This window comes from Hevea brasiliensis, chromosome 11 (assembly GCF_030052815.1).
Source record: "Hevea brasiliensis isolate MT/VB/25A 57/8 chromosome 11, ASM3005281v1, whole genome shotgun sequence".
In the NCBI taxonomy this organism is placed as follows: domain Eukaryota; kingdom Viridiplantae; phylum Streptophyta; class Magnoliopsida; order Malpighiales; family Euphorbiaceae; genus Hevea; species Hevea brasiliensis.
The window spans coordinates 69,040,362-69,112,450 of NC_079503.1; the positions used below are offsets into that span (position 1 = coordinate 69,040,362).

At 32.0% G+C, this 72,089-nt stretch overlaps 3 protein-coding genes across 3 annotated transcripts; all 3 read right to left on the reverse strand.

The window, feature by feature from the left end:
• Positions 1-17,018: 17,018 nt before the first annotated feature.
• Positions 17,019-25,905, reverse strand: LOC110655136 (uncharacterized). The gene is made up of 6 exons (XM_021811331.2): positions 25,596-25,905; positions 25,395-25,528; positions 24,924-25,034; positions 24,706-24,856; positions 19,303-19,574; positions 17,019-17,550 (listed from the first exon to the last, which is right to left on the reverse strand). Exons 1-6 carry the CDS (start codon positions 25,860-25,862, stop codon positions 17,313-17,315), a joined length of 1,173 nt encoding a protein of 390 aa, XP_021667023.1. The 5' UTR covers positions 25,863-25,905; the 3' UTR covers positions 17,019-17,312.
• Positions 25,906-30,058: 4,153 nt separating this feature from the next.
• LOC110655135 (transcription factor JUNGBRUNNEN 1) lies at positions 30,059-31,365 on the reverse strand. Its single transcript, XM_021811330.2, has 3 exons — positions 31,133-31,365; positions 30,725-31,035; positions 30,059-30,545 (listed from the first exon to the last, which is right to left on the reverse strand). The coding sequence occupies exons 1-3, from the start codon at positions 31,335-31,337 to the stop codon at positions 30,159-30,161; spliced, it is 903 nt and encodes a 300-aa protein (XP_021667022.2). The 5' UTR covers positions 31,338-31,365; the 3' UTR covers positions 30,059-30,158.
• Positions 31,366-43,571: 12,206 nt separating this feature from the next.
• On the reverse strand, positions 43,572-44,718 carry LOC110655134 (metallothionein-like protein type 2). Its single transcript, XM_021811329.2, has 3 exons — positions 44,556-44,718; positions 44,378-44,452; positions 43,572-43,994 (listed from the first exon to the last, which is right to left on the reverse strand). Exons 1-3 carry the CDS (start codon positions 44,618-44,620, stop codon positions 43,898-43,900), a joined length of 237 nt encoding a protein of 78 aa, XP_021667021.1. The 5' UTR covers positions 44,621-44,718; the 3' UTR covers positions 43,572-43,897.
• Between the last annotated feature and the right edge of the window lie 27,371 nt (positions 44,719-72,089).

A 72,089-nucleotide genomic window follows, 5' to 3' on the forward strand; every position in this document is an offset into this window, starting at 1 on the left:
TTTGTTTTCTCATATGTATTTGGAATTATGTAATGTAATTTGAGCTTCATGTAAATAATGAAGATTTATGGTTATGTATGGAAGTAATTTGAGTATTTATTTGTTGCTTATACATATGAATACCCTGAGAAATGATGATTGAGAACTGAAATTGAGAATATTGGAGTTTGAGATGATGAGACATGAATATTGGAAGTGTTTTTTACAGGTTCCGAAGAACTGTTTTCTCCATTTTTAGCCGGTACTCCGCTGGATTTTCTTTAAAATTTTCGGAACCTTAAATGAATAATACTTTTGATAAATGGCTAAAATAAATTATATTTCATAAATTATATTCAAAAGCATGATATAAATTAATTAAGGTATATTAGAGTGTGCTGGTACACCGTGTGGCATTACTTACTCGGGTATACTGTATACGGGTAAGGGGTGTCACAATGAGGGAAGCTCTCCGAAAGGCAGGTTAGTTATTAAAGTATACAAGTTATCGTAACTTAAATTGAACATAATAAAATGGTTTGAGTTATGTTATTGTTATAGCCCACCAAATTTAAAAAAAAAAAATTATAAGGCCATGAACACGATTAAGAATGAGCATACAGAAATGTTTGAATGGCCCAAAATGATACCTATGGAAAAATGGACGCGTTCATGATGGAGGGAACAGGTATAGATCTATGACAACTAATACCATGGAATGCTCAAGGGGATCATGCATTACCAATAACTATAATGGTAGAGAAAATATTTTTCCAGTGTGTAGAATACTTTGACACACATCGTGAACAACTGAAACTGGGCTTCAAATTTACACCAGCAAGTCGTCAAATTTTATTTGAAAATTTAAATGTAGCAAATTCACTTAATGCCCAGTTGTTTAACCATGATTGTGGTGAATTTGAAGTTTTGAAGGGTAGGTCTAGAAAGAAGCAGGTTGTCAAACTTGATGAAAGGACAAGCACGTGTGTGAAGGTTCAAGAGATAAACATTCCATGTTCCCATTTGATAGCAGCATGCTAATTAATGTCAATTAATTATGAGCAATATGTTTCAAATTATTATATGTTGAAGGTCACGCTTAAGTGTTATGAGTGGCAGTTTCATACACTTAGAAATCATGATGAATGGCCAATGGACAATGATCCAACTCTTATACCTAACCCTACTCGAAAAAGGTCTATAGGAAAACCAAATTTATCATAGAAGAAGAATGAAATGGATTAGAGGGTGAATGGAAAAGTTTATCAATGCATTATATTGAATAAATCATGTAATTAGTTTTGATTATCACAAATTTTGGTGCATTGTTTTGATTTTATTTATGTAAATGTAACAGGGCTTAATGCATAGAAAGAAGTTAAGTTTATCATCACATAAGAGTCAACCCAGCACATCAAATAAAAATGCATATGAAAATATAGTAGACAAATACACAGACCCTAATAGATGTACATGGTATGGTTATAAAAGAGCTTTTGTCAATTTGAAATATCATGCATGACTCCAATAAGGATTTGCAAGCCATGTATTTAGAGGTAAGCATTCAAAGAATCTCTTTGATTTTGACAAAGTTACAATCGTTGCACAGCAAGAATGGGATAAATTATGGGAGACACGATGTAAACTAGAAGCATATTATAGATTTCATGATTTACCCATCCCAAAAGATTGATCAACTAAGTTGGAAAGGAATTCAGTTGAAGGTATCTAGAAAGTTAAAGCACAATTGTGTACTGAGAATGAGAAAATGAATAATCGTCTTGAACTATTTCACAGTCAACGAATTCCATTCATAAATATGGATGAAATTAATCGTGTTCCTTCTGCTAACTTAAACGTGGAAGATGATGACATTTCTGACTTTGGTGATGGTGACGATAGTGATTTTGTACATTATCTTTTACATTGCTTACCTCCATGTTGATAGGTTAAGAACATTTCAATGTTAAATTTCTAATAATATCTTGTGATTGTAACATATATCTAATGCATTATTAAAATGTAACTTTCTAATTGTCGACTTCTTGGAAGGAAATGATTTACACCCTGAGAGATATGAATTGTTGCCTTTTGATGTGTTTCTTATTTAACATAATGCTTGCATTTTATATACTTAAATTTGCCTTTATAATTCTTCGATAATTTCTTGTCTTTTTTTTAATTATTTATTTGCACTCCCTTTTTTTATGTGTTAGATAAAATCATGGCTCGTATAATGATCACTCCAAAAAGGATTGTCAGTCAACAACATCGGGTAAGGGTAAATGGTCTAATTAAGAATTTGATAAATCTACCTATGGAAGTAATAACCTCAAGTTCAGGGGATTACCTAGTATGCTTTGTTAGGCATATGATAAGGGTCAACAGGCTCATTCAAGAAATTACATGGGAAGGAGAGCTCTTAACTGGTAAACCTAGATATTTGGCTCTAAGGTAAGCTTTTAGTTGTGTTCATGATAAGGGTATACTCAATATTGTATGAAGTAAATTAGAGGCTAGCCATACCCTATTCTATTTATGACCACTTAAAGGCTTTGTGAAAGAGTATGATGTTAGTAGTATGCCCTAGAGCATATCATTTAGTATGTATCTTGTATATTTTTTTATTAATAAAAGGCATTTCCACTTTTCCGTTTACATAAGATATTTATGTGTAATAGAAAAGGTCCATTGATATTTTGTTAGAAATTCTATTTTTAAGTTGTTAAGAATATGAGTGACAGTATTTCTAGTACAATGTATCATAAATAGGTTCACAATCGAGAATACTTCATAATAAAGACATGACTTATCCAGAAAGATTATATTCATGTTTGTTCTCAAGTTATTTATGTAACGATCGGGCTCCAACCACTAGAGGAATTGTCCGCTTTTGGCCATAAGCCTCACGGTTTTGTCCCATAGGTGGAATGGAGAACTTCCCAGGAGGTCACCCATCCTGGGATTTCTCTCAAGCGAGCACGCTTAACCCTGGAGTTCTTCCAACTCTCCAGGCCATTCCACCAAAAGGCGCCTCTAGTGATTAGTTCCCCCATTTTATATATTATTACTTTTTTAATCCAAGACCATCTCCGTGCTTTGCCGATGTGGGATTTGCCTAATGGACCTTTCTCCCCCCCTTTCGGGACTCAGCGTTCTCGCTGAGGTTTGCCCCACCATCGCCCAAGAGGACACGCGAGCGGCTCTGATACCAATTTTAACGATCGGGCTCCAACCACTAGAGGAATTGTCCGCTTTTGGCCATAAGCCTCACGGTTTTGTCCAATAGGTGGAATGGAGAACTTCCCAAGAGGTCACCCATCCTAGGATTTCTCTCAAGCGAGCACGCTTAACCCTGGAGTTCTTCCAACTCTCCAGGCCATTCCACCAAAAGGCGCCTCTAGTGATTAGTTCCCCCATTTTATATATTATTACTTTTTGAACCCAAGACCATCTCCGTGCTTTGCCGATGTGGGATTTGCCAAGAAAAGACACAAATTCACAATTTAAAACATACTTCAAAAATTTGCTCTGATACCACTAAAACATGTCACACCTTACCCCTCTGTAAGGCATAACATGATCCCGTAGAATACCTAATGAACTACCGAACTTCACCTACCGATAACTCATTAAGTACCCTACAAGGGATTTTAAATCAATTTTCTTATTTTTGATAAGTGGTGAGTATTTCTAATAAGTATTTAAAACATGTAATTAAGTGGAAAGCTAGTTGAAAATTTTGGCCCATTTTATTTTTCCGCAAATTTTATAAAAATTTTGACAGAGTTCTGTCTGTATTTTGAGAAACCATTTCTTCAAATACCTGTAAAAAGCACTTCTAAAAATTTTTCTCAACAACTGCTTCAATTTCATACTCAATCTCAATCAATTTCTCAACACATTATCAACTTTCAAATTTCAAATCCACTATCCAATGATCATCCAAATACTAGCAATCCATTTCATTCAAATTAAATAAAATAGTTCCATTCATATTTCATTAGAAACAAAACAATTTAGATACATCATTACAAAATTTACATTAAGAGAATTTCAAAATACAATATATAGTACAACTTTATACAAATTTTATACAAACTGCTCAAGACCCATTTTTACATGTCCATACATTTATGTGCAATATATACATCAAAAGAAATATTTACAGTTAGGGTATAAATTATACACAAGACTTTAAGTGATAGCTCCTCACACCTCAAGACTACTCACTTGCTCCTCTAGTCTCAGATCTGACAAAGAATAGAAGCTATCGCTGAGTACTAGGACTCAATGGTGCACAACATACTAAAATAATCTTTATGCAGGACTTAAATCACATTTATTCGAAAATTTAACTGAACATGAGAATTAAATACAAATCATGCATTATGAGATTTTAATCCCAAACAATTTCATTTTGAAGTATCAAATCACATTTCATAAAACCCACAGTTAGATCATGCCATTCGAAACAAATAGAATCTCAATAGCCAGCGGCTAAAGAGAAATCACATCACAAGGCTAGCTAGCTCAAATATATGGATATCCATTCACATCCTCTTCTACTGGCACACCTCAACACTTCTCCAGAGAAGGAATCAAAATTCAAAACTAATTACCCCCACTAGTCGTGCTAGTGAGGTGTTCAAATATATGGTCATAACACTGTAGTTTCAAAACTTATTTTAACATTTTGCTAAACATTGTCATTTCAATATGCATAATAACTTTCAACAATTTAAGTCAAATATCATAAGAATGCCATCATCCAATATTTCATATTATTCAAAACAGTATGCAAAAGATGATTATAAAAAGTATAAGTTGTGCACAAACCTCAAGCGAGTCGCCTGTTGGCCTTGACTCGACTCCTCGGGTTCTGTCCCAGTATTCCTTTCCACTGAAACACACAATTTCACAGTGTTTCAGTACCATAACTTAGCATAAATCCAAAAATAAATTTAACTTTACTTTTACCTAACTCTAACGTGCTAAATTCGACGTTTTTGAAATTTTGTATTTCGGGTTACTATTCATTGCACTATTCAAGTCAAATTATTGACTTTCTAAGGCTTAATAGGTATGGAAATTCCAACTTTACCCACATACCACATTTTGGTCACCAAACTTGTTGGTTTTGGTCATTTTCTCAAAACTTAGGTCTTTTAGGTAAAATTGCCAAATTTTTAGTTTTGGTGTCCTTAATTATACTGTTTCATTGGTCAGTTTACTGTTGGAATTTGGTAAAACTTTCTTCATAGAAAATGTTCCTTATTGTCTTAAGTTTATTCTCATTTTTGAATCACCCCAATTGGAGTTTTGTAGCTCAAGTTATAAGCAAATTACTATTACTGTTCATGCTGCAGAATTTGGTTCTGCAGATTTGTTGATCCAACTTCATTCAATAATTTGATCAAGTTAAGTCCATAATTTGGTCTAATTTTCTCCATATGAAATGTTCTACTATGTCTCAGGTTTCCATCGGTTCAAGAATCGCCTAAATCGGAGTTTTCTAGAGAGAGTTATAGCCATTGAAACTTTACTGTTCAAATGGCAATTCTGCAGTTTTGCAGGTTCAATAACTCAACTTTGCTCAATACTTTGATTAGGTTAATGGCATAATTTGGGTTGGTGTTCTTCATGAAAGTTTTATATCTATATCTTATCTAATTACTGGTAAAATTTCAGATCATTTTGACCTACCTAGCTCGAGTTATGACCAAATGAACAATTACTGTTCATTTGGTCAGTTTGTGCAGTGGCAGCCTGCACTTATCCAACTTTGGTCAATTTGTTCACTAAGTTTTGGTCACTTTTTGGGCATGGTTCCTAAATGAAAATTGTGTCATTTTATGTCTATTTTCATCCCCAATTAGTACCATATCAATTGGACTTGTAAAATTTCAGTTTTAGTCCTTCAAAGTTGACTTGGTCATGCTGCCAACAGCATGACCATACAACCTCCGAATTTGGCTTCACTTCCAATAATTCAAACACAATTTATTTGGTCACAATTGACCATTTTTCAGTTCACAATTGGTCAAAGATATCATTTACTCATTTCTCATATTTTTGGTTCAAACCCTAAGTTTCAAACCCTAATCTCACTACTTAATTACCATTAGCAAATTTCAAAGTTCTCAATCATAATCATCCAACTAAGGGAGGTCCATAAATTCATTCAAACCCATTAAATTCATGCAAATCATACTCCTCTTAAAGCTGGCCAAAAATTCAGTAATGGTCCTTCCCTCATTTTTTTTATTTCACTTTATTAGTTTTTAAGTTCATTTCAACAACAATTGATGCATTTAAAATGGAAAGTAATAAGTTAACATACTAACCTCTCTTAAAACCTCAAAACCCTATCTTTAACTCTTCTTTCTTCTTGTAATCCTCTTCTCAAGTTGCAACGATAAGCTCTAGTGAAGTTTTTATGAGAGTTATTAAGGTTGAGTAAGGAAAAATTAAGCTTAAAGGTAAGCTTAAATGAAAAGCTTTCATAGAGGATTTATGGAAGAAGGGAGGCGGCAAAGAGAGATGGAAGAGGACTTTTTGTTTCTTTTTTTTTTCTTTTCTTTTAGCTAATTTAACTTATGGAAGACCACAAAAATCTAAATTAATAATTAACTTAATTAATTTATTTTATGACATCATGCATGAGGTCATGCATCATGTCATCACCTTTTTACTTTTTTATTTTCCTCTTTTTTTTTCTATTTTTCTATTAGTTCTTTAATTTAATTTTCGATTCCGAAATTTTCTTTTCTCCGATTTTATTTAACAGTTAGGTCAGGAGTCAGCTCTCGGGGTCAATTAACCAAATTGCCCATCGCCGGTTCATCCCGGTTTGCAAATAATTCCATATTTCTTCCGGCTCCCTGACCTAATTATTTGACTGGCTTAACAATTCTTTTTCGTGATTTTCTCTTTTCCACTATGTTCATAAGGGTCCTAAAGACCTCAGCGTCACTTTTTACGGTTTGAAATTTGAGTTTAAAATAACTTCGTAGTCCTTCCCGACAAAGTCACCCATCGCTGTGACTCTCGGCTCGTTTAACTTCTTATGTTTTGTTTTTCTTATTTATACTCAACTAATTGAACATTACTAATTATTTGTGTTTATGGCTTCTCTAGTTGTCTTAAGTGTGGTTCTAATCTCCTTAATTGTCCGGACCGACACCGGTCACCGGAACAGTGAAATCTACCAGGCTATGCAAACGGAGGTGTTACAATTTATATGAGATATAAATAAGATGGAATAGTGAGTCTCATGCCATATGACAAACATAATAGGCACTTATAAATGATAAGTAGGCCGAACCAGTGACACTTATGACAAGCACATGGAGTTTACTCTTGTCAATATTTTGTCATAAATCATATCAATGCATATAATCTTTAGACCTGAGATAGCACAGTTATCTTATATATAGGTAGTTTGAGTTTGATACTGCTTTCACACTTGTACTGTGTATGGGTATATGGGCATGTGTTGGCTCCTATTAGTTATATATGGAGGTAGGTGTTGACCAAGATGGAATCTGTTCCTCTAAGTAAATAGAGATAAAATCCTATGTTCATTTAATTATTCTTGATGTTTCAAGTTCCTGGCCAGGACAGATAGATTTAATCAGAAAAGAGTTTCTGATAAGAAAATCTTTTTAATCAAGAACTGGAATTAAAAGAGAACATAATATTCATAGCAAATGGAGTTTGACATAAACCATGACTCCAGCTTGAGTTGGGATTTTGTAACAGAAAGATTCTAGTGCATGGTAACATATGATTATAGGTCATTTAAGGTAAACCTTATTACTAATTGGGTGGCCATGGCATGCTATGCTAGGTGTTAACCATGGTCTATGAGGTGCATAAAATGATTTAGAGAAATCATTTATGGTAAGAAAGAGTTCTGATGATATTAAGAGCTGATATCATATCTCATTGCCAATTAGTGATGAGCTTAGTAAGTCACAGACATACACAAGTTATCACCTAATTAAATATGATTTAATTAATTAATTAAAGAGTTTAATTGATTAATTAAATAGGTTTGGTTTGCAATTAGATTGCAAAGTCCCTAGCATGACTTGAAACCAAATTTAGATTATTGGATGTAAAGTATAAGTTAAATTTATATTTAAAGTGTTTAAATATGAATTTAATTAATGAGAAATTAATTAATAGAGATTAATTAATTAATTTATATTTGATATAAATTGATTAGAAAAAGAGAAATAATTATTTTGGGTTAAGAACTCAAAATTAAGACACAGGGGCATTTTGGTCATTTTATAGGGTGACATGTGGCACCATGAGATGGTGACACATGGCATTACACATAAGCTTGCCAAATGTCTTTTAATCATGTAAGATGATTATAATTAAGATTAAATATAGGTTTGACACTTGGCACAATGTGATTGGGTCAATTAAACCTAGAACCAATCAAAGGGTGACATGTGGCAAGGGTTTTAAGTGGTGACCTAGCTATATAAGTGTTGTTATGAAAAATTAAAACACACAAGCTGCTGCTCCCAAAGGTGCCGCCACCCCTTAGCTGCCTCTCCCTTCTTTTCTTCTTCATCTCTCATTCATTCCAAGAGATTAGCAAACAATCTCTTGAATTAAAAATACTAGAAATTGTTTCTAGTATCCAGTTTACATCTTTAATCTCTTAAAAGGCAGAACTTGATTTTCTAAATAATAGAAAAAGCTTTAGAAGCTATTCAAGGGCTGCAATAGGTGTTCTTGGTGTGGACAAGCTAGAGGGACAACATCTGGTGTCCTGAAGACGCATCTCAAAGGCACAAATACACTGCAGTGCATCAAGAGGTTAGTGTGTTTGTTTTTGATTTAATCTAGGGATCTAAAATTAATCTGATTAATTTTAAAATCTTAAATGGCAAATACAGATCCAAAAACATATTAAAAGAGTTTTAATATGTTGTTTATCATTGAAATCAAATAGATAAAAATAAATCTTGCATGATGCATGTGACCCTAGGTGAAAATTATGAATTCAATGGTATAAACTTGTGTTTTTCACGCTTCCGTTCCTTCATATGCTAGTTGGGTTGCCCAAAGGACAATGTGTCAATCGAATGGTATAAATATGCGTTAGAGTAATAGACATACTCTGTTCAAGCACATGTTACCTAAACTCGACTATAAATTGGAGAAAGACTTATATGACAAGCTAATTAGATCATGTCCTGTGAATCAATTAGTCATTCATACCTAGTTACCTATAATGTTTTGAAAAATATTTCTATTATGTTTTGATGTATTAAACAATTTTTTGTTCGTATCTTTGAATTGAGTATTTATTCCATACTTATGTGATTGCATCGTTTGTTAATACAATGTACAATGGACATATATGCGTTATTAATTAATGTGATTTCATTGTGTTTTCATCGTTTGTTAATTAATGTACAATGGACATATAGGTGTTATTATAGCTATGAAAATACAATTTAAAAAATGTTTATTTGCTACAATGAATAGGTATGGCTAAACAATAGTAAAGAAGAGATTACATTATGCCAGGGCTAATTGATCCAGAGCTTCTTTGACTCTAGGCACAACATTGTTTTGAATGGATTTGGAATGGTACAATTGAGAATGAAGTCCTTACATGTAAGAGGCAAGGGAACATCTTGCATTCTCATATTGACGACCGAATCATTCCTCATCTCTGAGATTTTGGATTTATTGGCATTGCCCGGTTATGATTTTTTTTCACTAGATTGGCACATAATAAGTGCTTTGTAAAACGATGGCGATCAGAGGCCCATACATTTATTATGCCAATTGGTGAGTGTACAATCACTCTACAAGATGTTAGCATTATTTTCAATTTGTCTGTTGACGATTCTCCTGTTACTGGGATGTCCCAAGCTGATTGGCTAGCTATTTGTGAGATGTTGAGAGCTAAACCACTTTAAATCATGGTAAAAGGACAGACATTGAAATTGCCATGGCTAGCTAATGAGTTTGGAGCCATTCCAAATAATGCAAATGAACTGACTATTTTATGGCATGCACGAGCATATATATTACGACTAATCGAATATATATTTTCGAACAAGACAAACTCGCATATTAACCTCATGTTCCTACCACTTTTAAAGGACATGAGGGAAGCAGCGACATACAGCTGGGGAGGAGCACGCTTAGCCTTTCTTTATCGAGAGCTATATAGTGTTATTGTTACTAAAACGATGGAGATTTTAGCGCCTCTTTTCATTTTACAAATATGGGCCTAGGAAAGATTTCAAATAATCTCTCCATCTTTAAGAGATCCACCAGCACTTGATGATGCGCCACTAGGTGTAGCACCCCCTTACCCAATCTACAGTGAAACCGAGAGGAGATGTTACATTCGGTGCACCGAGCACCTATCTCTATGACATTATTTATTTTTCTTATTTTCTTATCAATTTATTTACTACGTAATTTATCTGCTTTTGTTAAATGGAGAAACTGCAAGAGTTTCCCCTAAATTTTAATAATTCACCTGCTAAAATAATGTTCATAACCTGTTAAATCCTCAGTTTCTATATCATTTCCATCACATAAAAATCATCAATTTCATCAATATCCATTTTTCACCCAAGTTGCATATACACAAGCAATGTCTTTAATTTACAATTTTATTAACCATCTCACAGGGCTAAATTAAACTTACATCCTTATGGTTACAATCTCTAAAATAAAGTTACGCAATATTTGTTACAACATAAGGTACACATACATATGAGTAAAACTATACAATGAGGATGATGATGATGCATCTACCCAAAAGTCCGAGATATGATGACTATGGACTTTTCTGCAGATCCGATCTACCTCCTGTCAGCCCCTATCTACACTTTATTTACTATACCTGTGCGAGAAAACAAATCTTCGCGCTAAGCTAAATAGTTTAGTGGTGCACTCTTAATTTAAAACAAAATATTTTTTTTCTTATGCTCATTAACACATAATATGCTCATAATATTCATACAAGAGTATTTAAAAGTTTTAAAACAAGTATATAACATCATGACATAAATATAGGTCAATAAATCCATACTGGTTAATTATACCATTTAAAGAGGTTAAATGCACTTTATCATATCATATCTTATTTGAAATTATTGTCTTTATGATCATAATTGGAAGCTTTACTTTAGTACCCATAGTAACCTATGACAGATGGTATATAGACTGGATAAGGGAACTCATGACACTGACCACTCGATGGTTCTGGTCAGTTTAGCACAGGCTTACATTCTCGGTACTGAACACTTGATGGCTTTGACCGGTATAACACTGACTTTTGTTCTTGGTACTGACCACTCGGTGGCTCTGATCAGTAGCATGTCTTCCTATCCAATCCTATACTCATTGTCTAGGTTTACTTCGCTCAACTTTCAAAATTAGCATTAATTCAACATTCTTTGTTCACATAATTGTCAAGATATGTGTGCCAACTTCCTCATGCCATTTCCATATTTGTATAGTCTTTGCATTCAAGCATACTAAATACATATGCAATTTGCATTAATAAATGACATGGCAAAATCTTGCAAATTCCTAAATGTATATACAGTTTTCCATCAGAAATTGGACCAAGTAAATGCAAGAATTAGCTTATGCTTTCTTCATAAGATTTTTAGATTTATGTCTTAACTTTCATTTGGTCTTTGAATTGCTTAATTCTATTTTATAGATCACAAGTTATGACCAAATGAGCAGGATCTGTTCATATCTGTCTTTTTCTTCCAGAATATAAGGCAGTTTCTGGACAGATTTTAGAACTCAATTTCAGTCAAGTTTCAGTCATAATTTGTCAAATTGGTCTTCATAAAAGTTTTTCCTCTATGTCTTAGCTTTCCAAAAGACAAGATTTACCTTATTTGGAATTTTATACAGTGAGTTATGTCCAAATAAATAGGATATGTTCATTTGCACTAATTTACTGATCACAGGACAAGTTCTGGACAGTTTTTAGAGTCCAGATTTGAACAAGTAGCAATCAAAATTTGTCATTTTATTCTCCACAAAAGTTGTTTCTTTATGTCTTAGCTTTTCAAAAAATCAAGAATCACCTCATTTGGAGTTTCATAGTGTAACTTATACCCAATTCACTCTGGACTGTTCAGAGTACACTGCTCCCAAGTTCCAGATTTTGTAACTCAACTTCTAGTAATTATTCAAGGTATTTACACACAGAATTAGAGCAACTTGCCTTCATGAAAGTTTTAGCATTATATCTTAACTTTAATTTGCCATAAGTTTTAGGTCATTTGGAACTCAAGATTTGGTTCTAAAAGTCCAATCTAGTCAAATTCGGCCAGATTGTTTAACATGTATATTCACAATGCATTCTTCAACACAAACCAAGCAACATGACTTCAAATAGGCACTACATCATTTACACACATTAAACTTCATTTTTTTATCTATAAATTAAACATTTATATTCAATTTTGCTGAAACTCCTAAATGGCATGAAAACCCTAAGCAACAAATTTTAAGAAGAAATTAAGAGTACACATACCAAAATTTAGCTTCTAATCTTTGCTTAGTTCTTCAATTTCACCTCTAATCAACTTTATTGTTCTTCCCTTATTCCTTGTTAGCTTGGACCAAATTTCCTCCTTGAAGAAATTTGAGAAATTCTCATCACAAATCACATTTATGCCATGATTATGACATGACAACATGAATTCATGCTTGCTAAACTCAATTTTTCCCTTACCTTGAACTTTTTCCTAATTTGATTACTTGGTAACCTTCTTGAATCCTTGAAATTTCTTGCTTAAAAGAGGTGCTCTCACTAAATTGAAGCTTAATTATGCTATCTTAAGTGATGGAGGTTGAGAAATTGGTGAGAGTTTAAGCTTGGAAGAAAGAAAAATGGCGGAAAGGAAGGAGATAAGGGTTCGGCCAAGAGAGAAGAGGAGGAAGAAGATGATGATCATTTGTCTCTACTAATAAATATTTATATTATTTTAATTCCCTAATGGCAAACTTGTAAATATTGAGAATGGCAAACTTTTAATGTTTAGAAATTCCTAATCATTAACTTGACTTTTATTTATACTTAATTTTTCCTAATCATGATTAATTTAACTAATACATCTCCATTGACTTAATTAATCACACTTAATGATAATTAAACTCAATTATGTGCTAAATTAGAAAGTTTTTAAATTTTGCCCCTAAACTTTAATAACTTTACAACTAAGTCCATAGGTATCTTTTACCTCTTTTTACTTTAACCCCTCACTTAAGTAAATTTACATACCATATTCAATAGTTGATATGCATGCTAAAATATAATGAATATGATCTGTAAATTTGAGGCATTACACTAGATGTTAGGTATGTGCATTACTTATTTATTTCTTTCCATTAACCAATCAACAAAAAGATTTGTATTTGATTAAGAAAAATATTTTTCAAATTACAGGTGGAGTAAAAGTAGATAGATTACTGAACTAACAACCCATTTGCTACCACAAATCCAATACAACTTTGATCGGATGCGATTTCAAGATGTAAACCACACTTGCGTATTCTTAATTAAAATAAGTATATTTTATATTTTTCGTTACATTTTTCCTCAATACACTGTTAAATTAATATTTTGTTAATATTGCACTTTGCAATTTAAATGGGAACCATATAGTGAAGAACTGTTGGATGAGCTGCCAGACGTGTGTTCATGGCCATGTTATATGAAAGGCAAAGGTGCCATTAATATGCTTTCATATTGTTAAATGGCACCAACCTGATAAGGCACTCAGGCAATTTATAATGATTCAGCTTATTTCACACCCACCAATGTAGACAAATGAACTTCATGAGATTACTTTTTAGCTAAGTGAGAGTAATTGAGAGTACCACCATGCAACTTTTATTAATTATTGGAAAAGGCGACAACAATTCATTGTTCAAGGGCAATAAATGGTTGAGCCACTCCACCATCATTCTGAATATATAGAGTGATACCTTCGAGTTGCAAGACAGTATATCTCAGTTTTTGGAGCTACTATTGGTTCTATGGTAATGATTTACAATACCTATTTTTTCTTAATTAAATACATACTATTAATGATTTTAAATTTTTTTAACACAAAATATTAATTAATAATTTTTTAACACATTGTTATTTATAGGAAGACGGAATCAATGATTGTTTGCTCAAATTAGACTATCCATCAATAAAAAATGTGGCAGAAGTTAAGCGTACACTAAGGAAAATGTTGAATGCTCTAGAGTAAGAAAGTCGACTTTGTCAGATGCCACCTCCTGAGGATGAACCACAACTAGCAGAATTTATAAATGAATTGGAAGATAACTAACCTTTCGATCAGCCAAAGCGCTCCCATAGACGATGTCGATCACGTCTTGCTCGACATAGACAACCGCCAATTCATCCACCCTCTCCAGCCAATGATGTTTTGCCCCTACCTGTCGCATTCCACCCATACTGCACATCATCTGTGCCTAATCCTTCTGATTCTGTTCCATCGGTGCCTACACCACCTGATCTTAGTCTGTCCATAATTTTCCAACCACATTCAGAAACTATCCCAACATAGTACACGGGTTGGGTGCTAAGCCCATCAATGCCTAGCCCACCTGCAACATGGATGCCATTTCAATCTCAAATGCAAAGCATAACAATGTTCGACTTCATTAAAAATCAGCAACTGCAAGCACCATTTGGCGGCTTATTCGCTCTTTTTAGCAAACCATCTAGCATTGGGCCATCACACTATGCTTCTACTCAATATGGTGGATATGTTTCAGGTCAATACTTTGCACCATATCAATCTGGTGCCTTAGGCCATATTCCTTCTGGTGTGGGACTATTTGGACACCATAAACAAAGTGGTATGCATTATACTGCAGGGGAGGGATTCATTAGGACGACAACATAGACAACCTGAAGTTCAATTAACGATGACTCCTAACCAACCTCAAGATATACAAGGTGATCCAGAAGATCAGAAAGGCGGTGACAACAATGAGTTCTTCAAGCAAGGCGACATGTAAGGAGACCTGATTGTGAAACTTGACTTAATTGAATAGTTGTCTTAATTTATATATTTATTGTGGTGCTACTTTTATTTTATTTTCTTATATAATAACATTGTGTTCTATTTGACTTTTAAAGACAATGCAATTTGCTAAAATATTTACAAACACAAACCATCCTACAGATATAATTTTTTCAATATAACAAAAAAAATAAAAATAATATTGAGCTCATAATAACACATTATCATTTATAAAAACGGTTCAATAATTACAATAACCGACATACAACATAAGATAGTTAAAAAATTTTTCACCGCCCATTTTGTATTCCCTTCATTATCTTCTTTTTTGCCATCTACATCTACAGTAATTAGTAATTTACAACAACGAATTAAATTAATTATTTCTAGACAATTTCTATAATAATAACTAAAAAAATTATTTATATATTATAGACCGTTTAAACTACCAAATCAATCTTCACTTGTTCCTCGTACGATAGGCTGGTGTAAATTTTTAAATTAACATATTTTACAAAATATAAAAAATAAATTTACATAAGAAATTGTATAATTTACAAAATATAAATTAATTTAGAAATTGCAAGCACATGGCGTCCATTATTCATATTAATAATAATAAATAAATTTATGTAAGATTACAATTTAAATTATAAAAATTCCTTTCCAAGCGTGACAATGGCCAAACGCCATTTTTAATGGCATGCAAATGGTCCACCATTTATATTTGCGTTCATCTCGGGACGCCATTTATATTGGCGTTCACTATGCTAAGGAGAGCAATCATTCGGCAGGTATAAGACGCCATTATAATAGTGTACAAGGCAAAATGCTATTATAATTGGCATTCAACTCTTCAAATTCATAAAAATATTCAAATGTGCACAAAACGTCAGTTATAGTAGCATTTTCTTTACAATGCATTCCACCTCATCACAAAACACCCCTATTTGTAATTTCCTTCTAACTAACCTCTTTCTGGTAAATTAATTTCCACAATACATCTGCACGGGAAATTTCCCAAAAACAGGGTTGTAAGAAGAAGAATGCTGTAATATTGAACCAAGGAGAACGAAACAAAGTCAAAAGACGACGTCATTTTGGGTCTTGGCCATGGCAAAGAAAATAAAGTAAACAGGGTCAAAAATCATAACGCACTGTTGTAGAAAAAAAAAAGAACCCAACAGGAAGTCAAAAGAAAAAACTGAAAAACTCAGGTCCTTCATACACCGAAAAACATGGAACGAAGGGTAAACTTGTAATTCAATTTTTTCAATTCCTACACAATCAATTGCGATATACTGTTACTAATAGAACTCAATTTTAATATATAATATATATATTACTGACAAATAATTTATTTATACAATTACGGTTTATAAGGTGATTGATTGCATTTATAATTAAAATTGTTTAAAAAAGGTAGAAAAAATAACATATATAAATTGCAATTCTCATTCATTATCTCATATCTCAAATGTAAATATGAATATTTTTAATTATTTATTTTTTTAATAAATTGATTTATTTCTTCCGTTCTAATGTTTTTTTTTTTTTATTTGCAATCAATTGTATTTTAACTCATTAAAATTAATGTAACAAAATTTAGATCTTAAAATACCAATAACTCAGCAAAACAATCTGAAATAATTAACTTGTTCTTCCAAATGTTAAACTTAATTCTTAAGTTTTAAAGTTATGAAATTGTTAAAAAAAAATGGTAAAAAGTTCAAAAAAAAATTCATTGTTGTTATTAATATCAATTTTCCTCGAGACTAATTACAGTTTGCAAGTACATTTTCTGCATAAATGCCCAATAGAAGAACAAACAATGTGTTTTCTGGATATGCCATCTCAAATGTTCCCTGGATTTAAAATGCTACATACAACAAGAACATGTCTTGTCTCTCCGCAGCATAATTTATGCAGGAACCGTTCATCAACAGACAGCTCAGTGAAATAATATCATCATTTAGGTCCACAAACAATCTGCTGACCATACATTTCAATTAATCTGATAATATCAGAAGTTGATAAATCTCATACAATCCTATGCTAACATGGAAAGCTTCAAGGTCATGTCTCTTCCAATACATGAAAAAAAGTCTCCTATGCATCAACAAAATAATTACAATTTCAATTATGACCTTAAACATCTATATTTTCATATTCATTTTTGACTTGCAATATTTGGTTCCTCATGATGCATAACAGCTTCTTCATGCACCACATTCAAGGCAAATCTCATTTCATGACCAATCAACTCTAGCTATCCAAGATTTGATTTGAGATTGAAGGAACGAACTGAGTCCAGGCATTGTCCTGACTGGATTGTGAGATGGTGGCACCGCCTGATTCAAAGCAAACAGAGGGCCCATCGTAGAGGACAACCATACTGTTGCTGACATCTGTTGATGTTGAATGCTTCACCAACCAAGAAAAAGAAAGCCGGAGATACCTATTGTAGAGTGCCAATGAGACTGCCAGGCCTTTCGGACTTGTGCTGAAAACAACCCATGCACAAAATAAAAGGCAACTCAGCAATACGGCATGTGTTTTAGCTCCCTAAACTATGGACTGATAAGAGGAAAAAACACTGCAAATCACAAAATAGAATGTTGCAGTTAGAAGCCTGTATGACCATATGTTGTTTCCACTTAATTTTTTCCCATGGTTCTTCCACTGTATGTTTATAATAATTGACAGTTGAATAACCCAAACGACCCAAAAAAAAAAAATCCAAATCTCTACTAAATTTACAATTTTGACCAATTCTTTTAATTTTGTTTATTTCAGTCTGATTTGATAAATTATTTGTAATTTTAGTCAATTAGTCAAACTTGAAACAATTAGTACTATTATTGAAACAATATGATCTACAACTTGGTCACTGAGCATTGGAGAAAAAATATAGACAGCTAAGAGAAGCAAATCCCAGAAAATTCAGAGGGCTAAAGTTGAAGAAACTCAAAGACAGTTCTTTCAATGATTTGGTAGCGGATTGTACAAAGCAATAAAACTTGGAATCCAGAAAAACCTGTCTGTGCCAGCGTGAGATGAAACATTTTATACCAAAACTGAAACATGACAATTCAGAGCAAAATCGACAGAGTACTGGACCAAAGAAGAGAAGGGATAGGGCTGCAAGTGGTCCAACCACCATGAGCATCTATAACATGGAATCTAAAGATAGTTTAATGATAGTTTAAAAAAGAAAGAATAGGAACCAATGAGTCGATACCAATGATAGAGTTGAACTTCCAGAGGTGTCTCTATCTACTGGACACTGCTTATTCTCATTGCCAAATTTATGGGCATCAATGAGACTATGCAGTGGAGGATTTCATCAGGAAGCTCAATAAAGATCTACATGGTTGGGATTTTTGGTGGGGATGGCTACAGCAAGGAGAAAAAGACACGGAGATGAGGAAGAGAGAAAGGGGACGAGTGGAGAGAGAGAGAGAGAGAGAGAGAGAGAGAGAGAGAGAGAGAAGGGGGAGGATGGTAAAAGTGAAAACAAATATTTTTTTTTTTTATTCCAACCGAACAATAAAATATTGTTAACTTTAATTTTGATCAAAAGGCTAAAACTAAAACTAATTTCTTGAATCAATCTAAAATTGAAAAAATTAAAAGAATTTGTCAAAATCACAACTTCATGCTAAGGTTTTTATTGTTTTTAGTCATTAAGCTGTTGCAATATCATCTCTGCCTAAACCAAAGAATCTTATAAGACCATGCTGCTTTAACAATCAGAAGTGACATCAATGCCCAGAGAATTTTATAATCTTTGAAATGTAATCTACTCTCCATACTGAAAATATATGCATGTACCCTCAAAAGTTAGAATTTGTAAAATTACAATAGATATAAACAAGATATGTTTGTAGGAAGTGTCCTGCAAAATTAAATTTATTTTTCCTTCTCAAGCTCTCCAATTTTTAGACATCAACTAATTACAAAGCCATAATAAAATTCTTAATGGTGGATCAAGACATCGATCCACAAACCTAGGTTCAAATTTTTATATTCTACCAGTGCTACCTAGATTCCTTTATTATAATCCTACATCATTAATTGTTTGAAGAAAGATTCCCTAGTCTCTGACTAATTAATGGAGCACATCCTACCAACAGAACTGAGAGTGAGAATTATCATTAATAGAGAAAGTATCTGGCAACTTGGCAGCTACAAACAGCAAACAATGAAAACACTAAATCAGCAATAGAGAAACGTGACATGCAAAATGCAAAACCTTTCCCGCAAATTCAGAACTTTGCTCCACCATATGACAGCTTCCATAAAATCCTTTTCTAATTTATTCGCATCAATCAATAGAACTCTTAAACCTGGCATACAGGCATCCTTCACATAAGGTCTTTCAAATACCCAAGGCTTTGAAGCTGATCTCTGAATAGCATCCAACACGTCAAAATTCACGTAAGTGCTTAACTTTTTAGTGCAGTCTTCGGCAGCTGCAACAGCATAATTGGTCAAGTCAACTCCAATTAGCTCTTCAACTTTTCCCTGCAGCATTAGTGAAGTAACTCAAGGATGCTGCTTTGTCAAGAGATTTTCTCATCTCACATTATGTTGTCTAGTAGCCTACAACAGAAGAACTAGGGTAAGTGCCCCCCCATTGTCACAAGTTCAATAGCATACAATTTCCCCAAGAAAGTATGGATTATTGTCATTTGCATAACTGTGTTACTACTTTCATATTAAGTCTAACTAATCCAAACCCTCAACTCCCCCCTCCCCAGAGAGAGAGTGACAAAGAGAAATGCTTTATTCAGGTTCATATTTTGTTAGGCAGTAGCCCTGATAGTAGATATTCCAGAGAAGAAAATAGAAGAAATAAAAGAATAGAAGAAATAAAAGAATAGAAGAGAGAGAGAGAGAGAAGGGAATTTTAGAGAGAAGATAGAATATATTATTAATCAGAATTCAGAATCTCTAATACAGATATTTCAACTCATTTTTATAACAGATTCTCCTCCAATTCCCTAATAACTGCTCTTTAACAACTAACAACTGTCACTGCTCATAGTTTCCCTCCAAAACAATTAATAACTACTCAATAGACCTAACAAACTTTCCCTCCACAATTCTAATTTGCTCTACTAGCCCAATTACATATTCCTTTCCTTATTTCTATATTTTCTCCTTCTCTACGTAACAATACCCTCTCCATTAGAGCATTCTTGACCCTGAGAATGCTGGAAGCAAGGAAATTGAGCTTGGATAAATGTGGTATCTTCCCAAGTAGCATCCTTAGCTGGCACTTTGAACCAGAATTTCTTTCTTTCTTTCTTTCTTTTTTTCTTTTTGTCTTCCGTTCTTTTTCTTTTTCCTCTTCTAATATGATCAAATTGGAGAATTGCAGCAGATGTCAACTGCCCCTGGTTGCCAATGAATGAAATCATAGGCAGTGAGAAAAAGACTAGGTCTGAACTTCCATTTGTGAAAAGACACATGAAAGTATGAACTATCAATTGACATTTAATTTTTGTTCCTTTAAGATAGCAAAGAAAGAGGCAAAAAATGCGGTTAGTCAAGCAAGAGCGCAGGCCTTTGAAAAGTTATATGAGAAACTTGAAACTAAAGAAGGGAAGAAAGATATTTATAAATTAGCAAGGAAGAGAGAAGAAATGTCAAGATCTCAATCAAGTTAGGTGCATTAAGGAGAAAGAAGGAAAAGTGTTGGAGAAAGATAAGAACATTAAAGAAAGATGGAGAAATTATTTTGATGATCTCTTTAATAATAGTCAAAGTGGTAATAGCGTGAATATAGATTACAGAGCAATAGAAAAGAATGTGAATTACACTAGAATGATTAGATCTTCAAAAGTAAATGAAGCATTTAAGAGAATAAAAATGGGTAAAGCCTGTGGACTCATTGGAATACCAATTAAAGTGTGGAAGTGTTTGGGAGATGTGGAAGTGACATAGTTAACTAAATTATTTAATAAAATTCTAAACTCAAAGAAAATGTCTCATGAATGGTGGAGTATTTTAGTACCTATTTTTAAAAATAAAGGAGACATACAGAGTTGCTCAAACTATAGGGGAATTAAACTCATGAGCCACACTATAAAGCTGTGGGAGAGAGTTGTGGAATATTGACTATGTGCACTTCTATCTCTCCCAATCAATTTGGCTTTATGCCCAGTCGTTCAACTATGGAAGCGATCTTTCTCATTAAAAGCTTGATGGAGAAATATAGAGATGTGAAGAAAGATCTACATATAGTTTTTATTGATTGGAGAAGGCTTATGATAGTGTTCCAAGAGATATCTTATGAAGAGTATTAGAACAAAAGAAGGTATTTATTAGGTACATACAAATGTTGAAAGATATGTATGAAGGAGCAACTATTATTGTGCACACAGTAGGAGGGGACACAAGAGATTTTCTTATCTCAGTTGGATTATACCAAGGTTCAGCTGTGAGCCTTTACCTTTTTATATTAGTTCTAGATGAATTGACTTAACATATACAAGAGAGTATCCCTTGACGCATGATGTTTACGAATAATATAGTTCTAATAGATGAGACGCAAGAATGAGTCAATAGAAAGCTAGAGCTTTGGAGAAGTACTCTAGAGTCAAAGAGCTTTAAGTTAAGTAGAACGAAAACAGAATACATGCATTGCAAGTTCAGTGAAGGCCAAACTGGTGATAAGGAATGAGTTAGTTTCGCTAGAGTGATATTACCCCAAAGTAATCATTTTAAATATCTCGACTCAATCCTTCAAGTAGATGGGGAATGTGAGGAGAATGTTAGTCATAGGATTAAAGCTGGATGGTTGAAGTGGAGACGCGTCACAGGAGTTTTATGTGATTGCAAGATTTCCAAAAAGTTGAAAGGAAAATTTTACCGTACAGCCATACGACCGACCATGTTATATGGTAGTGAGTATTGGACAATAAAGGAGTCATATGTGTCTAAGATGAAAGTTGCGGAGATGAGAATGTTAAGGTAGATGAGTGGCCATACTAGACTAAATAAAGTCTGTAATAAGAATATTAGAGAAAATGTAGGAGTAGTACCAATTGAAGATAAGCTAAGAGAAGGGAGATTGAGGTGGTTTGATCGTGTGAAATGCAGACATACGGAGGTTTCAGTTAGACAAGTAGAGCACATTAGGTTAGAGAATAGAAAGAAAAGAAGGGGTAGACATACACTGACTTGGAGGATAGTAGTACAACATAACCTAGAAGTATTACACATTTCTGAATATTTAACCCAAAATCGTTTAGAGTGGAGAAAGAAAATTCATATAGTAGACCCAATAAATTTGTGGGATAAAGGCTTAGTTGAATTACAAGATCACCATACCACTTGATGTCCAGCCATAAATGGAAGCCATCTCATACTTTTCCTTAACATTTTCAGCAAAAGGAAAAATGCTCTATGCAGAATTCTTTTTATCAATTCTCATAACAGTTTTGCAGTTTACTTTGTCATTGCTGCACAAATTTCCAATGCAATCATCCCTTGACAAGGAATTTATTTTCTTCCTCTGTCTTCTCCAGATCTCAAACTCATTCTCCTTGAGTATCATATGATTACATGATCTCAACTTAAATATACTACCGCCAAGATTCCAATACTTCTCTTCTTCATAAACTTCCATGTCTTTTCCTTTAATAAAAACATTCTCAGCAAGAGGAACAACCTTTTTATTTCCAGAAATTTTGACAAGTCTAGGGCCAAGAAGCAAACCTTTTAAGATTTCACTATTTTTAACAGCACTATTGATACCTATGTCATCTTGAATCCCAAACGATTCCTCTTCAAGGCACCCATCTCTTATGGAAGAATTCAGGTCGAGGGTAGGATCTTGATCATTATTACCATCTGATTGACTATTGAAATGCTTAAGAGATCTTGAAATTTTCTCTTTAAACTTTTGTTCATCTTCATCCTTAATCCAAGAATCAGTATTAATTGCTTCTCGAGCAGGACTAAACACTTCAACTGTAATGCTTTAAATGCCTGATTCCATTATAGAACTAGAACTTCCCTGAAGATTTAGAGTTCCTTTAGCATTGGTAAAGAATTCTTACCTATCACTCCATTGGAATCAAAATTGATGATTTCTTTCCCCTTTTCCCAAAAAACCCCAACATCAAGATTTCCAATCTTCCCCCCTCATTTGAACTGCTGCTCTCCTTATTCATTTCCACCACATGAGTGATCATCATTTGTCGCATGTCCTTCAGAATGGCATTATTTGTTAGAGAAGTCTTGTTTAATTCCTCCTTCATCTCCTTCTTGAAATCATTCAGTTCCTCAGCATTCCTTTGAGTTGCTTCCTTTAAATTTCTCATTTGTTCCTCCAATTCTGCAATCCGCACCATCTCTGGGCCTACCACAACAGATCTAGTCATAGCTGCAATCCCTAAGGAAAAATTACCCATTGATTTGTTGGATTCAAAGCTCTGATACCAATGTTAGGTAGTAGCCCTAACAGTAGATATTCCAGAGAAGAAAATAGAAGAAACAATAGAATAGGAGAGAGAGAGAGAGAGAGAGAGAGAAGGGAATTTTAGAGAGAAGATAGAAAATATTATTGATCAGAATTCAGAATCTCTAATACAGGAATTTCAACTCCCTTTTATAACAAATTCTCCTCCAATTCCCTAATAACTGCTCTTTAACAACTAACAGCAGTCGCTGCTCATAGTTTCCCTCCAAAACAATTAACAACTACTCAATAGACCTAACAAACTTTTCCTCCACAATTCTAATTTGCCCTACTAGCCCAATTACATATTCCTTTCCTTATTTCTATATTTTCTCCTTCTCTACGTAACATATTTTAGTTACTTAAAACAATATCTGGAAGACCAACACAACGTAAAGAAGATAAGACAACAAATGGATCTCATGAACCAAATTATTCATATTAGCTGAAAAATAAATTGAAACCTCACAAGGCTAGCAAAAAATTTGAGATGTTAAGAAAATAGAAACAGCTGGTTGAAGGGAAATATTTGTTATTATTTGTTCATTTCCTATTATTTATCCAGCCATCAATCCATTATCAGCTACAGCACTTTGATTTGATCTATGCCAATGAAGAATTGTCATGGAACAAGACCCATATTCATCTATACTCCTAACTGTCAATCTTTAAGTATCAACTAATGCTTAAGAATGTGTTCCATGCCCACTTCAGCAGTTGATTTCCCTGCAAAGTAACACTCTAACATTGAACTATTAAAAATCGTTTGCTGTTCCATTGAGTCAATTGATTGAAAGAATTTGTTGCTTGAAGCTCACAAGATGGCATCAAGTGCAGTAAAATTGACATTTTACTGAACATTTATGAAGTATGTATATTGTAGTAGGCTTACAAGGGAGCTTTTATTAATAGGCTACAATACAAAAGAACAAGGTCTCAAATTCTGAGAACTAATGAGGATGGAAAAGTCCAGAGTTCTTTTGATTTCTGGATATGCCTTGGGGAAAAATCCTGATATTTTACAACTTATGCATGACATATGAGTCATATTTTATGTGGTTTCTTTTTGATATCTTCTTTGTTTAATTAAATTCTCTGTTTCATGCTAAAGTCAATCAACAAGAAAATAATATTCAATAAATATAGAGAAAGGCTACTACAAATGCATCATAAAAGTGAACCAACCTTCATGATTACATTTGCTGAGACATATATGAATTTGCTCAAAAACTGGTGGACAATTGGTATGACGAATGGCACTATTTCCTCAAAACTGGTCTCAGTATATTGGATCCCTTGAAAAGCACTCGTAATTATTTCTTTAACTTCATCCTGCCTAAAATTTTGCAACACCATTAACACGCTTACCAAATAAATTTTGCAATGAAGAAAAAGAGGCTTACCCATGAATTTCAAGATTTGAATGTGGAAATAAGACCTTCAATTTATAAAATGATACTCTGTCTTCGTTTCCTCCAGGGACAAAGAAATGAAAGTAAACCAAATCAGGATATCTGAAACATCAACAAGAGAACACAATAAATTAACAAAATCATCTTAAAAAATACCAAGAATTATGGGGGGAAGCAATTGTAACAAATTTTTGCACTAGGTCCCAAAAACCACAAACTACTAAGTAATTGAATCAGTCATTAAAATGTCAATAAAAGGAAAATATCAAACATCAAATACAACTATTGATACATACAATATACATGCAGAAGTGTCGATCATAATCCAGGACATACATTGCGTTCCACGGACAAGGTCACTATTGACCCTTCAAACAAATTGCCAATTTTGTATTCTTATGTACAGAAACGCAAATAGAATTCCAAGATTACTGAAAAAAAAAATAAAATAAAATAAAGAACCTGGAGCTTGACAAAGTTGAGTTGGCAAGAACTGCAAGAAGTCGAAGGTCTAGACAATCCATCCAAGACACAACATGCACCATCCCATCATCACCTCCACTATCACCATTCCTTGAAGTCCCCAACTCAGTCAGCTGCATAAATACATTTATTCAGCATCACCAACAACAAGATTTTAAATAGGAGAAATGAGAACCTTACCGGAGATGAAGAAGTTTTCAGTGGGATCCAGTTTCTGAGAGGATCGGAGGGGTTCCGAAAATGGGTGACTGGCAAGAGAAACTGAAGTGAGCCCAAGAACAGGATGAGTCCAAATGACAGGAACTGAAACAGAGGTCGAACATTAGGAGCCGGAGCTAAGCCTGGACCCTGCATTCGAGGTCCTGGAGCGATGGGGTGGTCATCTGTTGCTTGAGCTGTTGTTCTTCTGTGATTCGCAGAAGATCTCGAAGGTAAATACGAGGACATTGACTCTTGCTTCCTCAGTTCCTCCGCTTTCCCCTGCGGATGCTGGTTATGTTACGTGCTGATGGGGTAATTTTTATAATTCATCCTTGGACTTTGCTTTTGTTTCACTTTCATCCCTTAACTTTGATTTAATACTAAAATATCCTAAAATTTGATTTTATTACAAAAAATTCCTAACAAATTTTTAAGTTAAAAAAAATTATAAAATTATCTTTTTATTTCTTTCCTATCACATTAAAAAAAAGTCATTTTCACTATTATTTGAATCTATCACAAAAATAATAACATCATCACAATGATCTACTTTTTAAAGAAGAGAAAAATTTATTATTTATTGGAAATGTTGAAACTAAATTTGTAGATGTCACACTGTAACTTAAATGATTTTTTTAATTTAAAAAGATTAGAGAGATTTTTTATGAAATAAAATTAAAGTTTAAAAATTTTTTTAATAACAAATTAAAGTGAAGGGATAAAAGTGAAATATGAAACAAATTTCAGAGACGGAATATAAAAATTATCATGCGCTAATTAAACCTTTGCAATTTTTTTAAATTATTATTTAATCATCTATTTTAATGAAATAAATTAATTAATTTTTTTATTTTAAAAAAAATATTAATTAATTATTATATTTTTATTTTATTTATTTTTTTAGTCTTTTAATTATTTTAGGCATTCATTTAAATTTCATTTGCTTTTTAATATTTTAAACGTTCATTTGAATTTCATTGAGTTTCTTTAGTTTGAATTTCATTGAGTTTCTTTAGTTTTAAAAAAAATTATATAATCAATTTATTTTTAAATCTTGAATTATTTAGTCTCACAGCGATAATTTTTTTTTCATTTAGTCTCCTAACGATAATTTCTTTCTCCTTCGAATTATTGACTAAAAAAAAAACTTACGTAAACTTAATGAGTTGACTAAAGAGTAGATAGAATAAAAATATATAGACTAATTAATATATTTTATAATATAAAAGAATTAAATAATTAGTTTAATTAAGATAGTGAAACTAATAATATTTTTTCTTCTTATTATAAATGTAAGAAAAAAATTATAATAGCTAAAAAAATTTTGGTTTAGTTGTTTAACAAGCAATATTGTTCGTGCAATGCTGAGAATATATATCTTTTTTCCAAAAATTTTTTATTAATAATTAATAGATGTGATAATTACTAAAAATTATTTGATCAATATTTATGAAACCATGTCTTAATATTTATTTTATTTTATTTTTCTTGATATGGTGATATTAGTTTTATAATTATGGTATTTTGTATAGTTTGCATCATTAAATTTAAAGATAATTTTTTTTTAATTTAGATATATATTGTAATTTTGAAATTCTTATTATTTAAGTGTCTATTTCAAAAAAGAAAATTGATAAAGTGCATTTTATATTAAAATTAAGTATTTCTTTATATATCATTAAAACTTGTTTATTAAAATATTTAAATGAGAGTTTTTTATGTAAATATTAAATAAATACAATAATGAAAGTTGATAACTAAAATTTAAAAAAAAATTAAAACAAAGTCAAAAACAATAAAATGAAATGCAAATTGGTATGATAATATATCGAATAAAATAATCCAATAATTTGATATGTGTGTAAAGTTTTTGAAATTTGATTTTTATATAAAGTGTTTATGCACTTTAACTCATTAAAAAAAATTAAGATATTATTTATCCATTGATAAATTTTATTATGACGTAATTTTTTAAATTGGATCAATTGATGGATAGGCTAACACTTTTATATAAAAAATAATTTAAAAAATTAAAAAAATTGAAGAATGTAAATCCTAACATTGAAATGTTTTGAAGTTTTTATGCGTTTTTAAGTCATTAAAAACAATTAAAAATATGATATTATAACATTTATTGATTGAAAAATCTTATTATAGCTTATTTTATTAAATAGGATTAGTTGATGTATGGTCGATATTCTTATTAAAAAAGTAAATAATTTTTAATAAAATTAAAAACAATAAAATAGTGTTAATTCTAAAATTAAAGTGTTTAAAATTTATATTTTATTCAAAATATCAAAATGCTTTTCTCTCGTTAAAAAAAACAAAAGTTAAGATATTATTTATCAATGGTTGACAATCGATAGAAATTATTTCATAGAAGTTTATGAAATTGTCTTAACATTACTTGTTTTTCTTGATATGGTGAAAATATATTATAATTATAATGTCATTATATAGGTTGCACTTGCATAATTAAATTTAAAGAAAATATTATTAATTTTTTATTTTTATTTGAATTAAGATATATATTGTAAATTTTATAAATAATTTAAAAAAATTCTAAAAAGGATATTTAAGAGTGTAAATAAATTGACACTCTTGTAAAAAAAATTAATAATCTCTGAAGAATTATAAAAAATGTAAGAAAAAAGCATGGTTTTAGACATATATTTCATCCATTTAAGTATAAATATATGATAAAACAATTATAATTTTCTTTTGCAAATAAAGATTAGAATACACCCTAAAATGTTACAAAATATCTGAAAGATGGAGTTCACAGTTAATATTAGTGATTTAGGACCTGTTTGGTCTATTAGATATAGCTGATAGCTGTTAATTAATAGTTATTACTGTTGGCTGATAACTGATAATTAATAAATAATAATAGTTGGTAGAAAGGTTAATTTTTCCATGATAGTTAATGTCTTTGACATCAGACGCCCAGACAAGGGCAAAGAATATATAGAAGAGTGGTTAGAGAACAGAACTATGATCCTCAAATTATATGTCATTAATTATTTTAATCTTGAAGTAAAATAAGAAAAATCAAAGTGTCTCCAAAAGAAAACTTGTTAAGAATTTAAAAGAAAAAAATTCTTGAGCTAAATGAGCCTTAAATACTAACCATATTATTATCCGTTAAAAGTAAGCCTTGATTAAATATAGTGCTTCATTAAAAAAATTAATTAAAAATTGGGCATGTAATAAAATGAAATGACTATAAATTTTGATGTAAATTGTTACCAAATATGGAAAAAGATAAGTTTAAATATCAAAATGTGACCAAAAACATATTTTATGCCTAATGATAAAAAACAACTCTTTCAATTTTTTAATTTCATCAAATCACCACAATTATACTTTCTGGTCTAGTTCCGATAAAATTAATGGGAAGTGTAGCTAACATGTATACGGAACCTAATAGCTTAAGCTAATATGAATGATTTGAAAAACAAAATAACAAAAACTAAAGAAAATGACATGGTCTCCCCTTCCTCCCTCTCCACTCATACTGTACCACAATCTCCTCTCTCAACCCACCCCCACTTCTATGCTTTTGCAAGTAACAACCACCTAAGCATCCACTATCCTTTACAGTCACGAGCATTCCTCTTAAAAGTGCATCGGCCTTTTGATGAGCATGCTGGTACAACTAACTCGCCAAATTAGTTCTTCGATGATTTCCTTGCAGCATCACATGCACTTATTGTGACATCTAAGTACCTTCCTTCAAGCACTTATTCCAAAATACTTATGAAATGAACTTAATTCTTAAAAAATTGAGTTCAATTTCACTCACGTTAAATAAGGGACTTATGGTTTAAAAAATTAATTTGTCATTAGAGCTCTCTCTCCCTTTTCTCTTTGATTTGTGAATTTCTTTGTAAGTTTCTATTTCTTAATTTTTGGATATGGTTTGCAACAATTTATTTAGTTTTAGAGGGAACAATTTCTCCATTTTTCTATTTTTTATTGGGTGGGGGAGAGAGAAAGGGAGGGGAGGAGGGAGATGAAGGGTGAAAAGAGAGAGGGGGAAAATGTCCTATATATATATATATATATATATATATATATATATATATATATATATATATATATATATATAATTTTTCCATCAATCTAAGATATCATGTTCTATATACCGTCAGCTACTCCCGCGACAATTTCATCGAAACTTGGCTGGAAAGTATAATTGTGGTGATGTGATAAGGGTGTAGGTTAAATATTAAAAAATTAAATATAATTTAAAAAAATAAAATTTGGCTTTTTTATTTTTTTTAGTCTTTTTATTATTAATGAAATCATTTTGCTACTTATTATTATTATTCTAAGATTTACATGCATATTTCAATTTTATATACAATATTTCATATTAGAAATATGGAATAATTTTCCAATCATCTATTTTTAGTGATAAAAAAAAAGAGCAAAAGTTAACATTGCATACTCTTGTATTATTATAGTATTATTAATTAATTGGCATAACAAAGTGTAATTAATATAATTCCTTCTCTACCTAAGACCAGACAACATTTATGGATGACAAAAAGCATAGTCAACCATTGGCCTCAGCTCATCCCAAGTCCCATCTTCAAAACTTATTGCTTCATCTCCACTTTGGTCACAAAAGTTTACATGTGAAGCCATTAAAGGAACTTGAGTCGCTAAACTCAGCTGGCCTGCAAGCAACTGGTTATTTTCATACAAATAATTGTTAGCATCAGGTTTCATTTTCATCATCTTATAAGTTGAAACTTCAAAACTCTTATACTTAAATCCATCATCTGATGATTCTGAAAAACTCATTTTAGTGCCTGAATCTTTAAAAGTCTGTTTGGACGCAAACTTTTGCCAACTTGATGATGGGTATTTTCTGTAAGAAGCTTCTCGTTTAAATATTCGACAAAGTGTCCAAACCTCCTGCAAATCCAAGAAGGAAATTTTTTTTTTAAATGAAATAATAAAAAGAAATCAAATGTTGTACCAATGAAATTTAGCTCGGTTGTAACAAAGTTGTTTTTGAGACAATGAAGTCTCATGTTCGAGTACAAGTCAGGCCAAAAAATAAAGTTCTTTATATATCAATTAATCTTACTTACAGCTTCTTGAAGATCTCGGTTGTTAGCAACATTAGATGGAGTTTTGGGAGCAGGTAGGCGAAACTCATGCATCATCCATTCAGTTTTAGTGCCTTTTCCAGCACTTCCTCTGTAATAGACTAAAGATTTCTTGAGGCCAATGCAGTCCTGGAATTCTCTTGCAGAATATATTGGTTTGTCAATTCCTGTAGCTTTCCAGAATCCACATCCTGTCACCCTGTTAGGTCTTATGCTGTTCTTGTACTTCCTTCCCCTTCTACAGAAAAAATACCACTCCCTTTCTTTATCTCCTGCTGCACTACTCGCTTGTTCTGTGAGAGAGACAGAGATAAGTTTAGGCAAATAATAACGATTCAGTAAACATAAAGATTAATAGGAATTTGGCAAAAATTAAGATAAAAAGCATACTTGGAAGATCCCATGGCTCGTACTTATAAACATCAATATTTTTTATGAGATCAATCTTAATAGCTTTCATTTCCACCTTTCTTTTAAGATAAAATCCGACAAGCTCTTCGTCGGTCGGACGAAACCGAAATCCAGGAAATAAAATATCATCATCATCTTCATTTGAGTAACTCAATTTCTTCAACTCCATCAATTTTCCTGCCATTATTATCTTCTATTGAAATGTGACTTATTGGCAAGTATTATAACCTTCTTATAGAGAGCGGAGAGATATAGGGATAGGAATTGGTAGAATATCGTAAAAATCATCTTAGATTAATATTATTAAAACTCAAAATCAATTCCAAATTTTATTAAAATTTATTTTCAATTACTCGAATCCGTTCCAAACGTAATTATTACTATCCCATAAATATCCGAACCGGTTTAATTTTATATATTTTAATTAATAATTTATATAAAAAAATTATTTTTATTTAATAATTTATATTTTAAAATTTTAATAATTCTATAAAATATTTCAATATTATTTTATATAAAATTAAATATATAAAAATTTATAAATATTATTATAAAAAATTATTATAAAAAATATATATTATATATTTAATTAAATATTTATATAAATGTGTTTGGATAACGGATACTTAATATGTAAAACTCGAACCTATCATAGATATTAAATTTTAAACCCGAATTCGTCCCAAATTCGATTATATACTATTCAAATTTATTATATTAGGATTTGATTGAATCAGATATCTATAAAAATTTGACCATTGCCATATGTATAGAGATGGGTTTGGTCAAAATCATTCAATTTGACTTACAAAAGGGAGTTTTGGTGGTTGTTGTTGTTGTAATTGTAGACTTGTAAAAAGTTGATGTGTGAAAGAAATTTTTGTGGAAAAAGGGTTTTGCTCAGAGTCATACATTCAAACATAAGCAACGCGACATTTAAAAACATTGTGACGTTTGATTTTTTGAAAAGTTTGCATGTGAAAAGGCCAGCTCAACGGACTTGTGTGATTGTAATATGCTCTATGGTGTATATATTAAAGTCTAAAGTCTTAAAAAAATAGTTTTATAAGGATGGACCACCTAATTAAATGAAAATGTCTAAAAAAATTTTTTGTGTCACAACTTTTACTTTTATTTTATAATTTATTATTTAATATTTAATTTATTACATTAAAAATTTAATTTCTATCTAAAAATTTTTTAATTTCAGTTATTAAAATCTTTTCTAAAAAAAATATTAACAATTATTTAAAAAAAAATTTAATTTTTATTGATATAATATCTCTAAAAATCAATATTTTTAAAAGGTATTTTTATTAAATTAAAAAAAAAGTAAATTATATATATATTAAAACTAAGTCTTAAAAATAGTTTTAAAAGAGTGTGGCACCTAATAAAATAAAAAGCATCTAAAAAAAGCATACCATAACTAATCAAATGAAGAATTTTATAATTAACATTTTATAATATGATTATAAAAATATAACATATAAAAAAATATATTTTAAATTATGTTATTAAATAAAATAAATAAACAATTCACTCAATGTGTGAAAAATTTACTAATTATTAAGTGTTGCTGATATATATATATACATTTTCACTCATAAATGTATAAGCTTATATTTTTAAATTTAAGACCTCACTACTTTTACCGGTTGCTCTCCAAAAGTGGATGATCATATTCATTTTTTCAAAAATTATATAAATTTAAAATAAAACCACATTTGATAAACTTGTTCCCAATTTAATTGGTTTGATCGGATAGTTAACATCCCCTTTGTTTCACTTCATTGAGTTTAACATAATTAGTATGAAAATTAAATAAATAAAATTAATATTTTGACTTTAAAACGAGTTAACTCTAATTTAATGAATAATTTAAATTAACGTACTATTTAAAATATCAATTCTAGTACCTCTTTGGTATTGATGTTCTAGTGTTAAAATTATTTTTTAAAATAAAAATACTATTTTAGATACTATTAAAATTTTAAAAAATTATTTATAAAAAATTATTTTATTATTTTAATATTTTTATAATTAAAATTTATTAAATTTAATTTTAAATTATTTTTTAATGCTCTCTAATTAATATATTTAAAAATATAATTTTCTTACCAATAACTTGTATGATAATATCAAATAAATTTTTAAATTTACCTAAAAAAAATTAAGATTCAATAATTTCATGTCGAATATTAACGGTATTAAATTATTTTATTTGATTTTTAAAATTCTAACTACAATAAGAAAAGTTTTTCAATCATATTAATGGATGAGATACTTACAACACATGAAATTTGAAAAGTATTCGTCCTAAAAGCAAATCGACGGGTTGAAAAGTCGCCGAGAAATGCAATTTGTTTGACTAAATTGGCCTAAATATCAGAACATTCATTTTCCAGTCATTTCCAGGTGAGAAACGAGTTACACTCATCCATCAATTGCTATCCGTACAAATATCTCTTATGGATTGTCCCAATCCCTTAAAGTCAATCATGCGCATATGAAAATTCTACAATACCTTTTTTTTAAGATGTGATATTTTTGCCCCCAGTTTATTTGTTATTATTTAAAATATAAATATATGACATATAACCAAAAAATTTTACTATATATTTTATATTTTAAATTTATAATAAATTAAATTTAAATAATAAAAATCTTGACATGAAAATATATGAATTCATAGCTTTTTTTTTTTATATAAATATGCAATTATTATTTATATACCTAAAGAGAAAGATTTCGTAGAATTTCTTTTCTATGTTATCAAGTTGCCGACTCTAGTTCAGCCCAAGAATTTTTTTTCTTTTAATATCTAAGTCTAATTTCTCAGCACATCACATTTTTTAAACTCATTATTAATCTAGTAATGTTTCAGCTTATTAAATCGTTATTCTTTGATGTAGGCCAATAGGATTAAAAACATCAAACGTTACGTGATTTTACAATTTTATCCTAATGTTTTAATTTTGAATTAAATATCCTTACGTTTTACATTAAATATAATTATATTAAAATTTAAAATCAACTCCTGAAATTGGAAGAAATTATACAAATGACAAGGGTTCTAGTTTAAATTTAAAGAGTTGATTTTAAATTTTGGGTATAATTACATTCAATGTGAAACATAAGAATATTTAATCCAAAATTTAAAGTTTAGGATGAAGTAAATATTTGACTTTTTTTTGTTAAATTAGCTTTAAATGTTTTTTTTTAGTATTTATTAATGATGTCAAGATGTGTTGTATAAATGGATAAGATATAGCCTTTTTTTTTTTTAATTTATGGGATTATATATATATATATATACACACACACAACTTTGAATAGAGGTTTAGTTACAAACTATATAATCTTGAAGAAAGCTCTAATATTATTAGAGGTGATAATTTTTTGCCCGATTTCATGTAATTAATAATCCATTTAAATATGTAATCGATGTCAAAATCAGATTACCTATAAAATTGATGGTCAATCCAATAGCCCAAATCGAAGAACCTAAATTTTACTCCAAAATTAAATAAACATAATTACTTTTTTTTTTAAATAAAATTAATATTTTTTTTATCCAAAATAACCCGCGAACTACACATTGACCCGAAATTCTTTCTATATAGATGGTAGCTTGAATCAACATGCAATCTAAAATGATCCAACCCGAATATGCAAAAGACTTCATATGATCGATATGGCAAGCCTATTACGATTTAAAAATGATGGAATTAAATAAAAAAAAATGACTATTTTTCCATCAATATATTAATTAATAAAAAAAAAAGAAGAGACATGGTTTATACTTAAGCAAGAAAGAAAACATAACAACGAAAAGAACAGCTGATTCGCTTTCAATTTGCAATCCTAATTGCTTATAAGAAAAAATGGCAACCCTAATCTCTCACAAGGAAGCATAGGAAGCATACTTGTCATTTGAAAGAATCAGAGGCTTTTAAGTTATAAATGTCAATGTATAGTATTTTCATTTTAATGGTATTAATTAATTGTTTTTATTATAAATTCAAAGATTGTGTTGAAGATTGAAGATTGGATGTTTAGTTGAGAGCACCAAAGAAAGTCTTTTTGTTTCTTCTTGGCCAAGGTAAGTGTTCACCATTGTAATTAGTTTTTCAATTGAAAGAAGAATGAGGGTTAAGGTCTGTAAATGAGTTAAGAGCATCGAAGAAAAATGAGTCATGTGTTTTAAAATGGCTACTCTAGGTGTTTGTGGGTATATGGGTGGGCATTGCATTTGGGTGTTCATACTCTATTCCGTGTCTGTGATTTACTGAAGTGCTATAATGATTGCTGCCAAATGTTTCGTTTATTTGATTGTTTGTATGACACGATTTTATTATGTGCTTTTGATATACTTTCATGATTTCTTGCTCTTGCTAATAGTGGAATGGCAGAAACAGTGTATATCATTCTGCATCTCATGTTGATTTCATCTCCTTAGATTAGCAATACTTCTTTAGGAAGTTAGATTATAGGCAAAGGCTGAAAGCCATGTTGAGGTTAATGTTAATGTTCAAAATTTAGATAGCCATGTTGAGGTTAATGTTAGTGTTCAAAATTTAGATGGCCATGTTGAATTTTTGAAATTGAAGATGGCAAAGGGAATGCTACTCATAGAGATGGAGTATGCAGGGAAAGGGAAGGAATGAATAGCAATGCAAGTGAAGTTAGTAATGATCCTAATTTTGTTGCAACATACCATGAAGCGAGTGACACTAATGATTCAAATTCTAGTGTGGCTAGTTCGATAGTGGAAAATATTGAAGAAAGTGATGATGATATTTTCAATGAAGGAGGACGAACTGAAGTTGAACAAGAACGATATGTGGATAACAATTGGACTACTACATTTGTACATATTCTTGAAACAAACAGAGGTAGAAATGAGACAGTGACTGATATTCCTAAAAAGTAAAGGTAAAAATGAGGTAGCAATCGAGGAAGAATTAAGAGAGTTCAATAAAAAAGTAGCTAGCACTATCCTCATTTCAATGAGGTTAATCGTACGACAAATCATAAGTTATACAAGGGCATGAAGTTCTCCAACCACAAAATGTGCATGAAAGCACTAAAGGAATGAGCCGCAAAAAGATTTCATGAGTATGTGTTAGAAAATTTTATGATTATGGTTTTCAGTCTATTGAGCATATCTCACACAAAAGAACAATTTGTAGGAATAAAAATGAATGTGACTTTAACCCATGTTTGGATATGGAGAAAGCGGGAGGGAGGGAAGGAAAATTATAAGTTGTGAAAAATAAGGAAGAATTCCCACTTTCCTTTGTTTGGAAAGAGAAGGGAAAATAGAGGAAGGAAAATAAGGATTATTTTACCCTATTTATTTTCTTTTCAATTTGGAGAGAAGGGAGATTGAGGTGGTTTGGTCATGTGAAATGTAGATATACAGAGGCTCCAGTTAGACAAATAGAGTACATTAGGTTAGAGGATAGAAAAAAAGGGGTAGACCTAAATTGACTTGGAGGAGAGTAGTACAACATGACCTAGAAGCATTACACATTTCTGAGGATTTAACCCAAAATCGTTTAGAGTGGAGAAAGCGAATCCATATAGCCGACCCTAAATTTTTAGGATAAAAACTTAGTTGAGTTAAGTTGAGTTGAGTTGTCCTTATTAGGTAAATTGGTAAATACAATTTATAAAGTAAGGTTAAAATTCACTCATTTTCTTTTCAAACAAGGGATGATAAATTTATTTTCCTTTCATCAAAACACAAATAATAATAATAATAATAATAATAATAATAATAATAATAATAATAATAATAATAATAATAATAAAGAGAAAATAAAAGAAAATTTTCTCTATATTATTTTTCGTTCCCTCCCATAAATTATCTAAACAGAGTGTGAGATTCATGCTTCAAATGTTAGACACAGCTACTTTCCAAAGCAAAACCTTTAAACCTAATTACATATGCCCTTAAGAATTCATTAATCACTTTGTCATTTTTAAGTATTTGTCGAAGAAACATCTTAAGGACATTAGGGACAACACAAATTGTTTGCTTAAAAAATAATTAAACCAACTCATTAATTATCTTTTGGGCCTATCATTAATTAAATTATTTTTTTATAAAATTAATTTAATTAATTTGGCTTTATTAATTTAATTATGAAGCCTGAAATAAATACTTATTAATTATTTTTTGTAGTTACCAGATGTTCAGCTAAAAGAAGTTATAAAGAATTAATTAACCACAAGAAGTTATCAGATCATTGAGCAAGTTATCAACAATTAAATAATAGATGCAGGGGAGTTACAATATACCGCTTGGATGTGTGGCGTGAGGAGATGCTGGTTTCAAAACCTTCAAAGGATCAATCAGGTGCTACTATAAATATGTTTAGTTATGCAACTTTCAAACCCCTCAACCAATTCAACAACAACAACAATAACATATTCCAACAATCTATCTTATTTTTATCTATCTTTTTAATTTTTCAAGTTTTTCATTTAATTTTCAAGTCTTGTACTCAAATTTTCAGTAATCAATACAATTTTCATTACTTTAATTATTTAATCTAAAATGAGATTTTGATGAAGCTGTATTTAATCTAGTCAAATTCCTGCAACAATTTGATAGAAGTCAGCCAGCGCATAGCTGATACACTCAGTATCTTTCATGCCCACATTATTAAGATGTTAGCCAGCTAAGTTGTTTCCCAAGCAAACACAAATTGAGAAATATTTATAATGCAAAAAAAAAAAAAATGCAAAGACAACTTGGTATTGATGTTTCTTTACAAGAATATTATAAGGCAAAGTGAAAAGCCAAGCAACTATTGGAAGGGGATTGGATAAAACAATACTATATACTTATGGATAAACCAATACTATAGACTGATGGATTATAGTGAGATGATAAGGTTGATTAACCAAAAGAGTTAGGTTAAAGTGTGCATTGTTGAATGCAATGATATAGTGGCTGATTCTCGTCACTTATATGTTTCTACCTATAGGATGATGCTTATGGAGCTTGTATCAGGAATGAGAAATTTCGAGTGATCTAAAGATGGGAAAATGAAATACTTCCCAATTTGGATGGCAAGATTAATGAACAAAGATGGCAACGTGCTTAGCCTATTAGATCCATTTTTGTAGGGAAATGCTAAGTTTGTAAAGTCTTGTTGGTGCATTCAAGATGATAAAACACAAAGGCTATCAATGGGTGATGTATTTTATATTCTTAAAGGGGTGTTAGCCGTGAACAACACCCAATTCCAGGCTACTCTTTTATAAGCAATGTTATGCTATTATTAGAACTCAAATGTTATTACCCAACACTAGATACCAGGGTTATCAGATAATGAAAATCTCTAATCATGCATTAAGCTTGATTCAACTTTAAAACTTTGATTAATCTCCATTTTTCAAACTCATATACAAATAAAGATTCTGATAAGGAGACGCCACCACTGGAGCCTCTTCCATTGTTCAAGGGTCCAATTATAAAAGCAAGGGTAAGAGAGTTACAAAGCTTAGTTAGTAGACTTTAGAGGCACCAAGAAGATTAGATTGGGCTTGGGCCTTTGGAGAACAAATGGATCAGCTTCACATAATTGAACCTTGGAGCCTATCCTCTAGAATATTCTATTTTTATTTCTTTATGCCATGTAGCAAATTGGTTATTTGTAACTCATATAAATACTTGTCTTCTACATCAAATGGGGATATCTAATATCAAACATTGAGAGAGTATTGATTTCCGACCATTGCCGTCAATTATGAGAGTTTTATGATTTCTTCCTTGTTTCTTGAATAGAACTTGGACTTAAGCAAATTGACCACTTGCTTATTTTATCTTTATAATTAAGGTGCTCTAGCCTAGCTACTATTGTGTCTTGATTGGTTATCAATTCTGCCTTGTTTGTTGTCAAAGATCTAATTCTATCTTTAGATGTTATGTCTCTAATATGAATATTGGGGGTGTTCATCAGATTCATTAATTCTTCTATATCAATGCTAACTTTGCTCTAAAAGTAATAATGTCCAGCCAACTCATAAGAAAGGAAATGGCCCCTTAACCAATTCTTATGAAAGAAAGAGCTCGTAGACACCAAATTACTACACGTGCAAGATTTGTTATGAGAAAAGCTTGGTTTTGTGAGGTTTTGAGCCTTAAGACACTGAAAAGCACACCAAAGTACCAGTAAAGAATCAAGGAATTCATTGGCTAATTCATATTTAGAGGAGGGATCCATGGCCAATTGTGATGTATAGAGTATTCTTTGGCTATGTAAATTCATAGGTTCAAAGCTCAAGGTGATAAAAAAAAAACTTGTGTGAAAAGCTGTAAAGTTTTGAAACCTTTATATGGGTCTTGGAGAGACAAAAAATAAACTAAAGTCCATGACCGATTGCACTAAAGGGAGAGAGTTTATTGGCCAGTTTTGACATCCAATGCTCTATTTTGATGTTAGTGCCTCAAACTCAAGGTTTAGGGCAATCGAAATCCAAGATAATAAATTTTAAAGTTTTGGTACTGTTAAAAGTACCCTAGAGCAATCAAGTAAGAGCAAAAGGAACCTTTGAAAACTTCAATAGGGCAAGTTATTCCACAATTATTTTCAAATGTAAAATGCTACCTTGAGAAGAGTTACACTATATGCTTGAAGATAAGAGTATGCAAAGCAAACTCACTAAAGCTTCAAGTTGTAAGGATACCAATATAACCATGGGCTTATTTTGGAAGAATAAGAGAGTGGGGGCAAAGCCATATTTAACATAAGGGTGGCAGTTCCCCCCTTACTTTTTGTTTTTGTTTTTTTTTTAAAAAAAAAGAATACTACTTATGAAAATATTAAATTTATAAATTTGCCCTTTAAAATTTTATATTTACCCCGAAATTTTGACTTAAATAAAAAAAAAATATTTGTTTTAGTTTTGGTTCTCTTTGTACTCTCATAAACAACCCATAGAAAAGAAAAATTAAATTAGAAAAAATTGTACAAAATCAAATAGAAAGAAAGTGAAACATAAAAAAAATTAAATTCCATTAAGGGATTTGAAAATAAGATGAGTAATTTTGTATTTGTGTTTAGTTTTTTTTATCTTTTTTTGTTCTTTTTTTTTATCAAATAAAAAAGGCTAAATGAAAAAAAATATTAAAACGTTTATGTCAATTATCAATTTTAATTGAATCTTTTAATTTTATTAATTTAATCATAAACTTTTGATATTGTTTTCAATTTTAGTAATAAATTTAATTAAAAATAATTAAACTCATTAATTGACAAATTATTTAAATATTTTCATTTATATATTTTAATTTTATTAATTTATTAAATAATTTTATTAATTTAATAAATAATTTTATTATTTTCACTAATTTTACCAAACTTCAAATTGATTAAAAAACAATTGAATAATATATCGAATATTGCTATCTTAATTTAATTTTTTTTCTTTTTCTCTTTCTATTATACCTTCAATTCACATTTTTCTCATCATTTTGTCTTGAATATAAGGCCTAACAAAAATGAAAAAACATTCAAACGTTTTAACATATATAAAATATTAACAAATAATATATACAAAATAAATGTAATTATAACTTCCAAAATAATAAGTATTTGATCTAGTAAAATAATATTTTTATTTAATTTATTTATTTGAGAATAATTGTGAAAATGATAAAAAAATAAAAAGGATTCACTAATATTAATAATGTTTGCAAATATTTAAATTATTTTTATCAATTAAATCATTTAATTAAGTTAATTGTTAAAATTGAAATTAATGTGAAAATTTGGACTAAATTGATAAAAATAAAATATTTTACTAAAATTGAAAAAACTTATAAACATTTGTTTTTTTTCTAATCATTTGGCCAAAAAAATTGTTGTAATTTTATTTATTTTTATAAGTACCCAAATCTATTTTATCAATTTGTCTTTTGTAGTTTGAAAAAATATTAACAATTTATATCATAATTTTGAAATTTAATTAATCTTAATGAATTAGATAACTTGTAATTATCATTAGTTCTTGAAATTGTTAAAGGCTATATTACTAAAATCATATTGTTGTGATTTAAATATAAGTTTTTCTAAAAATTTACTTTTTATCGCAATTGGTACACCATTGTTAATATATTTGGTTCCTGGATTATTAAAAATCATGATATTGTAATTCTTAATGACTATTATTTTAGTTAGATTTTCCTTTATTATGCAAACAAGAAATGCTAGTTATGATTTCATTACATCCTTGTTAATTAAATTCAATTTTGGAGTAGATAAAACTATTCTTAATTTAATAGTTTAACAATTTCATAAATATATTGAAGGTGTTTAGTTTGTGTTAGAAGTCGGTTAAATCATAAGTAAACTAGTGTTTAGTTTGACTTATAACTTAAAAACTATTTAAAAAAAAATTATGTTTTCACAAAATAAAAGATTATATTATCCTAATAATTTTTTTTTTAAAATGTCAATACTATCATTATTTTAACAACTACAATATTCAATGATATATACTTTTTTGTCATTTTAATAGATTAAGTTATTTTTAAGCACCTTTTAAGAAAATGCTTAAATTATTTAAAAATTAATTTGAAATAATTTTATTGAATAATTAATTACTTTTTTAAATTAACTTAAATTCAAAATATATTTTAAATCAATAATTAAAAGTAAGTAGTGAAACCAAACACTCTCATTATTGTCTCAAACTTTTTGGTTTAACAGTTATACAATTTAACAAAAATACTATTATTTTATTATTTAAGGAACTTTAGAAAGTAAGAATAAATAAATTTTAATTATGAAATTACAACAAACATAAGTTATATGGAATTTAATTAAAATTCATATTCTAATATCAATTTTAATAGCATAAGTTATATGGAATTTAATTGAAATTCGTATTCTAATATTGATTTCAATAGCAATAACGCCTCAAAGGGAATCAAATATCAATTTTTTTATTGAATCAAACCAGTAAAAATATTCTTTCAAATTGAAAAAATAGTAACACAAAATTAAGTTAAAAATTAAAGAAATTTAAAGCGTAAAAAATAATTTTAATTAATTATAATTAAAATATATTTAGGTAATTTAACCAAACCATTTAAGAAAAAATTTATGATTAATTATAAATATAACATAATTGAAAAAAATCGACAAAAAATTAAGGAATAATATTTTCAATAATTATAATTATAACATGATTAAAGAAATTTATCAGTGATTAAGAAAATGAACATTTTATTATAAATAATATAATTTTAACGGAATTCAATACAATATGAAATTTCAAAATACTCTATTAATTTTTTAAAAAAAAATTAATTATTTTTAAAAAGTCAAAAAATAATTATTTGAAGTTTTTTTTAATAAATTTTCTTAAAAAAATCTTTATTTTTATTAATGAGGTATTTTTAAAATTTTAAATACATTCAATTTTTTAATAATTAATTAATAAAAAAGCGAATAAAAAGACTAAAAAATTCACTAAGCTAGATATCAAAATCAATTAATTTAATTTTAAAATAATATATCATAATTAAAAGAAAAGAAATAAAACTAATTAATATAAACATTAAAAAATATAATTGAAAAATATGTAATTAATATAATTAACATTATTAGAAAATAATAATGTAAAAGAAATACAAAAATTTTAAATAAAAAAATAATTTGATCCTTTTATATGAAGAAATTAGAGCCCATGATGTGCACCACCGCCCCAGCCCATGCATCTTATTTGATCTTAATCCAGCTGCCTTAATAAAGGAGAGTGAGAATTTGATTTTAGGTGGAAACGTGCATCAACAGCACACCACATGTTTCCTACAAGCAAAAGCAAGACAGCTTGCTATCTTCAATGAGGACATGGGCGTCATCATAGCGAAAATTGAGAATTTAAATTGGGGCGGTGGGTGCACGAATCTTGTGATTTTTTTTTTAATATTTATAAAGTATCCATAGATGATGAGACTTCAAAAAAAATAAAATTTGAGCTTTAGCTAATTGAAGCAGAACAATTTTCTATCACCAAATTTGAATCTGATGAAATTCCAAGAGTAATATATTGTTCTGCTGTTATTGAATGAAGAGCACGTTAGTCCAGTCTAACTGATACGGTGCACGAAGAAAAGAGTTTTTTTGTTCTTTTGGTTATCTGTCAGGAAGATAGGCTCTCAGTGATTATATGAGCAGAGGGTCAACGATATATCTCAGGACTAAATTTCAATATACCTGTAGAAAGCACAGGAATTTAAGAAATGAGAGCTGAGGGAACAACAGGAGATAATAATAATAATAATAATAATAATAATAATAATAATAATAATAATAATAATAAAGGGCATAAGATTGAAGTTAATTATAAGAGAGAACTATAAAATGGAGAAAGAAAAAAGAAAATGGGAAAATTAGATCACAAGAGAAAGGAGATGTTTTAACCATTGATATACCAATAATGTTTGAAGTTCCCCTTCCAAAACTACACAAAACAAAGGTTAAGGCCAGCAAAGCAGAGAGGACACAACACACATACAACAAGCTATGGAACTACGGGAAATGAAATCCTAACACAAGGATTTGGATAAACCAGGGCTGTTTAATTTACACCAGCAACCCAACTACTATTATACATAACCAACTATTCTTTCATCTTTAATTGTTTTTCCTAATTATTTTTGGGATTTATTAAAAACACCAAGTACTGCTTTGCTTGGTCCATGTCCATGCTGCTTTCTCATTTGCAGTTGCATGGATCACAGGTGCAGTTTGATCCACACTTGCAGCCATTCCCACTCTCAGCACCAAAGCTCATCTCAGAACTCTCATAGACCCTACAAAAACATAGCAGCAATCAATTAATCTCATCCCTTTTGTAGATTTTTTTTTTTTTTTAAAAAGGTGAATATTTTACAATTTAGCGTTCGCTATATTTTAAAATTTATAATTTAATCTCTTCATTTTTTTATGAAAAATAAATTAATTCTTAAAATATATTTTTAATAACAAAATAATTCTTATCAACCTAAATTTAAATTATAGGAAAGAAATGCGATGAATTAAATTATTACAAATTTTAAATCACTAATGATAAATTTAACAAAATAAATTATTTTATTAACAAACAAATAAATCAGACAATGACTTATTTTTCTAAAAAAAATAGAGATTAATCTGTGATTTTTTACAAAAAATAAATTGCCATCGCGATGCTTACTTCTTGGCAGGTGCAACCCCTGAAACGAGGGTTTCAGTCCTGATGTTCTCAGAGATGTCAGGGTACATACCACATCTGCAAAAACATTCAAGAAGATGATACAGAAAAGATTAGAGATCAGTAACCCCTAAAAGATCATGTTTGGTGAAGGAGAATGTTTTCCAAAAAAAAGAATTACCCGTTGCAGCCGCTGCCGCACTTGCATCCGGAGCCACAGCCACAATTTCCACCGCAGCAAGACATTTTATGTACGATTTAGAACAAATTTTCCAAGATGTACCCTTCAACTCTAGTCTAACCTATTTGCCTTAATTTCAATTTATAGCGTAGCTGAAGTAGAAACGTCTTTCATATCGACCGTAAACGTGGACAAATCTAAGGTCATTACGTCTGTGTGATAGGGAAAGAACCAGCCGTCACTGCCAATTTTACACGTCATTCATTCTGCTTTTATTGGATACTAATTTTTTTATTTAGCGTGATACAGACCTCTTGCCATGTTGGCTTTACTTTTTCAAGCTGTGACATAAGTTATAAAACAGCCAATAAATTAATTGTGATTAACTTTTTTTTCTTTAGTTTTTATCTCTTTCTTATCTTTTTTTTATTATTATTATTATTATTATTATTATTGACACAAATTATAAATGATTATAATGTTCTTATGCCCTGTTTGATTTAACTATTGAATACAGTTGATAATTGTTAGTTGATAGGTGGTAGCTGATAATAGCTTATTTATGTTAATTATTTAATAAAATTATATTTAGCTATTGCTAATATGTGAAATGACTAATAAAGGTATATATTATATAATTTATTTTATTATTAAAATAAATATAAAATTATAAATTTATTATATTATATTATTTATTTTATTATTAAATTAAATATACAATTATTAAATAATATATTATATGATTTATTATATTATTAAAATAAATATAAAATTATTAATTTATTATATTATATTATTTATTTTATTATTGAAATAAAAAAATAATTATTTTTTTAAAATAATTAAATAACATTAAAAATATAGATAAAATAATAAAATAATTATTATTATTGATAAAGAAAAAACTTATAATTAATTTTAAGTTTTTATATATAAATAAATATTTTATATTTTATATTATTAATAAAAAAATATTTTAACAAAATTAAAATGCATTAATCAAAATGTTAAAATTATAAATGTATTAATAATATTAATTTTTGAGTTAAATAAAAAAAGATAATATAGTGAAAATGAAAAATAAAATCAAATCAGTTGTCAGCTGATGAGAAACAGCTCTAAAAATAGAGTTAATATAAACTGCAGCTGATGTGTATCATATCAGCTACCCATCAGCTATCAGTTTTATTTTTTTAAACTTACTAAGCACTCCAATTTACTTATTTGGGTATCTATTAATTACACCAAACAGGTAAACAAAACACCCTTTTAGTATGTGTTTATACAGTCAACTCTTAACCCTCCCCCTATAATGTATTAATCCACCTATTAAGTCACATAAAAAATTGTTATTTAGATTTGATTCATAATAGATATAATTATATAAAATAAAATTTATGTGTAAAATGAGTAGATTCATATATTTCTAACTTGAATCTATAAAATTATAAACTAAAAAGATACATACATGTGCTCGGCAAGGATAAATATTTTTAAAAGATAGAATTGTAAATCCTTAACTCAAAAGATAATTAGTAAAAAATCTTTTAACGTAAGTAATAGCATGTAATAATGTACATGCGTCAAGTAAAAAAATATTAAAGATTAAATATATTTAATATAAAAATATAATTAAATAACATACCTTATAAATTATTTTTAATGATCACATATAAATGAAATTGAAGATGTCACATATATTTAATATTTTAAAAGGAATTCTTAATATATTATTTTTTAGTACTTAATTACAATAATAGACTTGATAAAATTGAAATTATAATAAAAAAATCAAAATGCAAAATGAAATTTCAATGTCAGTTAAGATAAAATTATTAAGTTATACATTATCTAATGCTAATAGAAAAATTTATAATTAAAAAAAAGTTAAAATGAAATTTCAAATTTAGTTAAGATAAAATTATTAAGTTAAATATTATCTAATTTTAATAATTAAATTTAAGAAAAAATAAACAAAAATGAAATTTTAAATATTTTAAAATTTATAAATTTTAAATATTTTATTTTTTAAATAAATTTATTAATTTTAATTATGTCATGCGTCAATAAATTATGAATATAAGTGTTAAGTTTTTGTTTGAGTTATATATATTAAAAAAATTAATAGTAAAAATGGAATAGATTTCAATAATTATTCTCAACTTATAATATTATAATATCATAATTTTTTAACGTAAAAATAAAATTTAAAACTTTCCAAACTTTTTTTATATTATTAGTGTAATAATAATAATAATAATAATAATAATAATAAATAAATAAATAAATTTTAATGAATTTATTAGGTTACTGATGAGCCAAAGGCTGTCACTTTTTTTCTGGGGTCTTGGTCAAACCTAGCACTATGTTTTGTATGCCAATGAGAAAAGTACGTATGACATTGACAAAATACCAATAAGTGGTCCTGATTCCTTAATTTGCATTTAATTAATAAATATTCAAATATTATGTCAATTTTAAGAGAGATGGGAGATGAAAACTTATTGAGAATGATATTTAAAGAATTTGTCTTTTTTGCCCTTTTTAAATTTTCATTTTAAATATAAAAATAAAAATTGATAATATTAAATATTTTCAGAATGTTCATATTAAAAAAATATCATGTCAAAGTCAAGCTAAGATTAGTTAATCTATGTCTATTTCTATTTAATTTAAAACATATAATGTCTTTTATAGAAATCTTTGAATTAAATTTCTCAAATGAGTTGTTTAAAAGTATACAAAGAAGAATTGTTATTTAGTTCCTGGTTGATTTAATTTTATAGTAAAATTTATTTTATTTATACATGAATTTTATGATAAAATTTATTTATAAATAATTTTTTTATTTTGTATATTTTATATTAAATATGAAATTTATTTCAAATGAAATAAATTTTATATTTAGAATAAATGAAAGAAAATAAAATAATATATAATCTTAAAATATATATGATTTTAAGTTTGAAATTCATTTATAAATTCTATCAATTTGATGTAATTTAGTTTAGTTATAATAAATTTCATAAAATTGATTATTAAGAATTTTAAATGAATTTTCATTTAAACCAAACACTAATATTTTAGATTTATAAATGAATTCCACCAAATTTTGTGGAATTCATTCATACTTAATGTCCTCTATTCAATCCTTTTCCTTTTTCTTGTTGCTAGATATCTCGTTCGTACACATCTTTTCTTTGTTTCCCGAGCCTATAGTGAGTTATAGACAGAGTTCAAAAAGGTCAAATCTTTGATGATTCCATCATACATGATTGAGTTGCGAAAACTTCTGGATAGGTATCCTACATTTGAACTGAATTCTTTCTGGTTAAAGAATCTCTTTCTAGTTGCTCTGGAACAATTAGGAGATTTTCTAGAAGAAATGCGGGGTAAGGACTTTGTGGTCGCCAGACGATTCTCACTAAAGTGGGAAAAGTGAGGAGTCGCCACTTTAATTTTGAGAAAAATTAAAAGAAAACTATCTGTAAAAATAAATTAAGAGCCACTTCGAAAATAGAGATTTTAAGTCGGGAGTCCACATACAGGTAGGGAAGGTGTTAGGTACCCTACCTTGTCTCTTAACGAGGGTAAGCGAATTTAGTGAGGTGTTCTTTATGAATTGAAATTGATAGTTTAGGGGGAGGAGAATGACGATGTTAATCGTTTGTAATGGACAAAAGGAATATTTAATATTTCACTATCACGAGTTGCCCAAGAACACGAGTACATGAGAAGACCCTTCAGTGAATGGGCGTTGTATAATATGTATTTTGAGAATTAATATGAATACTGAAGTTATGATTTTTTTAGAGGGAATTTTGCTTCATAAGTATGAGCGCCTTGAAGAGGATCCTCCCTCGGGCCTCAACATGATACTCAGGATACTTCAGAAGAACTCTCCCACCGATCCCTTGTTTAGAATGTATAGAGAGTTTCGTAATAACAGTATCAGGATTAAAAGAGGAAGGACTCTCTCTCGCTCTGAAATATTTTATTAGAAATTTTGTTGAGAATTCGAGAAAGGACTCTCTCCCGATCTCTTGATATATTTTGTTAAAGTTCAAGCTGAGAAGTCGGGTAAGAACTCTCCCCCAATCTCTTAGTGTATTTAGAATTTAAGTTGAGGACTCAGGTAAGAACTCTCTCCCGATCTCTTAATATGTATTTGTCAATATATTTTGTTAAAGGTTTAAGCTGAGAAGTCAGGTAAGAACTCTTCTCCGATCTCTTAGTGTATTTAGAATTTAAGTTGAGAACTCGGGTAAGAACTCTCTCCCAATCTCTTAGTGTATTTTAGAATTTAAGTTGAGAACTTGGATAAGAACTCTCTCCTGATCTCTTAATATGTCTTATTAAAAGTTTAAGCTGAGAACTCGGGTAAGAACTCTCTTCCGATCTCTCAATGTATATAAAAATGGTGTTTTTATTAAAATTCTAACCTAGGGATTTGGGTCAGGGTTCTGTCCCGATCCCCTTCATATTGGAAAGAATTATCGAAGGCACGAAGGCCCCTTTGAAAGGCTTTTCCTGGACTATGGAATTCCATAACTAGATGGCGAACGTTAAGCCTAACTCCTTGCCGATCTTTTGCGTGATTGCTTTACCTGAACTCTTTGGTTTTTGACTCCATCCCTTTTGGGTAGCCTTTTCGAGGTTCGAACTTTATCTCGATTCTCGATCCATTGTTTTATCATTTGAGCTCACTCCAGAGCCCGATCTCGTCACTTATTTTCTCATTCCGACCCCTCTAACTTATTTTGACTTTTCTATAACTACTTGAGTCACACTCGTTTTCCTATTATTTTCATTTGTTTGGACTAAAAGCTATCGAGGCAGTACTTAAACCTATACTCTTCAGAGTATTTATGAGTCACCGATGACTCGAACATTCATTTTCGAGGGAAATAAAATAAAGTGACGATAAAGATGAAATTTGTGAACGAATGAAAAGAGACAAAAATATTGATCACGAGTTAAGACAACCTATCCTAAGATTCAGCATGATTAGATACCTTAAAAAAACTTAAGAAAACGAGCTAAGAATATTCGACAAACGACAGGTTAGACGCTTACCTGTAGAAAGTTGAGATGACGGGTGAGTCGACACCGGTATCAGCAAATCTTAGGGAGCTGAAGACTGAGATGGCAAAAAACTGGAGCTGACCCAAGGCGGTGGGGACGAAGTGAAGTGGGGTTGGTCTCACAGGATAATGCACAGATACAAAGAATGAGAGTCACAGGGTTTAAAGCTCTTTTGAATGAGATACTCCAGAAAACTGGTTTCAGGAGTTTTTCCAAACTTTGAGAGCTTCGAATAACAAGTAATAAGGCTATGTCGAAGTTTAGAGTTTTTTCACGATAATCACCACCTCCTCCCCTCTACAGTATTACATGCTGGTGTTTATAGGGAATGGGTGCTCAAAGTGGAGGGTCAGGATCATATTAGGAGGAGACGGAAGGCCTAGATTCAAAAGGACATAATCTAATGTCTGAGAATTAAAGAGAATCGAAATTGAGGGTCAGGATTTCATTCAGAATTTCTCTCCTTTCATCTCTTGATCCAACGTTTAAGGGGCTTGCTTACAAAATGGATTCAAAGGTTGGGAATAAAAAGCATCGAATCTACTGTATGCTTTTGATCCGAAGGCTCCAAATCCATCCTTACAATTATAATCAATGGTGTGGATTGAGATGTATTGGACTACTTTAACCATTTTGAATATGGCAGTTAGGAGTGCTTCCTTACAAATGAGAAGTGTGGCGAGGATCAGATCATGCTTGCAATGTAACTAACTTGGATCTGACGGTAAAGGGAGCTAATTAAAGGTCATAATCAGAAGTTATTCAACTCCCTGAGTTCTTTGATCTTATGGGTCGTCCTTTGCTTTTCTGATCTTCCCATTATGATCGACCCCTTTTAGGGTCATTATTCCAATCTCTATCTCTTGCATCGGGTCCTTTCTTATTTTCGGATCTCTCTTATTCCTGATCTTTCCTCTCCATCTGACCTGTATTGGTCAAAGCAATAAATTCTTCAGTTACCGATGTGTCCGCTTCAAATTCTGTATGCAATAAATGCCGAGGCCCTATATATATGCCGAGGGATTTTCCTTTGCATATTCACAACTTTCTCCGGTGAATCTTCAATGTTTCATTCCTCAGTTCTTGGCTTTTCCGACAAGAATCCTTCTCATAACAACCAATTTAATTTTTTTTTGAATGCTTTCTTTGTTCATTTCCTGAAAATAAGCAATTCTAGTGATCAGAGGTTCATGAGGGTGTCATCTAATGGTGGTGAGAGAACTGGACTAATTAACCGATCAAGGTTGAAACTAACTACCGTGCCGATCTCGAGTCGGCCCATTGGCATGGCTCGTAGACTGATCTCTGACAAGAGGACCGCTAATTTCAATCTTAATATCGGTGACCACCTTTTGAAGTTCACTTGGCTCCTTACCATCTCGAGGGTCTCGATTGCAGCTCGGTTCTGGTCGATGACATCAACAATAATGCTGCTTAATATCATGAGAGTCATAGTCATCCCATCTGAGCTATTCATCTACCCAGTATTTATTATTGGCTTTCTGATCAAACGCATCTTTTGATTCAGCCATAAGACTAGGCTTTGACATAGGCCAGCATTCTGGGCTTCGGAGTAGTCTTAAGTTAGGTAGAATGTAGTGCTGATTTTGAGAGATCGCCCAAATGATGTAATCTGATCTTTTGAGATCGCCCAAATAATGTAATCTGATCTTTTGGAAATGAAATGAAATTTTATTTGAATGTTTTTGTTTTATTATTGCATTGGTTATTTTTTGATCTCTGATAAATATGCCTGATCTGATTCCTAGACGAATCGCCATTTTTCGATCCGTTGGTTTGGAAACTTATTCAATCTGATGACCTTTATTGATCGATCTCATTTATCCAACCTTTTTACTATGTTTCTGGAATCTTCTTATGACGTGTTATTGGGGCGGCCCGGTTCCACTAATCGATGCGTTACTTGGGACTTCGTGAGCATTTAATGCTCAGGCGGGTATAAATAAGGGGAAGGTTAGTCATTTGTTCCCTTATGTCACTTTTAGACCTTCCCCTAGCGACTTCGATACTCCCTCTCGTTTTCTAGAGTTTTCAGGCTCCGATTCGTATTCCAGTAAAGGTTTTGATCTTTTCTTGATTGGTTTCACTTTTGTTCTCTGAAAATGAGTGGTACCGATTGTCAGAGAGCTGCTAGTCCTTCCTCCGTTCATATTTCAAGGACATCAGACAAGGTGAGGTGGTCAGACTGAGCGGGCGACCTGAACCTTCTACAACCTCTGTCCCAGCCCACGATCGGGCGACTAAGTCAAAATAAGCATCTTCTTCAGGGAAAAAAAACTTACCCGTAGATGAGTTGCCATCGATCCTCAAGGAGACTGACCAGCAGTCCATTAGTCAAGAATACAACCTTCGTACTGACTCCTTCGAGCTTATCAGATGTCATGGCGATATCCGAGCTGATCATTTCTTTGAAGAAAATGACATGATCATGGTATATGAAGAGCAATTGAAGGCCGGGCTTCGGTTTCCCCTGAACAAATTCTTTAGAGCCGTTTTGAAGTTCCATCATGTTTGTGTAGCCCAAGTGCACCCGAACTCTTGGCGGACTCTGGTGGCTTTCTGTAACATCCTCCCTGTACGTATTCTGTATGTTCTGTTGCTCCAGTGACCTAATGTCAGTCCGAGCAGGTCAGGATGTCTAGAACTACACTTCGGTGATAGTGAACAGACATATAATGATGAAATAAATAAAAAGAAAATACAAGAAAAATTAAAGAAAAATAAAAGAGAGAAAATGAAACTAAGTTAAACGAGCCAGCACCGTAGCGATGGGTGACCGCACCTGGAAGTTATGGCGAAGGCAATTGCCGACTCTAGGACCGCAGGAAACCCTTGGAATTATATTTCGAGACATGATTAAAGGTTTATTGAAATATAATTGACACTAGAAATATCAAAGAAAAATTAATAAATTAGTACAAAGAAAAGCAAAAAATCGTGAAATAGATAAAAATCGGTGTTACTGAAAATTCGGGAATACAACCCGAAGAGGGGCATTTTGGTCTTTTGACACCTAGAGTTGCCTTTTGACCTCAATGTCCATTAAAAATAAGTGGTAATACACCTTGAAAATGTCATGAAAAATTAAAATGTGATACATTATATTAATAATGAAAGAAATGGGGCATAAATGCAAATTTTGAAACTTTGAATAATTAAACAATTAAAGTAAACTTAGTGCTCCACTAACCATGAATTATGGGACCTAAATAAAGTAAAGTCGATAGAATTTTAGTCCATCTTCATCCTCCCAAATAACCAGCCAAATTCCTCCATGAAAACTCCATTGCCGTAGCTCACTTCAAGCTCCATGCACTCCACTTCAAGCCATCTTTCACACATAATTCCTTCATTAAAGCTTGCCTACTCAACTTGAGGAAGATATTGGGAATAAGAAAAAGAAGATTTGGTGAAGTTTTAGGAAAGCTCTTAAGAGGTAAGTGTCCAAATCCCCTCCCTTGCTTTAGTAAACTTCATGTATAGGTTGAGGTGAGTTGAAAGATGAAGAGAATGGAAGAATTTATTGAGTTATGGAATTGTTCAATTTTGGTAGCCATGAGAACCTATGTTTTTTGAGTTTTTCTTACCTCTAATGGATGGAAAATAATATTGATTTAGTCATTTTAAAGTTGTAGTAATTTAGTTCCCATGTATATATACATTGAGTACTTGAATTTAAGGGTTTGGAAAGCAATTTGTATACCTTAGCAAACTGCCACTTTGGGCAGCCTTTAAAATCTTGAATTAGTGTTTGGTTCATGAATTTTCTTGATGAATTGTGGGCAGTGTATGTGAAGTAATGGTTGTGAGGTATATATAATAATCAAGTGTTTTCATGTATATATTATGTTGAAATTAACTTTGCAAATTAGGGTTGTATAATGTACATGGAGCACTTGTATATTCTGCCTAAATGGACATGATTGAGATATGATGAATGGTATAAAAGTGTTATGAATATATATTTGTAGTTTTGAGAGTAGGAGAAGTGTCATTTGGAAGTGTTCTTTATGTGCAGATTGTGTGTTATGAAGGCAGTAGGTAAATTGAACCATAAGTGACAATTGGTGACCCCAATTGGTATGAGGCCAATGGGCGGTGAAACTAGACACAATATAAGCCAACTTTCATGTAGAAATGTTGCCAAAATTCTGCCTAGAAACTGACCTTAAAAATGACCTAATTCGGAATTGGTAATGTGAAAGCCCAGATTTTTGACCATATGAACAGTAGTCACTAAGATGACCATAATTCACTCAAAACAGGTCCAAATGACCTAAAATTTTACCATGGAAAGCTTAGACATAGAGCTACAATTCTTATGAAGACACCAAATCCCAGAAATCCCCAGAACCAAGTCAAATTGCTTCCCCAAGTTTGGGTACCAAAACTGCCAGAACTGAATTTAACCTAAAATTGATCAAATTTTGCACTAAAGATGCAATTTGTCCAGCTTTAGTAAATTGATCATATCTTGGTCTATACAACTTAGAATGATCTGAAATTTATGCCAAAAGTTCAATAAGACATACAGCTACAATTTTGCTTCTTTAATTAGAAGCTAAAAACCAAGAGAAATAGGACTTTAAGCTAGACCAATCTTGCATACTAAAACTAAAAATTTGACATTTACATACAATAAAGTTTGAAGTAATTTGGCAATGAATGCCAACTTGTGAAAATGATAAATTGCACTATATTGGCAGCATATTAAATTACAAATTGTGACATGTTGATACTAGAATCAACTTATACATTATATCTAAAAAGGTCAACATTTGCATTGACTTGTGAATTACATAATAACTAGTAAACTCTAAAAATGAAGAATTAAATAATTAATTTGTAATGTGCCCTAGTTTGTCTAGTTGACTAGCTTGGATAGGTTGACATGCCAATAGGATTCTGACAGCTATTTTGTACATGGCTTTATGCCATACTGTGTTTTTACGGTATATTATGCTGTATTGTGACTTAAATAGCTTACGGCTATACGGATTGTGTTATTATACTTCGCTTATCGCCGGATTGACTATATGGCTTTTTAGCCACACTGTTTGCACACCAGGAGACACTTTGTGACCGATGGTGTGACGGCCTGAGGTACTAGGTACCCAGTGCCAGTATATCCGTTTATCCAGTCTGGTCAGTATATAGGCTACACGGCCAGTTAATTTAAGCATTATTAAATTCAAATGGCTAAATTCAGTTTATTGACATACAACACCACCAAAATTAGCAAAAAAAGGAAAGGTTAGCAAATAAAAGTAGAATCAGCAACTGTAAAGAATATCGATGTTATAAATTCATAAACAATTCATTTATTTTATTTTAGTATATATTTCTTTATATTTGGCACCACTAACCATAATTGCTTAGCGCGTTGCTTTTGCTACGCGTAGGTATTGGAGACACAGCTGGGAAGCCCAGCAGACCTACGACCGGGTGAGACATTAAATCTGCACAAGAGTTCAGAATCATCTGCACTACACTGCATACATGGTAGGACTTAGGATCTTGTGTAATGACTTTCAGTTGTATTTTGACAATTTGTTATGTAATTTTGTATATTCTAAAACTTTAAGGTTTGTAATAATTTGTACATCTTAAACTCCTATGGAGAGTGTTTGGATGAATGTAAATTATGATGGATTGTATTTTGAAACTATGAAATACTGAGACTATGAAATAGTTGAGATTTTGAGAATATTATCATATTGAACTGTTTTTAACAGGTTTAGAAGGATAGTTTGTCTGAAATACAGACGGCACCTTGCCGAATTTTTATTACCATTTTTGAAACACTAATTTTATTAAAGTATGAAAATAGAACCAGCATATATGAATTTTACATAAAAGACTTCTTAAAATCAAATTGAGTTCAAAAAATGAGATAATCACAGACTAGGTGCTCCGGCACGCCGTGTAGCACGCCTTGCTCGGCTACACTATAGACGGGTGAGGAGTGTTACATTTAGTGGTTTCAAAGCACGGTTTAAGCGTTTCTGGACCTAGATAGTTTACATATCATGCAGTGCATTGTAAGTTTTAAGATAACTCTAATGCAGATCTTTTGATTTGTTATTTTGATCAGAATATGGACTCCACATCGTAGAGAGTGGTCGATGAGGAGGTGGAGAGTCATGCTCCATCTATTACTGAACCAGAAGATAGGAGGGAACCTGCTACACCAGTACCAGATGCAACAACCACATTTCAACAAATGGCTGAGTTCTTTAGACAGATGGCAGGAGTTATGCCACCACCACCACCTTCACATCAAAAATCCCATTTGGAGAAACTCAGAAAGTTCAGAGCAGTGGATTTTCTGGGCAAAAGGGAAGATGATTCTGTCACAGCTGAAAACTTGTTGGACAGAATTGGAAGATTCTTGAAACAACTTCACTGTACTCCAGAGCAGAATTTGAAATCTGCTGTATCACTACTACAAGATGATGCATACCAATGGTAGGATACAGTAACTAGTGAGGTGCTACCAGAACAAATAACTTGGGATTTCTTTCGCATTGAGTTCAGAAAGAAGTATGTAGGCAGTGTATACCTGGAAGAGAAGAGAAGGGAATTTATTACCCTACGCTAGAGATAGCTGACAGTGGCTAAATATGAAAGAGAATTTGTCAGACTGAGCCGCTATGGGTAGGAAATAGCCCTAATGAGGCCGAGAGATGCAAGAGATTTGAGGAAGGACGCAATGACAACATTAAAGTAACGATTACAGCCTTGGAGATTACAAAGTTTGCCAAGTTAGTGGAAGCCGCACTGAAGGTTGAAAAAGTTAGAATAAATGAGCAGAACAGAAGGGACAGACAGCAGAAAAGAGGTCAGGGTCAGACCAGTACATCTTCTGCCCCTAGTAAGAAATTCAGAGGTTCGCCTACTCAGAGTTTCAGTAGAGCACCAAGTTAGGGTCAGTCACAGAGGCCCAAATCTTAGTTTGCATCAAGGAGAGGACAGTCCACACCTTCAGTGGTTAGCTCTACAGGGACAGGGTTCAGGGGACTAGCCCCAATAGTATCTGTTGCTTGCCCACATTGCCAAAAATGGCATAAGGGGGAATGTTAGAGGATGATAGGTGCTTGTTTACGGTGTGGGTCTACAGACCACCTAATCTGAGATTGTCTATGCAGAACTGCTACATCTACTTTGGTATCAACTGTTAGGCCTGTCCCTCTGACTCCAAAGGGTAGAAAGCCGGGTAAGGCTGAGGCAGCCGGTACTTCATAGAGATTTGTATCAGAGTCTGTGGAGAGAGCAGAAGGTAGAAAACAATCCAGAGCCTATGCTATAAGGGCACAGGAGGAACAGGATGCTCCAGATGTCATTAAGGGTACGTTCCTCCTCTATAATACTTCAGTACATGAATTATTAGATCCAGGTTCTACTCATTCATATATTTGTATCAAGCTGCCCGTAGAAAAGGGAATACCAGTAGAGGAAAGTGACCAAGACATCCTGGTCACAAATCCGCCAAGCCACAGTGTGGTAGCAAACAAGGTATATAAGGGTTATCCATTGAAGATTGAAGGGAAAGAGTTCTCAGCAGACTTAATTGAACTGCCTTTCCATGAGTTTGACGTGATTTTGGGAATGGACTGGTTATCCCATAATCATGCAATGGTAGATTGTAAATTGAAGAGAATCTCTCTGAAAACTGCTGAGAATGAAGAAATAAAGGTTGTGGGTGAAAAGACAGATTTCTTGTCCAATGTCATCTCAACTACAGTTGCAAGGAGATGGATGAGAAAAGGGTGTGAAGCCTATCTAGCACACGTGGTTGACACTAGGCAGGGTAAACTTGACTTTTCTGACATACCCACAGTAAGGGATTTCTCTGAGGTATTTCCTGAGGAATTGCCTAGTTTGCCACCAGAAAGGGAAGTTGAATTTGCTATTGAGATTATGCCAGGTACAGCTCCGATTTTAATTGCTCCATATAGGATGGCACCTGCTGAATTGAAAGAGTTAAAAATCCAGCTATAAGAATTACTAGACAAGGGGTTTATACGCCCCAGTGTGTCACCGTGGGGAGCTCCGGTACTGTTTGTAAAGAAGAAAGATGGGACACTGAGGTTATGTGTTGACTACCGGCAGTTAAACAAAGTAACAGTGAAGAACAAGTATCCGTTGCCTGGAATTGATGATCTGTTTGATCAGTTGAAGGGAGCCGGTGTGTTTTCTAAGATTGATCTCAGATCAAGGTATCATCAGCTAAGGGTTAGGGATGCAGATGTGCCTAAGACTGCATTCAGAACCAGTACGGGCATTATGAATTCCTAGTGATGTCATTTGGGTTAACAAACGCTCCAGCAGCATTCATGGACCTTATGAACCGTATCTTCCATCCATACTTAGATCGGTTCGTAGTGGTCTTTATTGATGACTTCCTGGTGTATTCCAAGGATAAAGCAGAACATGATGAGCATTTGAGAATTGTTCTGTAGACTCTAAAAGAGAAGAAACTGTATGCTAAATTATCCAAATGTGAGTTCTGGTTGAATGAGATTGCATTCCTTGGACATGTAGTATCAGCTGAAGGGATTAGAGTGGATCCCAAGAAGATTGAAGTAGTGATGGAATGGAAGCCTCCGAGAAATACAACTGAGATCAGAAGTTTCTTGGGGTTAGCTGGATATTATAGAAGATTTGTAAAGGGATTTTCCCTGATAGTTGCTCCAATGACCAAATTACTACACAGGAATATGAAATATGACTGGAATGACAAGTGTCAAGCCAGTTTTGAGAGGCTGAAGGCTATGTTGATAGAGGTACCAGTGTTAACACAGCCAGTGTCAAGAAAAGACTTTGTAGTCTACAGTGATGCCTCACATAATGGGTTGGGGGTGTGTATTCATGCAAGAAGGGAAAGTGGTCGTGTCACACCTTACCCCTCTGTAAGGCATAACATGATCCCATAGAATACCTAATGAACTACCGAACTTCACCTACCGATAACTCATTAAGTACCCTAAAAGGGATTTTAAACAATTTTCTTACTTTTGACAAGTGGTGAGCATTTTCTAATAGGTATTTAAAACATATGATTAAAAGTAAATTTAGTTAATATTTTTGGTCCATTTTATTTTTTCGCAAATTTTATAAAAATTTTGACAGAGTTCTGTCCGTATTTTGAGAAACCAGTTCTTCAAATACCTATAAAAAGCATTTCTAAAAATGTTTTCTCAACAACTACTTCAATTTCACAATCAAACTCAATCCATTTTAACAACTCCACAATCATTTCAATCAATTTCTCAAGTTTAAAATTCAATAATCCTCAAAATACTAGCAATACATTTCATTCAAATTAAATAAAATAGTTCCACTCATATTTCATTAGAGACAAAACAATTTATATACATCCTTATAAAATTTACATCAAAAGAAATACAAACTAAACTTTATTACAAACTTCATATAAATTTTGTACAAGCTGCTCAAAACCCATTTACATGTCCATACATTTATATGCAATACATACATCAAAAGAAATATTTACAATTAGGGTATAAATTATACCCGATGACTTCAAGCAAGTAGGTCCTCAATCCTCAGCAGCTCAGTCCGCTGCTCCTCTAGTCTCTAAATCTGCGACAGCAATAATAGCTATCGCTGAGTACTAAGACTCAGTGGTGCACAACATACAAAAATAATCTTTATACAGAATTTAAATCACATTTATTCAAAAATTGAACTGAGCATGTGAGTTAAACACAAAACATGAATTATGAGATTTTATTCCAAACAATTTCATTTCGAAGTATCAAACACATTTCATAAAACCCACAGTTAGATCATGCCATTCGAAACAAATATAATCTCAATAGCCAGAGGCTAAGGAGAAGTCACATCATAAGGCTAGCTAGATCAAATATGTGGATATCCATACACATCCTCTTTTACTGGCACACCTCAACACTTCTCCAGAGAAGGAATCAAAATTTGAAACTAATTACCCCCACTAGTCGTGCTAGTGAGGTGTTCAAATATATGGTCATGACACTATGGTTTCAAAACTTATCTTAACACTTTGCTAAACATTATCATTTCAAATATCCACAACTAGCTTTCAACAATTTCGATCAAAGCATCATAAATAATGTCTCAATTCACTTTTTCAAATCATTCAAAACAATATGCAGCAAATAATTTACAAAAATTACACGTTGTGCACAAACCTCAAGCGAGTCACCTCTTGGCCTTGACTTGGTTCCTCGAGTTCTTTCCTGGTATTCTTTCCAACTGAAACACACAATTTTACAACGTTTCAGTACTAGAACTTAACATAAACCCAAAATAAATTTAGCTTCACTTTTACCTAACTCTAACGTGCTAAACTCGATGTTCTTAAAATTTTTGTGTTTCGGGTTACTATTCATTACACTATTCAAGTCAAATTGTTGACTTTCTAAGGCTTAATAGGTATGGGAACTCCAACTTCACCCACATACCACATTTTGGTCACTAAATTTGTTGGTTTTGGTCATTTTCTCAAAACTTAGGTCTTTTAGGCAAAATTGCCAATTTTTAGTTTTGGAGTCCTAAGTTGTACTGTTTCATTAGTCCTTTTACTGTTGGAATTTGGCAAAACTTTCTTCATAGAAAATGTTCCCTATTGTCTTAAGTTTATTCTCCTTTTTGAATCACCCCAATTGGAGTTTTTAGTTCATGCTGCAGATTTTAGTTCTGTAGATTTATTGCCCTAATTTTGTTCAGCAATTTGATCAAGTTAAGTCCATAATTTGGTTTAATTTTCTTCATATGAAATGTTCTACTACGTCTTAAGTTTCTATCGGTTCAAGAATCACCTAAATCGGAGTTTTCTAGAGAGAGTTATAGCTATTGAAACTTTACTGTTCAAATGGCAAATCTGCAGTTCTACAGATTCAGTAACTCAACTTTGTTCAGTAATTTGATTAGGTTAATGGAATAATTTGGGTTTGTGTTCTTCATGAAAGTTTTAGGTCTATATCTCATCTAAACACTGGTAAAATTTCAGGTCATTTTGACCTGCCTAGCTCGAGTTATGACTAATTGAACAAATACTGTTCATTTGGTCAGTTTATACAGGGCAGCCTGCAATTTTCCAACTTTGGTCAATTTGTTCACTAGGTTTTGGTCACTTTTTAGGCATGCTTCCTAAATAAAAATTGTGTCATTTAGTGCCTATTTTCATTCCCAATTGGTCTCATACCAATTGGACTTGTAAAATTCCATTTTTGGTCCCTCGAAGTTGACTTTTGATCATGGTGCATACCCAATCCAAATTTGGCTTTGATTCAAATACTTCTAACACACTTAATTAGGTCACAAATGACCATTTCTCACTTCACATTAGGTTAAAAACACCATTTACAAGTTTCTCACATTTTTAGTCTCCAAACCCTAATGTCCAAAACCCTAAGTTTGTCCAATCTTCACAATTCATGTAATCTAATTATACAATTCACATATCTAACATCTATTCACCAAGATTTCATGTTTAACCTAACTAAATACCATCAAAACCTTAGGGTTCCATGGCTGCCACATTCTCTTTTCCCTTTTTTAAGCATGATTTCCTTTATTTCTAATGCAATTTCACCACACATAAACTTAAATTCATGAATTCAATAAGAATTTAAACTTGAAATTTCACTTACCTCAACTTGAATTTGAATTCTCTAATTTCCCTCTTTTTTTCTTCTTTCTTTGATGGCCAAGCTTCTTTTTAAGTGACTAAATCAAGTTTTTGTGAAGCAAGTATGGAAGGATTTGAGGTTTAATGGTGGTTTCAAAGCTTGAAGCAAGCTTTAATGAAGGTTTGCAATGGTGAGGGAGAGAGAAGGATGGAGGCGGCAACTTTGGGAGAGAAGACCAATTGATTTTTTTTTCTTTTCCTTTCTTTTTTTATGTCTTATGAATGACCACAATTCATTTTAATTAATTTACAAATTATGGGATTTATGGCATCATGCATGATGTCATATCCCAACACCTTTTTAACTTTTTTAATTTTTTTTTCTATTAGTTCTTTAATTTAATTCTTGATCCTGAAGTTTTTTTTTCTCCGATTTTATTTGACAGTTAGGTCAGGAGTCAGCTCTCGGGGTCAATTGACTAAATTGCCCCTCGCCGATTCATCCCGGTTTGCAATTAATTCCATATTTCTTCCGGCTCCCTGACCTAATTATTTGACTGGATTAACAGTTCTTTTTCGTGATTTTCTCTTTTCCACATTGTTTATAAGGGTCCTAAGGACTGCGGCGTCACATTTTACAGTTCAAAATTTGAGTTTAAAATGACTTCGCAGTCATTCCCGAGAAGGTCACCATCGCTGTGACTCTCAGCTCGTTTAACTTCTTATGTTCTGTTTTTCTTGTTTATACTTAACTAATTGGACATTACTAATTATTTGTGTTTATGGCTTCTCTAGTTGTCTTAAGTGTGGTTCTAATCTCCTTAATTATCCGGACTGACTTCGGTCACCGAAACAGTGAAATATACTAGGCTATACAGATGGGGGTGTTACAATTCTCCCCCCCTTAAATAAATTTCATCTCGAAATTTTACCTGGTATCAATTTCTGAACAGCTATGGGTGCTGTCTCCTCATGTTCTCCTTTCGTTCCCAAGTAGTCTCCTGGCCCGAATGGTGGTTCCACAGCACTTTTACTAACGGTATCTGCTTGTTTCATAGTTACTTCACTTTATCAGCCAAAATCACTATGGGTTCTTCCTCATATGTGAGGTCTGGATTCACTTCAATTTCTTCCACTGGTAGTACATGAGATGGGTCTGATCGATACCTCATCAACATAGACACATGGAAGACATTATGTATCTTCTCCAACTTTGGAGGTAGTGCCAAACGATATGCCAAATGACCCACCCTTTCCAGAACCTCATATGGCCCGATAAAACGAGGACTCAGTTTCCCCTTTCTGCCAAATCTCATAATTCTCTTCTATGGAGAAACCTTGAGGAAAACTTTCTCACCCATTGCATACTCAATATCTCTTCTCTTCAAATCAATGTAGGACTTCTGACGGTCTGATGCAGTCTTAAGTCGATCTCTGATCACCCTGATCTTCTCCTCAGTTTGCTGAACAATTTCGGATCCAATCATCTTTCTTTCACCCACGTCATCCCAACACAACGGGGTTCTACATTTTCTGCCATACAAAGCTTCATATGGAGGCATCCCAATGCTTGATTGGTAACTATTGTTATAAGCAAACTTAATCAAAGGCAAGCGTGTATCCCAATTGCCCTCAAACTCAATCACACAAGCCCGTAGCATGTCCTCCAAGATCTGAATTACCCTCTCAGACTGGCCATTTGTCTATGGGTGGAATGCAGTATTGAAGTTCAATCTAGTTCCTAGGGCTCTCTGAAGACTACCCCAGAATCTAGAAGTGAACCTAGGATCTCTGTCTGACACGATGGATACTGGCACTCCATGCAGTCTCACAATCTCATCAATGTATAACTTGGCCAATATTTCTAAACTATAGTCCATCCGAACTGGAAAAAAATGAGTAGACTTGGTAAGTCTGTCAACAATGACCCATACTGCATCATGACTCTTTTGTGTCCTCGGAAGTTCCATCACAAAATCCATCGTTATTTTCTCCCATTTCCATTCTGGTACTGGTAGTGGATGTAACAACCCAGAGGGTACTTGATGCTCTGCCTTTACTTGCTGACAAGTTAGGCATTTGGATATAAACTCTGCCACATTTCTTTTCATACCCATCCACCAGTAATGCTCCTTTAGCCCTCTATACATTTTTGTGCCACCAGGGTGCATGGTAAAAGGAGACTCATGTGCTTCCTTTAAAATGATCTGCCTCAAATCAACATCATTAGGAACACACATTCTTCCCTGGTGTAGCAATAGACCATCATCTCTGATTGAGAATTCTGGTTTATTGCCATGTTGGACTTCTTCCATCAGCTTCTGATACTTCTGATCATTCTGAGCAGCCATTCTAATATGATCAATCAACACTGGCTGTACATGCCATGCAACTGCTGTCTGCCCATCATCATTAATCTCTAAGCTGGCATGTAATGATCTCAACTCATGTACCAAAGACAAAGGAGTAACCCGTAGACTTGCCATAGTCTTGCGACTTAAGGCATCAGCTACAACATTAGCTTTCCCAGGCTGATAGTCTATTAGACAATCATAGTCTTTTATCAACTCTAACCATCTCCTCTGTCTTAAATTCAGCTTTTTCTAGGTGCCCAAATACTTCAAACTCTTATGATCTGTGTAGATGTAACACTTTTCCCCATACAAATAGTGCCTCCAGATCTTAAGAGCAAACACAATAGCTGCAAGCTCCAAATCATGTGTTGGATAATTCCTCTCATGCGGTTTTAGCTGGCGTGATGCATAGGTAATGACATTTCGATCTTGCATCTGTAACACCCCTATGTTCGGTAGTGTGTTCCACTGTTCCGGTGACCAGTGTTGTCGGAACAGCTAGGATGCCTAGAACTACACTTCGATACAAGTGAGGAGACATAAAATAATGAAATACAAGAAATGAAAGTTTTTGTGGAGTTTTGAAGAATTTCCAAAGTGGATAGATTTCATTACCAAAACCACCTCATTTTTTCATTCCAAGCAACACTACCGAACTTGATTTTCTCTCCTTAAGACTCCATGGCCACCCACCATGCATGAACTCCAATCCACCATTTCAAGCCATAATGTCTTCACTTGTTCTCCATTAAAGTTACTCTACATAGCTTGGGCATTATTTAGGCAGCAAAAGGAAGCAAGATTGGTGAGTTTTGATCAAGCTCCACAAAAGGTTAGTGCTAGTTTTCCTTACCTCACTTGATTAAACTTTATACTAAGGTTGAAATGAGTTGAATGGTGAAGAAATTGGAAGATTTTAATGGGTTATTGATGTATACAATTTTTGGCAGCTATGGAAACACTTTGAGGAAAGCTTATTCTTGCTTCTAAATGGTAGATTAAAGGATTGATTAAATGTATATGTGTGTAGGAATTATTTGGGAGATGTATACTTAGTATATGTGGATGTGTATTTGAAATTTGAAGCTTGGGAATTAATGGAATGTAATGCATGAATTGGCAGCTTGGTTGAGTGAACCATAAGGATGTTATTTCATGTTTGGATGATGGAATATTAATGTTGAATTGTGTTAGTTGTGATGGCAGTTTGGGTATATGTGTGATGGTGTGAAGTTGGACATGTAAATGAGCATGAATAGGTAGTTAAATTGTTGTAAATGAGTTTGACAAATTCTGCACTTTTTGGGGTACGTTGAATGTGATTGTAAGCTGCCAAAATGATCAATAAAATGTTGTGAAATATGTTTAGGTTAGGGTAAAAACCAGAAATGGCATGAAGGTAAAGTTTGGTAAGGGTTAAAGGTGATCTTTGATGAGTATGAATAAAATGCAATAGGGCAGTTTGTGTTTTGGGCTTAGAACCTTAAGTGTGTGGCTCCAATTGGTATGAGACCAATTAGAGGTGAAACTAGGCACAAAATGTGCCAACTTTAATGAAGGAAGCTTGCCAAAATTCTGCTTGCAAGGTAGCTTGAAAAATGACAAAATCCGGATTAAGTGCAAATAAGGCCTGAAAATTGACCATTTGGGCAGCAGTTAGTGTTTAGGCCATAACTCACTCAAAACAGGTCCAATTGACCTGAAATTTTGACCATAAATAGTTAAGACCCATATCTACAAGTCGTATGAAGACACCAAAGCCCAGAAATGACCATAAGCAAGTCAAACATCTTGCATAAGTTCGGGTCCAAAAGACATAGATCTACAAGTTTGTAGTTTTGATCGAAACCCGAAAACCAAGGGAACTAGGTCGTCCGGCTAGGTCAAACTAGTATCCCGGAATCCAGCAAATTGCAAGAAAACGCAAGATACATGGAAATGAATTTAGTAACATGTACCAACCCTAAAAGGCTATCGAATATAACATATTAGTAACATTAAAACCTAAATTACCTAGAATGCACCGAGGGTCGACATATTAGGTTGACTAAGCAAATAATAGAATTCAGTGAATTACTTATCAAGCATTATCGTTAGAGACAGTTTAAATAAGTACTGAAACACTTCAAATTGTGTTTCTTAGTTAGCAAAGACTCAGGGAAAGGGAAGGAAACACTGAGTCAAGGCCAGGAGACAGTTACCAGAGGTTTGTGCACAATAAGTATTTCTTTTGAATTTTTCAATTGAAATAAATTACGATTATTTATATGTTATTATTTTAAATTGTGTTTATGCATAATAAGTATTTATTTTGAATTTTTCAATTGAAATAAATTATGATTATTTATATGTTATTGTTTTAAATTGTGTTTGTGCACAATAAGTATTTCTTTTGAATTTTTCAATTGAAATAAATTACGATTATTTATATTTTATTGTTTTAAATTGTGTTTGTGCACAATAAGTATTTCTTTTGAATTTTTTAATTGAAATAAATTACGATTATTTATATGTTATTATTTTAAATTGTGTTTGTGCACAATAATTTTGATATTTACTGCTTTTACTAGCAAATTTATTTGGAGAAATGAGTTATGAATAATTTTTGATTGCTTTGGCTTTGGGAATATTATTTGGAACTTATTGTGTTGCCAACTTTGCAAATGGAAATTTTGAGATAAAATGTGATTTATGGTTTGTATGAAATATTGTGATTTGAAATTGTTTTGATTCACACTTGGCATGACATTGTTAATATATTTCTCCCTCTTTGACTTATCAGTCTGGGGTGTGTGTGATTATGTTCCTCCCTCTTTGACTTCCCAGTCTGAGGTGAGTGTGGATGAGTACTCATTATTCAGCTAGCTTCCTCCCTCATTGATTTCGATTATTGGGGTGAGTGTGTCTTGTCGTGGTGTACAACACGGCATGTGCGAAAAAAATTGTGTCATGGACTAAATTTGATATTGATTGGCAACACTGTATTCTTCAGTTATTTGATCAAATGGTGTTATTGATTGGCAAAACTGTATTATTCAGTTATTTGATCAAATTGTGTTATGGATTGGCAAAACCGTGTTATTCAGTTATTTGATCAAATTGTGTTATTGATTGGCAAAACTGTGTTACTCAGTTATTTGATCAAATTTATGTTATATGAACTTTGTAAATTGTGAAATGGAATTGTGAACTATTTGATTTGTGATTTGTCAATAAAAGATTTATGTATCGCATTTCAAATTGTTATTGTGCACCACTGAGTAAATTTTACTCAGCGATAGCTTTTCATTGCTGTCGCAGGTAGACAGACTGACAAGGCAGCAGAGTAGGCTGCTAGTACTGCACTGAGAGATCATCGGGTATATTGAGTATACCATAGTTTGCATTTTGTATTGTAATGTATGTTCACTGTATGTATATATTGTTCTTGGTTTTGAGCAGTTGTAAATTAAAATTGTACATTGAAGTTGTAAAATAAATTATGAGTTATTTTGGCTTGTAAAATTTGTACTGTATTTCTTTTATCTCAGTCTTTGAAAAACTATTGTGGATTTGAGTTGAGAAATATATTATGTTGAATTATATTGGACTTTGAGATTGGGAAAAATATTGAAGTACTTTTTCACAGGTTTTTGAAGAACTGTTTTGTCCAAAATACAGATGGCACTCTGCCAAAATTTTTACAAAAATTATTAATAATTCAAATGTGTTAGCTCTTTCACTTAAGTTCAAAAAAATTTTTAACACCTGTAAATAGTGCTCACCACTGTAAAAAGAAGTAAGAAAAGTTTTAAAATCCCTTGTAGTGTATTTAATGGGTTATCAGTAGACGAAGTTGGTAATTCATTAGGTATACTACGGGATCATGTTATGCCTTACAGAGGGGTAGGGTGTGACATGTTTTAGTGGTATCAGAGCAAAGTTTTTAAATTTTGTTTTCACATGTTATTTGAATATTTTTTCTTCATAGTACAACTGCTCAATATCATTGTTTGATACATACAGTATATTACATTATAAATATGCACTAACGGGAGGAAATCTCCTTGTGTTATTTGTTTAGGAGGTCTGAGATCCTCGAATTGACTATGGAAGAGGGTGATCGTTCAGTCGATCAATCTATAGAGGCTGAGGTGCAAGGGGATGCCCCAGCCCTACTCAATGTCAGTGGTTTAGCAAAGACCGGCCTCCGCGATCGCAGCTTTCTGCTCGATTCGCTCAAAGAAATGGCTACAATGTTCCAACAAATGGCTGGTAATGTGCCTACTCAAGTCCCAATACAGACACCAGTGGTACAACTACAGTCTTCTGCTAGACAATATGACAAATTGATGAAATATGGGGCTACAGAGTTCAAGGGGATAGTAGATCCTCTAGAGGCAGAACAGTGGTTAGAGAGGATGGATAGGGTATTCAAGAAACTGCATTGCACGAAGGAGCTCAGATTTGAATATTCAGTATCTTTGCTACAAGGGGATGCTTATGACTGGTGGAAAACTATTCCCCATAGTCTGGTAGAACCTGCAGTGCTAACATGGAATGACTTTCTCAGGGAATTCAGACAAAAATATGTCCCCGATGCTTATGTAGACCAGAAGCTGCAAGAGTTCCTAAGTCTGAAACAGGGGAGCAGATCAATGGCTGAATATGAAAGGGAATTTTCTCGCCTGAGCCATTATGCAGTAAGTTTACTTGCTACCAGCAGGGAGAGATGCAAGAGGTTTGAAACCGGCTTGAAGCCTAGTATCAGATTACAAGTAGTCGAATTCAAACACACTGACTTCTCTGAACTTATTTCTCAAGCCCTAGAGTTAGAAAGAATTGAATCTGAAGCTGCTCCTGAGAAAAAAGAAATCAGAAAAGACAAAAAAAGAGGGAAAGTCAGTAGAACAGAGTTCTAGTAGTCCTACTGGAAAGAGAAAAAACTTTGGGGGATATAACAGAGGTAGTAAGAAGTTCGGTAGAGATAGATCTTCTGGACAGAAACCACCTCGATCCGATCAGCAAACTCAACAGAAACCCAGAAATGCGCTGTCAGATCGACTTTGTGAAACTTGTGGTAAACCACATAGTGGGGTATGTTATAGAGCCGTACGAGCATGTTTTAATTATGGAGAGACTGGTCATTTTGCTAGGGATTGTGTAAATCCATGTCGTTCTGGATCATTTACTACACCAAAGGGATCAACCCAAGTTTCTACCCCAAAGAGTTCACCATCAGTTAGTAGAGGCAGAGGTAGAGGTAGGGGTAGTACACTTAGAAGTCAGAGTACTGTGAATCAGCCAGAACAGAGTGATGCTCCAGCTGGAGTATACACTATACGGCAGAGAGAAGAGGCTTAGACTTTTGACATTATTGTTGGTACTTTCTCAAATAGTAACTAAGATATATATATGTATTGTTTGACCTGGGGTCTGCATACTTTTATGTTAGTGTTAGAACTATATGTTCTGTTGTTATTCCTTTACAGGAGAATAAATTTTGATGCATTAGTGATTAGTCCTTTTAGATAAGGATTGTGATAATAAGTGAAATTAGTTTTGAAAGAGTTTATCGGTGAAAAGTATTTTCTAACACACCATAAATTATAAAGCTAAACGACAAGCCTACTTAATGTAAGGCAAGAGAACGTAAAAGTAAGTTACAGTAATAGAATTGCTCTAGATGAGGGCAAGGATGTTACTGTTAGTAATTGTTAATGGATATTGTAATCATAATAAGTTCGGGATATTAGTGAATTCGAAAAGGATAAAATATAGGAAAGTTTGATCTATTGGGATGTATCGTAGTAACTATGCAATGTTTTTGATGTTTATACTGTAAGCTACAGATTACAGTACTGACTTGAGATTATTGTGTAGAGCTACGTACTACTCGATAGTACACCAAAATGAGAATAGTTGCTAACGGCATATGTTTTGGTATAGTTATGCCAGAACATAATTTAATTGTTGGAAATAAGTTTGAAAATCCTACTTAGGGAGTTAAAACTCAAAAGTTAGAATATCGAAAGGTTATAGTTTAATACAAAAGGAAGTAAGTTATAGAATATTAATAGATAAAAAGAATTGGGAAAGTAAAAATTTAAACAGTTGGTTCAGATATAACAAAGAAATATTACAAATGTGAGGAAGACTATTGACTAGAATGGTCAGAGGACCAATGACAAGATAAATCATTCTAACATGACCTCAAAGGGTCATCCAAGAAGGAACATGAACTGAAATATTAGACGGCACAATAGTAAGAGAAGATTGGTGTTATACAAAAAAATTAAATATTGTATTAGATTGTTAAAAGTCTTATACAAATTTGAGAGAAAGAAGATTATACGATCATATAGAAAGGAGAAAATAAACGTATGACTATTGTAAGATGGCTATTGGGTAAAATTTCGCAGAGGAAATTTATTTTAAGGGGGGGAGAATTGTAACACCCCTATGTTCAGTAGTGCATTCTACTGTTCCGGTGACCAGTGTTGTCCGAACAGCTAGGATGCCTAGAACTACACTTCGATACGAGTGAGGAGACATAAAATAATGAAATACAAGAAATGAAAGTTTTTGTGGAGTTTTGAAGAATTTCCAAAGTGGACAGATTTCATTACCAAAACCACCTCATTTTTTCATTCCAAGCAACATTGCCGAACTTGATTTTCTCTCCTTAAGACTCCATGGCCACCCACCATGCATGAACTCCAATCCACCATTTCAAGCCATAATTTCTTCACTTGTTCTTCATTAAAGTTACTCTACATAGCTTGGGCAGTATTTAGGCAGCAAAAGGAAGCAAGATTGGTGAGTTTTGATCAAGCTCCACAAAAGGTTAGTGCTAGTTTTCCTTACCTCACTTGATTAAACTTTATACTAAGGTTGAAATGAGTTGAATGGTGAAGAAATTGGAAGATTTTAATGGGTTATTAATGTGTACAATTTTTGGCAGCCATGGAAACACTTTGAAGATAGCTCATTCTTGCTTCTAAATAGTAGATTAAAGGATTGATTAAATGTATATGTGTGTAGGAAATTATTTGGGTGATGTATACTTAGTATATGTGGATGTGTATTTGAAATGTGAAGCTTGGGAATTAATGGAATATAATGCATGAATTGGCAGCCTGGTTGGGTGAACCATAAGGATGTTATTTCATGTTTGGATGATGGAATATTAATGTTGAATTGTGTTAGTTGTGATGGCAGTTTGGGTATATGTGTGATGGTGTGAAGTTGGACATGTAAATGAGCATGAATAGGTAGTTAAATTGTTGTAAATGAGTTTGACAAATTCTGCACTTTTTGGGGTATGTTGAATTCACTTGTAAGCTGCCAAAATGATCAATAAAATGTTGTGAAATATGTTTAGGTTAGGGTACAAGCCAAAAATGGCATGAAGGTAAAGTTTGGTAAGGATTAAAGGTGATCTTTGATGAGTATGAATAAAATGTAATAGGGCAGTTTGTGTTTTGGGCTTAGAACCTTAAGTGTGTGGCTCCAATTGGTATGAGACCAATTGGAGGTGAAACTAGGCATAAAATGTGCCAACTTTCATGAAGGAAGCTTGCCAAAATTCTGCTTGCAAGGTAGCTTGAAAAATGACAAAATTCGGATTAAGTGCAAATAAGGCCTGAAATTTGACCATTTGGGCAGCAGTTAGTTTTTAGGCCATAACACACTCAAAACAGGTCCAATTGACCTGAAATTTTGACCATGAATAGTTAAGACCCATATCTACAAGTCTTATGAAGACACCAAAGCCCATAAATGACCATAAGCAAGTCAAACAGCTTGCATAAGTTCGGGTCAAAAACTGGCTGAACCAAAATTGACTTAAAGTGACATAAAGTGACATAAAGTGACCAATTTTGATGCATTTTGACCAGCAATAGTAAAATGACCATAACTTGGTCTACATAACTCAGAATGACCTGAACTTTTGCCCCGTGTGAAATAAGACATAGATCTACAAGTTTATAGTTTTGATCGAAACCCGAAAACCAAGGGAACTAGGTCGTCCGGCTAGGTCAAACTAGTATCCCGGAATCCAACAAATTGCAAGAAAACGCAAGATACATGGAAATGAATTTGGTAACATGTACCAACCCTAAAAGGCTATCGAATGTAACATATTAGTAACATTAAAACCTAAATTACCTAGAATGCACCGAGGGTCGACATATTAGGTTGACTAAGCAAATAATAGAATTCAGTGAATTACTTATCAAGCATTATCGTTAGAGACAGTTTAAATAAGTACTGAAACACTTCAAATTGTGTTTCTCAGTTATCAAAGACTCAGGAAAAGGGAAGGAAACACTGAGTCAAGGCCAGGAGACAGTTATCAAAGGTTTGTGCACAATAAGTATTTCTTTTGAATTTTTCAATTGAAATAAATTACGATTATTTATATGTTATTATTTTAAATTGTGTTTATGCACA

Bases quoted from the DNA above. Each gene is read 5' to 3' on its own strand.
- LOC110655136 (XM_021811331.2), bottom strand. From the start codon at position 25,862: ATGTCCTCGTATTTACCTTCGAGATCTTCTGCGAATCACAGAAGAACA. The intron at 24,857-24,923 runs GTAAGCCTCTTT...GCAAAATTTTAG, and splicing joins TCAAATCTTGAAATTCATGG to GCAGGATGAAGTTAAAGAAA. The intron at 17,551-19,302 runs GTTTTGCATTTT...GGTTGTTTTCAG, and splicing joins GTTCTGAATTTGCGGGAAAG to CACAAGTCCGAAAGGCCTGG.
- LOC110655135 (XM_021811330.2), bottom strand. From the start codon at position 31,337: ATGGCAGGAAAATTGATGGAGTTGAAGAAATTGAGTTACTCAAATGAA. The intron at 31,036-31,132 runs GTATGCTTTTTA...TCTCTCTCACAG, and splicing joins CGAGCCATGGGATCTTCCAA to AACAAGCGAGTAGTGCAGCA. The intron at 30,546-30,724 runs GTAAGTAAGATT...TTGGATTTGCAG, and splicing joins ACCGAGATCTTCAAGAAGCT to GAGGTTTGGACACTTTGTCG.
- LOC110655134 (XM_021811329.2), bottom strand. From the start codon at position 44,620: ATGTCTTGCTGCGGTGGAAATTGTGGCTGTGGCTCCGGATGCAAGTGC. The intron at 44,453-44,555 runs GTAATTCTTTTT...ATGTTTTTGCAG, and splicing joins TGCGGCAGCGGCTGCAACGG to ATGTGGTATGTACCCTGACA. The intron at 43,995-44,377 runs GTAAGCATCGCG...ATGTTTTTGTAG, and splicing joins GGGGTTGCACCTGCCAAGAA to GGTCTATGAGAGTTCTGAGA.